We start from the raw sequence: 72089 nt of genomic DNA, 5'->3' as shown, positions 1-72089 counted from the left end.
ATTGCATTGAAACATCATTGCGGGTCACACATTCACGGCCAGCGAACGTGCATGACCGAATTGCTTCGCGCACTGCATCCTCTCACAATTTCCCCCGGGGAATTGTCCGGTCTAGTTAGGATGCAGTGCTGCAGCACAGCAACCTATGGGCTCCCCTAGGGGAGCCCATAGGTTGCAGTGCAAAGCACTGCAACTATTGTTCTTCTACGTATTTCTTCTTCTTCTTCTTCTTCTTATTATTCCTACGCAAATTTTGATTTCGAATAACTCAATAACCGTACGTCGCACACAGACAAACAATATATCAAAACGTGCGGCTCGATCGGACTCGCTATGCTATTACTTTTCTCTATAGATTGCGATTTTTTCGCGACGTAGTCGCGAAAAAATCGCCCCAAAAAACCCCATTCATTTCTATGGAATTAATTGAAAAAAAAGCACTTTTTCAATGTTTTTCAAACATCCACTGCTCTGGCATGCTTTCACCTAGAGACATGATTCAAACTCTAAAACGTAGGAAAACTTCTCCTCTGTGGATCTGGCATTCAACTTTTCTGCTAGGTTTTACACTTTCGGATCAGGCCCGGTTCAAACGCCATGTGGTTTCTGGGAGAAAATCCGGCTTTTGAATGGGTGTCTATTGCGTTACACACCAGTGAAGGTCATTATCTTAGAGTGTAGGCGGCTTCAAAAAAAAGGTCAAACTTTCTCGCTTAAACTCTGTTTTCAGCCACAAATTTCACTCTACAGACATGATTTTCTCAAAAGTAGTAGGAAAACTTGTCCTGATTCACACAATGTGTCTACCTAAACGATAGGATTTACGGTTTTTGAATGACAAGCCTCAAAGTGAGGAGAGCACAGGTGAGCGGCCTCATTGACTCCCAGTATAAACGTTGCTGAAAAGTCACTCGTTTTTAACTCCCTGTAGCGTCCTCATTTTTAACAATACAAACAAAAAAATACATCATTTTATTCAGGAGACCCTTCTAGCGCTCACTGTGAAAGAATTTTGTGAATAGCTGCTTCCGTTGTCGAGTTATTTGTCATTGTTCGAGGCCTGGTCCTTCATAAAAAAACAGTAGAAAACTCCAGCCCTTGTGTGGCAGCCTCACCTTAGCCGCCCACTTTATTAGGAACACTTCTGTTCGTACATACAAACTACAAACACTCTTCTTAGAGTTTAGAGTTTATTTTATTTTTAAAAGGGACAGTGCACAAATTAAACATTATCCTTGTGTTAAGATCAGATGTCTGTCCCAGGTTATAAAAAAAAAATCGTCACAAAAAAACCCCATTCATTTCTATGGAATTAATTGAAAAAAAGCACTTTTTCAACGTTTTTCAAACGTCTGCTGCTCTGGCATGCTTTCACCTAGAGACGTGATTCAAACTCTAAAACGTAGGAAAACTTCTCCTCTGTGGATCTGTCATTCAACTTTTCTGCTAGGTTCTACACTTACATGCTCAAAATTTCAAACTTAAACTGTTTTCAGCCACAAATTTCACACTACAGACATAATTTTCTCAGAAGTAGTAGTCACACTTGTCCCAAAAAACCCCCATTAATTTCTATGGAATTAATTGGAAAAAAAAGCACTTTTTCAAACATCCGCTGCTCTGAGAAACTGAGAAGAGGGCAGCCGACAGGCCTCACCTTAGCCGCCCACTTTATTAGGAACACTTCTGTTCGTACATACAAACTACAAACACTCTTCTTAGTGTTTAGAGTTTATTTTATTTTTAAAAGGGACAGTGCACAAATTAAACATTATCCTTGTGGTAAGGACAGATGTCTGTCCCAGGTTATAGCAGTACATGCTAATTTCCGCCTGTAGTCACTTTGTTCATGCTCTTGAATAGGTCTCCTTCATGACGGCTGCTGTCTCAAGCACACACACGATCATTGCATTGAAACATCATTGCTGGTCACACATTCACGGCCGGCAAACATGCATGACCGAATTGCTTCGCGCACTGCATCCTCTCACAATTTCCCCCGGGGAATTGTCCGGTCTAGTTAGGATGCAGTGCTGCAGCACAGCAACCTATGGGCTCCCCTAGGGGAGCCCATAGGTTGCAGTGCAAAGCACTGCAACTATTGTTCTTCTACGTATTTCTTCTTCTTCTTATTATTCCTACGCAAATTTTGATTTCGAATAACTCAATAACCGTACGTCGCACACAGACAAACAATATATCAAAACGTGCGGCTCGATCGGACTCGCTATGCTATTACTTTTCTCTGTAGAATACGATTTTTTCGCGACGTAGTCGCGAAAAAATCGCCCCAAAAAACCCCATTCATTTCTATGGAATTAATTGAAAAAAAAGCACTTTTTCAATGTTTTTCAAACATCCACTGCTCTGGCATGCTTTCACCTAGAGACATGATTCAAACTCTAAAACGTAGGAAAACTTCTCCTCTGTGGATCTGGCATTCAACTTTTCTGCTAGGTTTTACACTTTCGGATCAGGCCCGGTTCAAACGCCATGTGGTTTCTGGGAGAAAATCCGGCTTTTGAATGGGTGTCTATTGCGTTACACACCAGTGAGGGTCGTTAAACTTAGAGTGTAGGCGGCTTCAAAAAAAAGGTCAAACTTTCTCGCTTAAACTCCGTTTTCAGCCACAAATTTCACTCTACAGACATGATTTTCTCAAAAGTAGTAGGAAAACTTGTCCTGATTCACACAATGTGTCTACCTAAACGATAGGATTTACGGTTTTTGAATGACAAGCCTCAAAGTGAGGAGAGCACAGGTGAGCGGCCTCATTGACTCCCAGTATAAACGTTGCTGAAAAGTCACTCGTTTTTAACTCCCTGTAGCGTCCTCATTTTTAACAATACAAACAAAAAAATACATCATTTTATTCAGGAGACCCTTCTAGCGCTCACTGTGAAAGAATTTTGTGAATAGCTGCTTCCGTTGTCGAGTTATTTGTCATTGTTCGAGGCCTGGTCCTTCATAAAAAAACAGTAGAAAACTCCAGCCCTTGTGTGGCAGCCTCACCTTAGCCGCCCACTTTATTAGGAACACTTCTGTTCGTACATACAAACTACAAACACTCTTCTTAGAGTTTAGAGTTTATTTTATTTTTAAAAGGGACAGTGCACAAATTAAACATTATCCTTGTGTTAAGATCAGATGTCTGTCCCAGGTTATAAAAAAAAAAATCGTCACAAAAAAACCCCATTCATTTCTATGGAATTAATTGAAAAAAAGCACTTTTTCAACGTTTTTCAAACGTCTGCTGCTCTGGCATGCTTTCACCTAGAGACGTGATTCAAACTCTAAAACGTAGGAAAACTTCTCCTCTGTGGATCTGTCATTCAACTTTTCTGCTAGGTTCTACACTTACATGCTCAAAATTTCAAACTTAAACTGTTTTCAGCCACAAATTTCACACTACAGACATAATTTTCTCAGAAGTAGTAGTCACACTTGTCCCAAAAAAAACCCATTAATTTCTATGGAATTAATTGGAAAAAAAAGCACTTTTTCAAACATCCGCTGCTCTGAGAAACTGAGAAGAGGGCAGCCGACAGGCCTCACCTTAGCCGCCCACTTTATTAGGAACACTTCTGTTCGTACATACAAACTACAAACACTCTTCTTAGTGTTTAGAGTTTATTTTATTTTTAAAAGGGACAGTGCACAAATTAAACATTATCCTTGTGGTAAGGACAGATGTCTGTCCCAGGTTATAGCAGTACATGCTAATTTCCGCCTGTAGTCACTTTGTTCATGCTCTTGAATAGGTCTCCTTCATGACGGCTGCTGTCTCAAGCACACACACGATCATTGCATTGAAACATCATTGCTGGTCACACATTCACGGCCGGCAAACATGCATGACCGAATTGCTTCGCGCACTGCATCCTCTCACAATTTCCCCCGGGGAATTGTCCGGTCTAGTGTTATATTTGTTACTCTTCCTCCACAAATTTTGATTTCGAGTAACACAATAACCGTACGTCGCACACAGACAAACAATGTATCAAAACGTGCGGCTCGATCGGACTCGCTATGCTATTACTTTTCTCTATAGAATACGATTTTTTCGCGACGTAGTCGCGAAAAAATCGTCCAAAAAAACCCCATTCATTTCTATGGAATTAATTGAAAAAAAAGCACGTTTTCAATGTTTTTCAAACATCCACTGCTCTGGCATGCTTTCACCTAGAGACATGATTCAAACTCTAAAACGTAGGAAAACTTCTCCTCTGTGGATCTGGCATTCAACTTTTCTGCTAGGTTTTACACTTTCGGATCAGGCCCGGTTCAAACGCCATGTGGTTTCTGGGAGAAAATCCGGCTTTTGAATGGGTGTCTATTGCGTTACACACCAGTGAGGGTCGTTAAGCTTAGAGTGTAGGCGGCTTCAAAAAAAAGGTCAAACTTTCTCGCTTAAACTCTGTTTTCAGCCACAAATTTCACTCTACAGACATGTTTTTCTCAAAAGTAGTAGGAAAACTTGTCCTGATTCACACAATGTGTCTACCTAAACGATAGGATTTACGGTTTTTGAATGACAAGCCTCAAAGTGAGGAGAGCACAGGTGAGCGGCCTCATTGACTCCCAGTATAAACGTTGCTGAAAAGTCACTCGTTTTTAACTCCCTGTAGCGTCCTCATTTTTAACAATACAAACAAAAAAATACATCATTTTATTCAGGAGACCCTTCTAGCGCTCACTGTGAAAGAATTTTGTGAATAGCTGCTTCCGTTGTCGAGTTATTTGTCATTGTTCGAGGCCTGGTCCTTCATAAAAAAAACAGTAGAAAACTCCAGCCCTTGTGTGTCAGCCTCACCTTAGCCGCCCACTTTATTAGGAACACTTCTGTTCGTACATACAAACTACAAACACTCTTCTTAGAGTTTAGAGTTTATTTTATTTTTAAAAGGGACAGTGCACAAATTAAACATTATGCTTGTGTTAAGGACAGATGTCTGTCCCAGGTTATAGCAGTACATGCTAATTTCCGCCTGTAGTCACTTTGGTCATACTCTTGAATAGGTCTTCTTCATGATGGCTGCTGTCTCGAGCACACACACAATCATTGCATTGAAACATCATTGCGGGTCACACATTCACGGCCAGCGAACATGCGTGAGCGAATTGCTTCGCGCACTGCATCCTCTCACAATTTCCCCCGGGGAATTGTCCGGTCTAGTGTTATATTTGTTACTCTTCCTACGCAAATTTCGATTTCGATTAACTCAATAACCGTACGTTGCACACAGACAAACAATATATCAAAACGTGCGGCTCGATCGGACTCGCTATGCTATTACTTTTCTCTATAGAAAACGATTTTTTCGCGACGTAGTCGCGAAAAAATCGTCCAAAAAAACCCCATTCATTTCTATGGAATTAATTTGAAAAAAAGCACTTTTTCAACGTTTTTCAAACATCCGCTGCTCTGGCATGCTTTCACCTAGAGACGTGATTCAAACTCTAAAACGTAGGAAAACTTCTCCTCTGTGGATCTGGCATTCAACTTTTCTGCTAGGTTCTACACTTTCGGATCAGTCCCGGGTCAAACGCCATGTGGTTTCTGGGAGAAAATCCGGCTTTTGAATGGGTGTCTATTGCGTTACACACCAGTGCGCCTCGTTAACTCAGAGTGTAGGCGGCTTCAAAAAAAAGGTCAAACTTTCTCGCTTAAACTCTGTTTTCAGCCACAAATTTCACTCTACAGACATGATTTTCTCAAAAGTAGTAGGAAAACTTGTCCTGATTCACACAATGTGTCTACCTAAACGATAGGATTTACGGTTTTTGAATGACAAGCGTCAAACTGAGGACAGTGCAGCTGACAGGCTTCATTGACAACCATTATAAACGTGATAGAAAAGTCACTCGTTTTTAAATCGCTCTAGTGTCGTTATTTTAAAGAGTACAAACAAAAAAATACATCATTTTATTCAGGAGACCCTTCTAGCGCTCAGTGTGAAAGAATTTTGTGAATAGCTGCTTCCGTTGTCGAGTTATTTGTCATTGTTCGAGGCCTGGTCCTTCATAAAAAAAACAGTAGAAAACTCCAGCCCTTGTGTGTCTTAGCCTCACCTTAGCCGCCCACTTTATTAGGAACACTTCTGTTCGTACATACAAACTTCAAACACTCTTCTTAGAGTTTAGAGTTTATTTTATTTTTAAAAGGGACAGTGCACAAATTAAACATTATCCTTGTGGTAAGGACAGATGTCTGTCCCAGGTTATAGCAGTACATGCTAATTTCCGCCTGTAGTCACTTTGTTCATGCTCTTGAATAGGTCTCCTTCATGACGGCTGCTGTCTCAAGCACACACACAATCATTGCATTGAAACATCATTGCTGGTCACACATTCACGGCCGGCAAACATGCATGACCGAATTGCTTCGCGCACTGCATCCTCTCACAATTTCCCCCGGGGAATTGTCCGGTCTAGTGTTATATTTGTTACTCTTCCTACACAAATTTTGATTTCGATTAACTCAATATCCGTACGTCGCACACAGACAAACAATACATCAAAACGTGCGGCTCGATCGGACTCGCTATGCTATTACTTTTCTCTACAGTTTATGATTTTTTCGCGACGTAGTCGCGAAAAAATCGCCCCAAAAAACCCCATTCATTTCTATGGAATTAATTGAAAAAAAAGCACTTTTTCAACGTTTTTCAAACATCCGCTGCTCTGGCATGCTTTCACCTAGAGACATGATTCAAACTCTAAAACGTAGGAAAACTTCTCCTCTGTGGATCTGGCATTCAACTTTTCTGCTAGGTTTTACACTTTCGGATCAGGCCCGGTTCAAACGCCATGTGGTTTCTGGGAGAAAATCCGGCTTTTGAATGGGTGTCTATTGCGTTACACACCAGTGAGGGTCGTTAACCTTAGAGTGCAGACAGTTTGAAATAAAAGCTCAAACTTTCTCGCTTAAACCGTGTTTTCAGCCACAAATTTCACTCTACAGACATGATTTTCTCAAAAGTAGTAGGAAAACTTGTCCTGATTCACACAATGTGTCTACCTAAACGATAGGATTTACGGTTTTTGAATGACAAGCCTCAAAGTGAGGAGAGCACAGGTGAGCGGCCTCATTGACTCCCAGTATAAACGTTGCTGAAAAGTCACTCGTTTTTAACTCCCTGTAGCGTCCTCATTTTTAAGAATAAAAACAAAAAAATACATCATTTTATTCAGGAGACCCTTCTAGCGCTCACTGTGAAAGAATTTTGTGAATAGCTGCTTCCGTTGTCGAGTTATTTGTCATTGTTCGAGGCCTGGTCCTTCATAAAAAAAACAGTAGAAAACTCCAGCCCTTGTGTGTCAGCCTCACCTTAGCCGCCCACTTTATTAGGAACACTTCTGTTCGTACATACAAACTACAAACACTCTTCTTAGAGTTTAGAGTTTATTTTATTTTTAAAAGGGACAGCGCACAAATTAAACATTTTCCTTGTGTTAAGGACAGATGTCTGTCCCAGGTTATAGCAGTACATGCTAATTTCCGCCTGTAGTCACTTTGGTCATACTCTTGAATAGGTCTTCTTCATGACGGCTGCTGTCTCGAGCACACACACGATCATTGCATTGAAACATCATTGCGGGTCACACATTCACGGCCAGCGAACATGCGTGAGCGAATTGCTTCGCGCACTGCATCCTCTCACAATTTCCCCCAGGGAATTGTCCGGTCTAGTTAGGATGCAGTGCTGCAGCACAGCAACCTATGGGCTCCCCTAGGGGAGCCCATAGGTTGCAGTGCAAAGCACTGCAACTATTGTTCTTCTACGTGTTTCTTTTTATTATTATTATTTTTATTTTTATTTTTATTATTCCTACGCAAATTTTGATTTCGAATAACTCAATAACCGTACGTCGCACACAGACAAACAATATATCAAAACGTGCGGCTCGATCGGACTCGCTATGCTATTACTTTTCTCTATAGATTGCGATTTTTTCGCGACGTAGTCGCGAAAAAATCGCCCAAAAAAACCCCATTCATTTCTATGGAATTAATTGAAAAAAAAGCACTTTTTCAACGTTTTTCAAACATCCGCTGCTCTGGCATGCTTTCACCTAGAGACGTGATTCAAACTCTAAAACGTAGGAAAACTTCTCCTCTGTGGATCTGGCATTCAACTTTTCTGCTAGGTTCTACACTTTCGGATCAGTCCCGGCTCAACCGCCATGTGGTTTCTGGGAGAAAATCCGGCTTTTGAATGGGTGTCTATTGCGTTACACACCAGTGAAGGTCATTATCTTAGAGTGTAGACAGTTTGAAAAAAAAGGTCAAACTTTCTCGCTTAAACTCTGTTTTCAGCCACAAATTTCACTCTACAGACATGATTTTCTCAAAAGTAGTAGGAAAACTTGTCCTGATTCACACAATGTGTCTACCTAAACGATAGGATTTACGGTTTTTGAATGACAAGCCTCAAAGTGAGGAGAGCACAGGTGAGCGGCCTCATTGACTCCCAGTATAAACGTTGCTGAAAAGTCACTCGTTTTTAACTCCCTGTAGCGTCCTCATTTTTAACAATACAAACAAAAAAATACATCATTTTATTCAGGAAACCCTTCTAGCGCTCACTGTGAAAGAATTTTGTGAATAGCTGCTTCCGTTGTCGAGTTATTTGTCATTGTTCGAGGCCTGTCCCTTAGCAAAATTCAGCAGACACCTGACAAACTCTTGTGTGTGTTTTTTAACCTGCTCAGGCCCTTTACCATGCCGACTGGCTTCAGTAAGCGAGCACAGAGGGGAGGGGCCGGCTGTCTCAAGCACACACATGAATCATGGCATTGTAGCTTCATAGCAGGTCACACAACCGTACGTCGCACACAGACAAACAATATATCAAAACGTGCGGCTTGATTGGACTCGCTATGCTATTACTTTTCTCTACAGAATACGATTTTTTCGCGACGTAGTCGCGAAAAAATCGTCTCAAAAAACCCCATTCATTTCGATGGAATTAATTGAAAAAAAAGCACTTTTCCAACGTTTTTCAAACATCCGCTGCTCTGGCATGCTTTCACCTAGAGGCATGATTCAAACTCTAAAACGTAGGAAAACTTCTCCTCTGTGGATCTGGCATTCAACTTTTCTGCTAGGTTCTACACTTTCGGATCAGTCCCGGGTCAAACGCCATGTGGTTTCTGGGAAAAAATCCGGCTTTTGAATGGGTGTCTATTGCGTTACACACCAGTGGACCTCGTTAAGGTCAGAGTGGAGAGAGGTTCAAAAAAAAGGTCAAACTTTCTCGCTTAAACTGTGTTTTCATCCACAAATTTCACTCTACAGACATGATTTTCTCAAAAGTAGTAGGAAAACTTGTCCTGATTCACACAATGTGTCTACCTAAACGATAGGATTTACGGTTTTTGAATGACAAGCGTCAAACTGAGGACAGGGCAGCTGACAGGCTTCATTGAAACCCATTGTAAACTTGAGAGAAAAGTCACTCGTTTTTAAATCGCTCTAGTGTCGTTATTTTTAAGAGTACAAACAAAAAAATACATAATTTTATTCAGGAGACCCTTCTAGCGCTCACTGTGAAAGAATTTTGTGAATAGCTGCTTCCGTTGTCGAGTTATTTGTCATTGTTCGAGGTCTGGTCCGTAGTAAAACACAGCACAATATTCAAGACCTTGTGTGTCTTAGCTCATTGACACACATTATAAACGTGAGTGAAAAGTCACTCGTTTTTAAATCGGTCTAGTGTCGTTATTTTAAAGAGTACAAACAAAAAAATACATCATTTTATTCAGGAGACCCTTCTAGCGCTCAGTGTGAAAGAATTTTGTGAATAGCTGCTTCCGTTGTCGAGTTATTTGTCATTGTTCGAGGCCTGGTCCTTCATAAAAAAAACAGTAGAAAACTCCAGCCCTTGTGTGTCAGCCTCACCTTAGCCGCCCACTTTATTAGGAACACTTCTGTTCGTACATACAAACTACAAACACTCTTCTTAGAGTTTAGAGTTTATTTTATTTTTAAAAGGGACAGCGCACAAATTAAACATTTTCCTTGTGTTAAGGACAGATGTCTGTCCCAGGTTATAGCAGTACATGCTAATTTCCGCCTGTAGTCACTTTGGTCATACTCTTGAATAGGTCTTCTTCATGACGGCTGCTGTCTCGAGCACACACACGATCATTGCATTGAAACATCATTGCGGGTCACACATTCACGGCCAGCGAACATGCGTGAGCGAATTGCTTCGCGCACTGCATCCTCTCACAATTTCCCCCAGGGAATTGTCCGGTCTAGTTAGGATGCAGTGCTGCAGCACAGCAACCTATGGGCTCCCCTAGGGGAGCCCATAGGTTGCAGTGCAAAGCACTGCAACTATTGTTCTTCTACGTGTTTCTTTTTATTATTATTATTTTTATTTTTATTTTTATTATTCCTACGCAAATTTTGATTTCGAATAACTCAATAACCGTACGTCGCACACAGACAAACAATATATCAAAACGTGCGGCTCGATCGGACTCGCTATGCTATTACTTTTCTCTATAGATTGCGATTTTTTCGCGACGTAGTCGCGAAAAAATCGCCCAAAAAAACCCCATTCATTTCTATGGAATTAATTGAAAAAAAAGCACTTTTTCAACGTTTTTCAAACATCCGCTGCTCTGGCATGCTTTCACCTAGAGACGTGATTCAAACTCTAAAACGTAGGAAAACTTCTCCTCTGTGGATCTGGCATTCAACTTTTCTGCTAGGTTCTACACTTTCGGATCAGTCCCGGCTCAACCGCCATGTGGTTTCTGGGAGAAAATCCGGCTTTTGAATGGGTGTCTATTGCGTTACACACCAGTGAAGGTCATTATCTTAGAGTGTAGACAGTTTGAAAAAAAAGGTCAAACTTTCTCGCTTAAACTCTGTTTTCAGCCACAAATTTCACTCTACAGACATGATTTTCTCAAAAGTAGTAGGAAAACTTGTCCTGATTCACACAATGTGTCTACCTAAACGATAGGATTTACGGTTTTTGAATGACAAGCCTCAAAGTGAGGAGAGCACAGGTGAGCGGCCTCATTGACTCCCAGTATAAACGTTGCTGAAAAGTCACTCGTTTTTAACTCCCTGTAGCGTCCTCATTTTTAACAATACAAACAAAAAAATACATCATTTTATTCAGGAAACCCTTCTAGCGCTCACTGTGAAAGAATTTTGTGAATAGCTGCTTCCGTTGTCGAGTTATTTGTCATTGTTCGAGGCCTGTCCCTTAGCAAAATTCAGCAGACACCTGACAAACTCTTGTGTGTGTTTTTTAACCTGCTCAGGCCCTTTACCATGCCGACTGGCTTCAGTAAGCGAGCACAGAGGGGAGGGGCCGGCTGTCTCAAGCACACACATGAATCATGGCATTGTAGCTTCATAGCAGGTCACACAACCGTACGTCGCACACAGACAAACAATATATCAAAACGTGCGGCTTGATTGGACTCGCTATGCTATTACTTTTCTCTACAGAATACGATTTTTTCGCGACGTAGTCGCGAAAAAATCGTCTCAAAAAACCCCATTCATTTCGATGGAATTAATTGAAAAAAAAGCACTTTTCCAACGTTTTTCAAACATCCGCTGCTCTGGCATGCTTTCACCTAGAGGCATGATTCAAACTCTAAAACGTAGGAAAACTTCTCCTCTGTGGATCTGGCATTCAACTTTTCTGCTAGGTTCTACACTTTCGGATCAGTCCCGGGTCAAACGCCATGTGGTTTCTGGGAAAAAATCCGGCTTTTGAATGGGTGTCTATTGCGTTACACACCAGTGGACCTCGTTAAGGTCAGAGTGGAGAGAGGTTCAAAAAAAAGGTCAAACTTTCTCGCTTAAACTGTGTTTTCATCCACAAATTTCACTCTACAGACATGATTTTCTCAAAAGTAGTAGGAAAACTTGTCCTGATTCACACAATGTGTCTACCTAAACGATAGGATTTACGGTTTTTGAATGACAAGCGTCAAACTGAGGACAGGGCAGCTGACAGGCTTCATTGAAACCCATTGTAAACTTGAGAGAAAAGTCACTCGTTTTTAAATCGCTCTAGTGTCGTTATTTTTAAGAGTACAAACAAAAAAATACATAATTTTATTCAGGAGACCCTTCTAGCGCTCACTGTGAAAGAATTTTGTGAATAGCTGCTTCCGTTGTCGAGTTATTTGTCATTGTTCGAGGTCTGGTCCGTAGTAAAACACAGCACAATATTCAAGACCTTGTGTGTCTTAGCTCATTGACACACATTATAAACGTGAGTGAAAAGTCACTCGTTTTTAAATCGGTCTAGTGTCGTTATTTTAAAGAGTACAAACAAAAAAATACATCATTTTATTCAGGAGACCCTTCTAGCGCTCAGTGTGAAAGAATTTTGTGAATAGCTGCTTCCGTTGTCGAGTTATTTGTCATTGTTCGAGGCCTGGTCCTTCATAAAAAAAACAGTAGAAAACTCCAGCCCTTGTGTGTCAGCCTCACCTTAGCCGCCCACTTTATTAGGAACACTTCTGTTCGTACATACAAACTACAAACACTCTTCTTAGAGTTTAGAGTTTATTTTATTTTTAAAAGGGACAGTGCACAAATTAAACATTATCCTTGTGTTAAGGACAGATGTCTGTCCCAGGTTATAGCAGTACATGCTAATTTCCGCCTGTAGTCACTTTGGTCATACTCTTGAATAGGTCTTCTTCATGATGGCTGCTGTCTCGAGCACACACACGATCATTGCATTGAAACATCATTGCGGGTCACACATTCACGGCCAGCGAACATGCGTGAGCGAATTGCTTCGCGCACTGCATCCTCTCACAATTTCCCCCGGGGAATTGTCCGGTCTAGTGTTATATTTGTTACTCTTCCTACGCAAATTTCGATTTCGATTAACTCAATAACCGTACATTGCACACAGACAACAATATATCAAAACGTGCGGCTCGATCGGACTCGCTATGCTATTACTTTTCTCTATAGAAAACGATTTTTTCGCGACGTAGTCGCGAAAAAATCGTCGAAAAAACCCCATTCATTTCTATGGAATTAATTGAAAAAAAAGCACTTTTTCAACGTTTTTCAAACATCCGCTGCTCTGGCATGCTTTCACCTAGAGACATGATTCAAACTCTAAAACATAGGAAAACTTCTCCTCTGTGGATCTGGCATTCAACTTTTCTGCTAGGTTTTACACTTTCGGATCAGGCCCGGTTCAAACGCCATGTGGTTTCTGGGAGAAAATCCGGCTTTTGAATGGGTGTCTATTGCGTTACACACCAGTGAGGGTCGTTAAGCTTAGAGTGTAGGCGGCTTCAAAAAAAAGGTCAAACTTTCTCGCTTAAACTCTGTTTTCAGCCACAAATTTCACTCTACAGACATGATTTTCTCAAAAGTAGTAGGAAAACTTGTCCTGATTCACACAATGTGTCTACCTAAACGATAGGATTTACGGTTTTTGAATGACAAGCCTCAAAGTGAGGAGAGCACAGGTGAGCGGCCTCATTGACTCCCAGTATAAACGTTGCTGAAAAGTCACTCGTTTTTAACTCCCTGTAGCGTCCTCATTTTTAACAATACAAACAAAAAAATACATCATTTTATTCAGGAGACCCTTCTAGCGCTCACTGTGAAAGAATTTTGTGAATAGCTGCTTCCGTTGTCGAGTTATTTGTCATTGTTCGAGGCCTGGTCCTTCATAAAAAAAACAGTAGAAAACTCCAGCCCTTGTGTGTCAGCCTCACCTTAGCCGCCCACTTTATTAGGAACACTTCTGTTCGTACATACAAACTACAAACACTCTTCTTAGAGTTTAGAGTTTATTTTATTTTTAAAAGGGACAGTGCACAAATTAAACATTATCCTTGTGTTAAGGACAGATGTCTGTCCCAGGTTATAGCAGTACATGCTAATTTCCGCCTGTAGTCACTTTGGTCATACTCTTGAATAGGTCTTCTTCATGATGGCTGCTGTCTCGAGCACACACACGATCATTGCATTGAAACATCATTGCGGGTCACACATTCACGGCCAGCGAACATGCGTGAGCGAATTGCTTCGCGCACTGCATCCTCTCACAATTTCCCCCGGGGAATTGTCCGGTCTAGTGTTATATTTGTTACTCTTCCTACGCAAATTTCGATTTCGATTAACTCAATAACCGTACATTGCACACAGACAACAATATATCAAAACGTGCGGCTCGATCGGACTCGCTATGCTATTACTTTTCTCTATAGAAAACGATTTTTTCGCGACGTAGTCGCGAAAAAATCGTCGAAAAAACCCCATTCATTTCTATGGAATTAATTGAAAAAAAAGCACTTTTTCAACGTTTTTCAAACATCCGCTGCTCTGGCATGCTTTCACCTAGAGACATGATTCAAACTCTAAAACATAGGAAAACTTCTCCTCTGTGGATCTGGCATTCAACTTTTCTGCTAGGTTTTACACTTTCGGATCAGGCCCGGTTCAAACGCCATGTGGTTTCTGGGAGAAAATCCGGCTTTTGAATGGGTGTCTATTGCGTTACACACCAGTGAGGGTCGTTAAGCTTAGAGTGTAGGCGGCTTCAAAAAAAAGGTCAAACTTTCTCGCTTAAACTCTGTTTTCAGCCACAAATTTCACTCTACAGACATGATTTTCTCAAAAGTAGTAGGAAAACTTGTCCTGATTCACACAATGTGTCTACCTAAACGATAGGATTTACGGTTTTTGAATGACAAGCCTCAAAGTGAGGAGAGCACAGGTGAGCGGCCTCATTGACTCCCAGTATAAACGTTGCTGAAAAGTCACTCGTTTTTAACTCCCTGTAGCGTCCTCATTTTTAACAATACAAACAAAAAAATACATCATTTTATTCAGGAGACCCTTCTAGCGCTCACTGTGAAAGAATTTTGTGAATAGCTGCTTCCGTTGTCGAGTTATTTGTCATTGTTCGAGGCCTGGTCCTTCATAAAAAAAACAGTAGAAAACTCCAGCCCTTGTGTGTCAGCCTCACCTTAGCCGCCCACTTTATTAGGAACACTTCTGTTCGTACATACAAACTACAAACACTCTTCTTAGAGTTTAGAGTTTATTTTATTTTTAAAAGGGACAGTGCACAAATTAAACATTATCCTTGTGTTAAGGACAGATGTCTGTCCCAGGTTATAGCAGTACATGCTAATTTCCGCCTGTAGTCACTTTGGTCATACTCTTGAATAGGTCTTCTTCATGATGGCTGCTGTCTCGAGCACACACACGATCATTGCATTGAAACATCATTGCGGGTCACACATTCACGGCCAGCGAACATGCGTGAGCGAATTGCTTCGCGCACTGCATCCTCTCACAATTTCCCCCGGGGAATTGTCCGGTCTAGTGTTATATTTGTTACTCTTCCTACACAAATTTTGATTTCGATTAACTCAATATCCGTACGTCGCACACAGACAAACAATACATCAAAACGTGCGGCTCGATCGGACTCGCTATGCTATTACTTTTCTCTACAGTTTATGATTTTTTCGCGACGTAGTCGCGAAAAAATCGCCCCAAAAAACCCCATTCATTTCTATGGAATTAATTGAAAAAAAAGCACTTTTTCAACGTTTTTCAAACATCCGCTGCTCTGGCATGCTTTCACCTAGAGACATGATTCAAACTCTAAAACGTAGGAAAACTTCTCCTCTGTGGATCTGGCATTCAACTTTTCTGCTAGGTTTTACACTTTCGGATCAGGCCCGGTTCAAACGCCATGTGGTTTCTGGGAGAAAATCCGGCTTTTGAATGGGTGTCTATTGCGTTACACACCAGTGAGGGTCGTTAACCTTAGAGTGCAGACAGTTTGAAATAAAAGCTCAAACTTTCTCGCTTAAACCGTGTTTTCAGCCACAAATTTCACTCTACAGACATGATTTTCTCAAAAGTAGTAGGAAAACTTGTCCTGATTCACACAATGTGTCTACCTAAACGATAGGATTTACGGTTTTTGAATGACAAGCCTCAAAGTGAGGAGAGCACAGGTGAGCGGCCTCATTGACTCCCAGTATAAACGTTGCTGAAAAGTCACTCGTTTTTAACTCCCTGTAGCGTCCTCATTTTTAAGAATACAAACAAAAAAATACATCATTTTATTCAGGAGACCCTTCTAGCGCTCACTGTGAAAGAATTTTGTGAATAGCTGCTTCCGTTGTCGAGTTATTTGTCATTGTTCGAGGCCTGGTCCTTCATAAAAAAAACAGTAGAAAACTCCAGCCCTTGTGTGTCAGCCTCACCTTAGCCGCCCACTTTATTAGGAACACTTCTGTTCGTACATACAAACTACAAACACTCTTCTTAGAGTTTAGAGTTTATTTTATTTTTAAACCGTGTTTTCAGCCACAAATTTCACTCTACAGACATGATTTTCTCAAAAGTAGTAGGAAAACTTGTCCTGATTCACACAATGTGTCTACCTAAACGATAGGATTTACGGTTTTTGAATGACAAGCCTCAAAGTGAGGAGAGCACAGGTGAGCGGCCTCATTGACTCCCAGTATAAACGTTGCTGAAAAGTCACTCGTTTTTAACTCCCTGTAGCGTCCTCATTTTTAACAATACAAACAAAAAAATACATCATTTTATTCAGGAGACCCTTCTAGCGCTCACTGTGAAAGAATTTTGTGAATAGCTGCTTCCGTTGTCGAGTTATTTGTGATTGTTCGAGGCCTGGTCCTTCATAAAAAAAACAGTAGAAAACTCCAGCCCTTGTGTGTCAGCCTCACCTTAGCCACCCACTTTATTAGGAACACTTCTGTTCGTACATACAAACTACAAACACTCTTCTTAGAGTTTAGAGTTTATTTTATTTTTAAAAGGGACAGTGCACAAATTAAACATTATCCTTGTGTTAAGGACAGATGTCTGTCCCAGGTTATAGCAGTACATGCTAATTTCCGCCTGTAGTCACTTTGGTCATACTCTTGAATAGGTCTTCTTCATGATGGCTGCTGTCTCGAGCACACACACGATCATTGCATTGAAACATCATTGCGGGTCACGCGTTCACGGCCAGCGAACATGCGTGAGCGAATTGCTTCGCGCACTGCATCCTCTCACAATTTCCCCCGGGGAATTGTCCGGTCTAGTTAGGATGCAGTGCTGCAGCACAGCAACCTATGGGCTCCCCTAGGGGAGCCCATAGGTTGCAGTGCAAAGCACTGCAACTATTGTTCTTCTACGTATTTCTTCTTCTTCTTCTTCTTATTATTATTCCTACGCAAATTTTGATTTCGAATAACTCAATAACCGTACGTCGCACACAGACAAACAATATATCAAAACGTGCGGCTCGATCGGACTCGCTATGCTATTACTTTTCTCTGTAGAATACGATTTTTTCGCGACGTAGTCGCGAAAAAATCGCCCCAAAAAACCCCATTCATTTCTATGGAATTAATTGAAAAAAAAGCACTTTTTCAATGTTTTTCAAACATCCACTGCTCTGGCATGCTTTCACCTAGAGACATGATTCAAACTCTAAAACGTAGGAAAACTTCTCCTCTGTGGATCTGGCATTCAACTTTTCTGCTAGGTTTTACACTTTCGGATCAGGCCCGGTTCAAACGCCATGTGGTTTCTGGGAGAAAATCCGGCTTTTGAATGGGTGTCTATTGCGTTACACACCAGTGAGGGTCGTTAAACTTAGAGTGTAGGCGGCTTCAAAAAAAAGGTCAAACTTTCTCGCTTAAACTCCGTTTTCAGCCACAAATTTCACTCTACAGACATGATTTTCTCAAAAGTAGTAGGAAAACTTGTCCTGATTCACACAATGTGTCTACCTAAACGATAGGATTTACGGTTTTTGAATGACAAGCCTCAAAGTGAGGAGAGCACAGGTGAGCGGCCTCATTGACTCCCAGTATAAACGTTGCTGAAAAGTCACTCGTTTTTAACTCCCTGTAGCGTCCTCATTTTTAACAATACAAACAAAAAAATACATCATTTTATTCAGGAGACCCTTCTAGCGCTCACTGTGAAAGAATTTTGTGAATAGCTGCTTCCGTTGTCGAGTTATTTGTCATTGTTCGAGGCCTGGTCCTTCATAAAAAAAACAGTAGAAAACTCCAGCCCTTGTGTGGCAGCCTCACCTTAGCCGCCCACTTTATTAGGAACACTTCTGTTCGTACATACAAACTACAAACACTCTTCTTAGAGTTTAGAGTTTATTTTATTTTTAAAAGGGACAGTGCACAAATTAAACATTATCCTTGTGTTAAGGACAGATGTCTGTCCCAGGTTATAGCAGTACATGCTAATTTCCGCCTGTAGTCACTTTGGTCATACTCTTGAATAGGTCTTCTTCATGATGGCTGCTGTCTCGAGCACACACACGATCATTGCATTGAAACATCATTGCGGGTCACACATTCACGGCCAGCGAACATGCGTGAGCGAATTGCTTCGCGCACTGCATCCTCTCACAATTTCCCCCGGGGAATTGTCCGGTCTAGTGTTATATTTGTTACTCTTCCTACACAAATTTTGATTTCGAGTAACACAATAACCGTACGTCGCACACAGACAAACAATGTATCAAAACGTGCGGCTCGATCGGACTCGCTATGCTATTACTTTTCTCTATAGAATACGATTTTTTCGCGACGTAGTCGCGAAAAAATCGTCCAAAAAAACCCCATTCATTTCTATGGAATTAATTGAAAAAAAAGCACTTTTTCATCGTTTTTCAAACATCCGCTGCTCTGGCATGCTTTCACCTAGAGACGTGATTCAAACTCTAAAACGTAGGAAAACTTCTCCTCTGTGGATCTGGCCTTCAACTTTTCTGCTAGGTTCTACACTTTCGGATCAGTCCCGGCTCAAACGCCATGTTGGTTCCGGGAGAAAATCCGGCTTTTGAATGGGTGTCTATGGCGTTACACACCAGTGGACCTCGTTAAGGTCAGAGTGGAGAGAGGTTCAAAAAAAAGGTCAAACTTTCTCGCTTAAACTCTGTTTTCAGCCACAAATTTCACTCTACAGACATGATTTTCTCAAAAGTAGTAGGAAAACTTGTCCTGATTCACACAATGTGTCTACCTAAACGGTAGGATTTACGGTTTTTGAATGACAAGCCTCAAAGCGAGGAGAGCACAGGTGAGCGGCCTCATTGACTCCCAGTATAAACGTTGCTGAAAAGTCACTCGTTTTTAACTCCCTGTAGCGTCCTCATTTTTAACAATACAAACAAAAAAATACATCATTTTATTCAGGAGACCCTTCTAGCGCTCACTGTGAAAGAATTTTGTGAATAGCTGCATCCGTTGTCGAGTTATTTGTCATTGTTCGAGGCCTGGTCCTTCATAAAAAAAACAGTAGAAAACTCCAGCCCTTGTGTGTCAGCCTCACCTTAGCCGCCCACTTTATTAGGAACACTTCTGTTCGTACATACAAACTACAAACACTCTTCTTAGAGTTTAGAGTTTATTTTATTTTTAAAAGGGACAGTGCACAAATTGAACATTATCCTTGTGTTAAGGACAGATGTCTGTCCCAGGTTATAGCAGTACATGCTAATTTCCGCCTGTAGTCACTTTGGTCATACTCTTGAATAGGTCTTCTTCATGATGGCTGCTGTCTCGAGCACACACACGATCACTGCATTGAAACATCATTGCGGGTCACACGTTCACGGCCAGCGAACATGCGTGAGCGAATTGCTTCGCGCACTGCATCCTCTCACAATTTCCCCCGGGGAATTGTCCGGTCTAGTGTTATATTTGTTACTCTTCCTACGCAAATTTCGATTTCGATTAACTCAATAACCGTACGTTGCACACAGACAAACAATATATCAAAACGTGCGGCTCGATCGGACTCGCTATGCTATTACTTTTCTCTATAGAAAACGATTTTTTCGCGACGTAGTCGCGAAAAAATCGTCCAAAAAAACCCCATTCATTTCTATGGAATTAATTTGAAAAAAAGCACTTTTTCAACGTTTTTCAAACATCCGCTGCTCTGGCATGCTTTCACCTAGAGACGTGATTCAAACTCTAAAACGTAGGAAAACTTCTCCTCTGTGGATCTGGCATTCAACTTTTCTGCTAGGTTCTACACTTTCGGATCAGTCCCGGGTCAAACGCCATGTGGTTTCTGGGAGAAAATCCGGCTTTTGAATGGGTGTCTATTGCGTTACACACCAGTGCGCCTCGTTAACTCAGAGTGTAGGCGGCTTCAAAAAAAAGGTCAAACTTTCTCGCTTAAACTCTGTTTTCAGCCACAAATTTCACTCTACAGACATGATTTTCTCAAAAGTAGTAGGAAAACTTGTCCTGATTCACACAATGTGTCTACCTAAACGATAGGATTTACGGTTTTTGAATGACAAGCGTCAAACTGAGGACAGTGCAGCTGACAGGCTTCATTGACATCCATTATAAACGTGATAGAAAAGTCACTCGTTTTTAAATCGCTCTAGTGTCGTTATTTTAAAGAGTACAAACAAAAAAATACATCATTTTATTCAGGAGACCCTTCTAGCGCTCAGTGTGAAAGAATTTTGTGAATAGCTGCTTCCGTTGTCGAGTTATTTGTCATTGTTCGAGGCCTGGTCCTTCATAAAAAAAACAGTAGAAAACTCCAGCCCTTGTGTGTCTTAGCCTCACCTTAGCCGCCCACTTTATTAGGAACACTTCTGTTCGTACATACAAACTACAAACACTCTTCTTAGAGTTTAGAGTTTATTTTATTTTTAAAAGGGACAGTGCACAAATTAAACATTATCCTTGTGGTAAGGACAGATGTCTGTCCCAGGTTAAAGCAGTACATGCTAATTTCCGCCTGTAGTCACTTTGTTTATTCTCTTGAATAGGTCTTCATGACGGCTGCTGTCTCAAGCACACACACGATCATTGCATTGAAACATCATTGCGGGTCACACATTCACGGCCGGCAAACATGCGTGACCGAATTGCTTCGCGCACTGCATCCTCTCACAATTTCCCCCGGGGAATTGTCCGGTCTAGTGTTATATTTGTTACTCTTCCTACACAAATTTTGATTTCGAGTAACACAATAATCGTACGTCGCACACAGACAAACAATATATCAAAACGTGCGGCTCGATCGGACTCGCTATGCTATTACTTTTCTCTATAGAATACGATTTTTTCGCGAAGTAGTCGCAAAAAAATCGTCCAAAAAAACCCCATTCATTTCTATGGAATTAATTGAAAAAAAAGCACTTTTTCAACGTTTTTCAAACGTCCACTGCTCTGGCATGCTTTCACCTAGAGACGTGATTCAAACTCTAAAACGTAGGAAAACTTCTCCTCTGTGGATCTGGCCTTCAACTTTTCTGCAAGGTTCTACACTTTCGGATCAGTCCCGGGTCAAACGCCATGTGGTTTCTGGGAGAAAATCCGGCTTTTGAATGGGTGTCTATTGCGTTACACACCAGTGGACCTCGTTAAGGTCAGAGTGGAGAGAGGTTCAAAAAAAAGGTCAAACTTTCTCGCTTAAACTCTGTTTTCAGCCACAAATTTCACTCTACAGACATGATTTTCTCAAAAGTAGTAGGAAAACTTGTCCTGATTCACACAATGTGTCTACCTAAACGATATTATTTACGGTTTTTGAATGACAAGCCTCAAAGTGAGGAGAGCACAGGTGAGCGGCCTCATTGACTCCCATTATAAACGTTGCTGAAAAGTCACTCGTTTTTAACTCCCTGTAGCGTCCTCATTTTTAACAAGACAGACAAAAAAATTACATCAGTCTATTCAGGAGACCCTTCTAGCGCTCAGTGTGAAAGAATTTTGTGAATAGCTGCTTCCGTTGTCGAGTTATTTGTCATTGTTCGAGGCCTGGTCCTTCATAAAAAAACAGTAGAAAACTCCAGCCCTTGTGTGTCTTAGCCTCACCTTAGCCGCCCACTTTATTAGGAACACTTCTGTTCGTACATACAAACTACAAACACTCTTCTTAGAGTTTAGAGTTTATTTTATTTTTAAAAGGGACAGTGCACAAATTAAACATTATCCTTGTGTTAAGGACAGATGTCTGTCCCAGGTTATAGCAGTACATGCTAATTTCCGCCTGTAGTCACTTTGGTCATACTCTTGAATAGGTCTTCTTCATGATGGCTGCTGTCTCGAGCACACACACGATCATTGCATTGAAACATCATTGCGGGTCACACGTTCACGGCCAGCGAACATGCGTGAGCGAATTGCTTCGCGCACTGCATCCTCTCACAATTTCCCCCGGGGAATTGTCCGGTCTAGTTAGGATGCAGTGCTGCAGCACAGCAACCTATGGGCTCCCCTAGGGGAGCCCATAGGTTGCAGTGCAAAGCACTGCAACTATTGTTCTTCTACGTGTTTCTTTTTATTATTATTATTTTTATTTTTATTTTTATTATTCCTACGCAAATTTTGATTTCGAATAACTCAATAACCGTACGTCGCACACAGACAAACAATATATCAAAACGTGCGGCTCGATCGGACTCGCTATGCTATTACTTTTCTCTATAGATTGCGATTTTTTCGCGACGTAGTCGCGAAAAAATCGCCCAAAAAAACCCCATTCATTTCTATGGAATTAATTGAAAAAAAAGCACTTTTTCAACGTTTTTCAAACATCCGCTGCTCTGGCATGCTTTCACCTAGAGACGTGATTCAAACTCTAAAACGTAGGAAAACTTCTCCTCTGTGGATCTGGCATTAAACTTTTCTGCTAGGTTCTACACTTTCGGATCAGTCCCGGCTCAACCGCCATGTGGTTTCTGGGAGAAAATCCGGCTTTTGAATGGGTGTCTATTGCGTTACACACCAGTGAAGGTCATTATCTTAGAGTGTAGACAGTTTGAAAAAAAAGGTCAAACTTTCTCGCTTAAACTCTGTTTTCAGCCACAAATTTCACTCTACAGACATGATTTTCTCAAAAGTAGTAGGAAAACTTGTCCTGATTCACACAATGTGTCTACCTAAACGATAGGATTTACGGTTTTTGAATGACAAGCCTCAAAGTGAGGAGAGCACAGGTGAGCGGCCTCATTGACTCCCAGTATAAACGTTGCTGAAAAGTCACTCGTTTTTAACTCCCTGTAGCGTCCTCATTTTTAACAATACAAACAAAAAAATACATCATTTTATTCAGGAAACCCTTCTAGCGCTCACTGTGAAAGAATTTTGTGAATAGCTGCTTCCGTTGTCGAGTTATTTGTCATTGTTCGAGGCCTGTCCCTTAGCAAAATTCAGCAGACACCTGACAAACTCTTGTGTGTGTTTTTTAACCTGCTCAGGCCCTTTACCATGCCGACTGGCTTCAGTAAGCGAGCACAGAGGGGAGGGGCCGGCTGTCTCAAGCACACACATGAATCATGGCATTGTAGCTTCATAGCAGGTCACACAACCGTACGTCGCACACAGACAAACAATATATCAAAACGTGCGGCTTGATTGGACTCGCTATGCTATTACTTTTCTCTACAGAATACGATTTTTTCGCGACGTAGTCGCGAAAAAATCGTCTCAAAAAACCCCATTCATTTCGATGGAATTAATTGAAAAAAAAGCACTTTTCCAACGTTTTTCAAACATCCGCTGCTCTGGCATGCTTTCACCTAGAGGCATGATTCAAACTCTAAAACGTAGGAAAACTTCTCCTCTGTGGATCTGGCATTCAACTTTTCTGCTAGGTTCTACACTTTCGGATCAGTCCCGGGTCAAACGCCATGTGGTTTCTGGGAAAAAATCCGGCTTTTGAATGGGTGTCTATTGCGTTACACACCAGTGGACCTCGTTAAGGTCAGAGTGGAGAGAGGTTCAAAAAAAAGGTCAAACTTTCTCGCTTAAACTGTGTTTTCATCCACAAATTTCACTCTACAGACATGATTTTCTCAAAAGTAGTAGGAAAACTTGTCCTGATTCACACAATGTGTCTACCTAAACGATAGGATTTACGGTTTTTGAATGACAAGCGTCAAACTGAGGACAGGGCAGCTGACAGGCTTCATTGAAACCCATTGTAAACTTGAGAGAAAAGTCACTCGTTTTTAAATCGCTCTAGTGTCGTTATTTTTAAGAGTACAAACAAAAAAATACATAATTTTATTCAGGAGACCCTTCTAGCGCTCACTGTGAAAGAATTTTGTGAATAGCTGCTTCCGTTGTCGAGTTATTTGTCATTGTTCGAGGTCTGGTCCGTAGTAAAACACAGCACAATATTCAAGACCTTGTGTGTCTTAGCTCATTGACACACATTATAAACGTGAGTGAAAAGTCACTCGTTTTTAAATCGGTCTAGTGTCGTTATTTTAAAGAGTACAAACAAAAAAATACATCATTTTATTCAGGAGACCCTTCTAGCGCTCAGTGTGAAAGAATTTTGTGAATAGCTGCTTCCGTTGTCGAGTTATTTGTCATTGTTCGAGGCCTGGTCCTTCATAAAAAAAACAGTAGAAAACTCCAGCCCTTGTGTGTCAGCCTCACCTTAGCCGCCCACTTTATTAGGAACACTTCTGTTCGTACATACAAACTACAAACACTCTTCTTAGAGTTTAGAGTTTATTTTATTTTTAAAAGGGACAGTGCACAAATTAAACATTATCCTTGTGTTAAGGACAGATGTCTGTCCCAGGTTATAGCAGTACATGCTAATTTCCGCCTGTAGTCACTTTGGTCATACTCTTGAATAGGTCTTCTTCATGATGGCTGCTGTCTCGAGCACACACACGATCATTGCATTGAAACATCATTGCGGGTCACACATTCACGGCCAGCGAACATGCGTGAGCGAATTGCTTCGCGCACTGCATCCTCTCACAATTTCCCCCGGGGAATTGTCCGGTCTAGTTAGGATGCAGTGCTGCAGCACAGCAACCTATGGGCTCCCCTAGGGGAGCCCATAGGTTGCAGTGCAAAGCACTGCAACTATTGTTCTTCTACGTGTTTCTTTTTATTATTATTATTTTTATTTTTATTTTTATTATTCCTACGCAAATTTTGATTTCGAATAACTCAATAACCGTACGTCGCACACAGACAAACAATATATCAAAACGTGCGGCTCGATCGGACTCGCTATGCTATTACTTTTCTCTATAGATTGCGATTTTTTCGCGACGTAGTCGCGAAAAAATCGCCCAAAAAAACCCCATTCATTTCTATGGAATTAATTGAAAAAAAAGCACTTTTTCAACGTTTTTCAAACATCCGCTGCTCTGGCATGCTTTCACCTAGAGACGTGATTCAAACTCTAAAACGTAGGAAAACTTCTCCTCTGTGGATCTGGCATTCAACTTTTCTGCTAGGTTCTACACTTTCGGATCAGTCCCGGCTCAACCGCCATGTGGTTTCTGGGAGAAAATCCGGCTTTTGAATGGGTGTCTATTGCGTTACACACCAGTGAAGGTCATTATCTTAGAGTGTAGACAGTTTGAAAAAAAAGGTCAAACTTTCTCGCTTAAACTCTGTTTTCAGCCACAAATTTCACTCTACAGACATGATTTTCTCAAAAGTAGTAGGAAAACTTGTCCTGATTCACACAATGTGTCTACCTAAACGATAGGATTTACGGTTTTTGAATGACAAGCCTCAAAGTGAGGAGAGCACAGGTGAGCGGCCTCATTGACTCCCAGTATAAACGTTGCTGAAAAGTCACTCGTTTTTAACTCCCTGTAGCGTCCTCATTTTTAACAATACAAACAAAAAAATACATCATTTTATTCAGGAAACCCTTCTAGCGCTCACTGTGAAAGAATTTTGTGAATAGCTGCTTCCGTTGTCGAGTTATTTGTCATTGTTCGAGGCCTGTCCCTTAGCAAAATTCAGCAGACACCTGACAAACTCTTGTGTGTGTTTTTTAACCTGCTCAGGCCCTTTACCATGCCGACTGGCTTCAGTAAGCGAGCACAGAGGGGAGGGGCCGGCTGTCTCAAGCACACACATGAATCATGGCATTGTAGCTTCATAGCAGGTCACACAACCGTACGTCGCACACAGACAAACAATATATCAAAACGTGCGGCTTGATTGGACTCGCTATGCTATTACTTTTCTCTACAGAATACGATTTTTTCGCGACGTAGTCGCGAAAAAATCGTCTCAAAAAACCCCATTCATTTCGATGGAATTAATTGAAAAAAAAGCACTTTTCCAACGTTTTTCAAACATCCGCTGCTCTGGCATGCTTTCACCTAGAGGCATGATTCAAACTCTAAAACGTAGGAAAACTTCTCCTCTGTGGATCTGGCATTCAACTTTTCTGCTAGGTTCTACACTTTCGGATCAGTCCCGGGTCAAACGCCATGTGGTTTCTGGGAAAAAATCCGGCTTTTGAATGGGTGTCTATTGCGTTACACACCAGTGGACCTCGTTAAGGTCAGAGTGGAGAGAGGTTCAAAAAAAAGGTCAAACTTTCTCGCTTAAACTGTGTTTTCATCCACAAATTTCACTCTACAGACATGATTTTCTCAAAAGTAGTAGGAAAACTTGTCCTGATTCACACAATGTGTCTACCTAAACGATAGGATTTACGGTTTTTGAATGACAAGCGTCAAACTGAGGACAGGGCAGCTGACAGGCTTCATTGAAACCCATTGTAAACTTGAGAGAAAAGTCACTCGTTTTTAAATCGCTCTAGTGTCGTTATTTTTAAGAGTACAAACAAAAAAATACATAATTTTATTCAGGAGACCCTTCTAGCGCTCACTGTGAAAGAATTTTGTGAATAGCTGCTTCCGTTGTCGAGTTATTTGTCATTGTTCGAGGTCTGGTCCGTAGTAAAACACAGCACAATATTCAAGACCTTGTGTGTCTTAGCTCATTGACACACATTATAAACGTGAGTGAAAAGTCACTCGTTTTTAAATCGGTCTAGTGTCGTTATTTTAAAGAGTACAAACAAAAAAATACATCATTTTATTCAGGAGACCCTTCTAGCGCTCAGTGTGAAAGAATTTTGTGAATAGCTGCTTCCGTTGTCGAGTTATTTGTCATTGTTCGAGGCCTGGTCCTTCATAAAAAAAACAGTAGAAAACTCCAGCCCTTGTGTGTCAGCCTCACCTTAGCCGCCCACTTTATTAGGAACACTTCTGTTCGTACATACAAACTACAAACACTCTTCTTAGAGTTTAGAGTTTATTTTATTTTTAAAAGGGACAGTGCACAAATTAAACATTATCCTTGTGTTAAGGACAGATGTCTGTCCCAGGTTATAGCAGTACATGCTAATTTCCGCCTGTAGTCACTTTGGTCATACTCTTGAATAGGTCTTCTTCATGATGGCTGCTGTCTCGAGCACACACACGATCATTGCATTGAAACATCATTGCGGGTCACACATTCACGGCCAGCGAACATGCGTGAGCGAATTGCTTCGCGCACTGCATCCTCTCACAATTTCCCCCGGGGAATTGTCCGGTCTAGTGTTATATTTGTTACTCTTCCTACGCAAATTTCGATTTCGATTAACTCAATAACCGTACATTGCACACAGACAACAATATATCAAAACGTGCGGCTCGATCGGACTCGCTATGCTATTACTTTTCTCTATAGAAAACGATTTTTTCGCGACGTAGTCGCGAAAAAATCGTCGAAAAAACCCCATTCATTTCTATGGAATTAATTGAAAAAAAAGCACTTTTTCAACGTTTTTCAAACATCCGCTGCTCTGGCATGCTTTCACCTAGAGACATGATTCAAACTCTAAAACATAGGAAAACTTCTCCTCTGTGGATCTGGCATTCAACTTTTCTGCTAGGTTTTACACTTTCGGATCAGGCCCGGTTCAAACGCCATGTGGTTTCTGGGAGAAAATCCGGCTTTTGAATGGGTGTCTATTGCGTTACACACCAGTGAGGGTCGTTAAGCTTAGAGTGTAGGCGGCTTCAAAAAAAAGGTCAAACTTTCTCGCTTAAACTCTGTTTTCAGCCACAAATTTCACTCTACAGACATGATTTTCTCAAAAGTAGTAGGAAAACTTGTCCTGATTCACACAATGTGTCTACCTAAACGATAGGATTTACGGTTTTTGAATGACAAGCCTCAAAGTGAGGAGAGCACAGGTGAGCGGCCTCATTGACTCCCAGTATAAACGTTGCTGAAAAGTCACTCGTTTTTAACTCCCTGTAGCGTCCTCATTTTTAACAATACAAACAAAAAAATACATCATTTTATTCAGGAGACCCTTCTAGCGCTCACTGTGAAAGAATTTTGTGAATAGCTGCTTCCGTTGTCGAGTTATTTGTCATTGTTCGAGGCCTGGTCCTTCATAAAAAAAACAGTAGAAAACTCCAGCCCTTGTGTGTCAGCCTCACCTTAGCCGCCCACTTTATTAGGAACACTTCTGTTCGTACATACAAACTACAAACACTCTTCTTAGAGTTTAGAGTTTATTTTATTTTTAAAAGGGACAGTGCACAAATTAAACATTATCCTTGTGTTAAGGACAGATGTCTGTCCCAGGTTATAGCAGTACATGCTAATTTCCGCCTGTAGTCACTTTGGTCATACTCTTGAATAGGTCTTCTTCATGATGGCTGCTGTCTCGAGCACACACACGATCATTGCATTGAAACATCATTGCGGGTCACACATTCACGGCCAGCGAACATGCGTGAGCGAATTGCTTCGCGCACTGCATCCTCTCACAATTTCCCCCGGGGAATTGTCCGGTCTAGTGTTATATTTGTTACTCTTCCTACGCAAATTTCGATTTCGATTAACTCAATAACCGTACATTGCACACAGACAACAATATATCAAAACGTGCGGCTCGATCGGACTCGCTATGCTATTACTTTTCTCTATAGAAAACGATTTTTTCGCGACGTAGTCGCGAAAAAATCGTCGAAAAAACCCCATTCATTTCTATGGAATTAATTGAAAAAAAAGCACTTTTTCAACGTTTTTCAAACATCCGCTGCTCTGGCATGCTTTCACCTAGAGACATGATTCAAACTCTAAAACATAGGAAAACTTCTCCTCTGTGGATCTGGCATTCAACTTTTCTGCTAGGTTTTACACTTTCGGATCAGGCCCGGTTCAAACGCCATGTGGTTTCTGGGAGAAAATCCGGCTTTTGAATGGGTGTCTATTGCGTTACACACCAGTGAGGGTCGTTAAGCTTAGAGTGTAGGCGGCTTCAAAAAAAAGGTCAAACTTTCTCGCTTAAACTCTGTTTTCAGCCACAAATTTCACTCTACAGACATGATTTTCTCAAAAGTAGTAGGAAAACTTGTCCTGATTCACACAATGTGTCTACCTAAACGATAGGATTTACGGTTTTTGAATGACAAGCCTCAAAGTGAGGAGAGCACAGGTGAGCGGCCTCATTGACTCCCAGTATAAACGTTGCTGAAAAGTCACTCGTTTTTAACTCCCTGTAGCGTCCTCATTTTTAACAATACAAACAAAAAAATACATCATTTTATTCAGGAGACCCTTCTAGCGCTCACTGTGAAAGAATTTTGTGAATAGCTGCTTCCGTTGTCGAGTTATTTGTCATTGTTCGAGGCCTGGTCCTTCATAAAAAAAACAGTAGAAAACTCCAGCCCTTGTGTGTCAGCCTCACCTTAGCCGCCCACTTTATTAGGAACACTTCTGTTCGTACATACAAACTACAAACACTCTTCTTAGAGTTTAGAGTTTATTTTATTTTTAAAAGGGACAGTGCACAAATTAAACATTATCCTTGTGTTAAGGACAGATGTCTGTCCCAGGTTATAGCAGTACATGCTAATTTCCGCCTGTAGTCACTTTGGTCATACTCTTGAATAGGTCTTCTTCATGATGGCTGCTGTCTCGAGCACACACACGATCATTGCATTGAAACATCATTGCGGGTCACACATTCACGGCCAGCGAACATGCGTGAGCGAATTGCTTCGCGCACTGCATCCTCTCACAATTTCCCCCGGGGAATTGTCCGGTCTAGTGTTATATTTGTTACTCTTCCTACACAAATTTTGATTTCGAGTAACACAATAACCGTACGTCGCACACAGACAAACAATGTATCAAAACGTGCGGCTCGATCGGACTCGCTATGCTATTACTTTTCTCTATAGAATACGATTTTTTCGCGACGTAGTCGCGAAAAAATCGTCCAAAAAAACCCCATTCATTTCTATGGAATTAATTGAAAAAAAAGCACTTTATCAACGTTTTTCAAACGTGCGCTGCTCTGGCATGCTTTCACCTAGAGACGTGATTCAAACTCTAAAACGTAGGAAAACTTCTCCTCTGTGGATCTGGCATTCAACTTTTCTGCTAGGTTTTACACTTTCGGATCAGGCCCGGTTCAAACGCCATGTGGTTTCTGGGAGAAAATCCGGCTTTTGAATGGGTGTCTATTGCGTTACACACCAGTGCGCCTCGTTAACTCAGAGTGTAGGCGGCTTCAAAAAAAAGCTCAAAATTTCTCACTTAAACTGTGTTTTCATCCACAAATTTCACTCTACAGACATGGTTTTCTCAAAAGTAGTAGGAAAACTTCTCCTGATTCACACAATGTGTCTACCTAAACGGTAGGATTTACGGTTTTTGAATGACAAGCCTCAAAGTGAGGAGAGCACAGGTGAGCGGCCTCATTGACTCCCAGTATAAACGTTGCTGAAAAGTCACTCGTTTTTAACTCCCTGTAGCGTCCTCATTTTTAACAATACAGACAAAAAAATTACATCAGTCTATTCAGGAGACCCTTCTAGCGCTCAGTGTGAAAGAATTTTGTGAATAGCTGCTTCCGTTGTCGAGTTATTTGTCATTGTTCGAGGCCTGGTCCTTCATAAAAAAAACAGTAGAAAACTCCAGCCCTTGTGTGTCAGCCTCACCTTAGCCGCCCACTTTATTAGGAACACTTCTGTTCGTACATACAAACTACAAACACACTTCTTAGAGTTCAGAGTTTATTTTATTTTTAAAAGGGACAGTGCACAAATTAAACATTATCCTTGTGGTAAGGACAGATGTCTGTCCCAGGTTATAGCAGTACATGCTAATTTCCGCCTGTAGTCACTTTGTTCATACTCTTGAAAAGCTCTTCTTCATGACGGCTGCTGTCTCAAGCACACACATGATCATTGCATTGAAACATCATTGCGGGTCACACATTCACGGCCAGCGAACATGCGTGACCGAATTGCTTCGCGCACTGCATCCTCTCACAATTTCCCCCGGGGAATTGTCCGGTCTAGTTAGGATGCAGTGCTGCAGCACAGCAACCTATGGGCTCCCCTAGGGGAGCCCATAGGTTGCAGTGCAAAGCACTGCAACTATTGTTCTTCTACGTATTTCTTCTTCTTCTTCTTCTTCTTATTATTCCTACGCAAATTTTGATTTCGAATAACTCAATAACCGTACGTCGCACACAGACAAACAATATATCAAAACGTGCGGCTCGATCGGACTCGCTATGCTATTACTTTTCTCTATAGATTGCGATTTTTTCGCGACGTAGTCGCGAAAAAATCGCCCCAAAAAACCCCATTCATTTCTATGGAATTAATTGAAAAAAAAGCACTTTTTCAATGTTTTTCAAACATCCACTGCTCTGGCATGCTTTCACCTAGAGACATGATTCAAACTCTAAAACGTAGGAAAACTTCTCCTCTGTGGATCTGGCATTCAACTTTTCTGCTAGGTTTTACACTTTCGGATCAGGCCCGGTTCAAACGCCATGTGGTTTCTGGGAGAAAATCCGGCTTTTGAATGGGTGTCTATTGCGTTACACACCAGTGAAGGTCATTATCTTAGAGTGTAGGCGGCTTCAAAAAAAAGGTCAAACTTTCTCGCTTAAACTCTGTTTTCAGCCACAAATTTCACTCTACAGACATGATTTTCTCAAAAGTAGTAGGAAAACTTGTCCTGATTCACACAATGTGTCTACCTAAACGATAGGATTTACGGTTTTTGAATGACAAGCCTCAAAGTGAGGAGAGCACAGGTGAGCGGCCTCATTGACTCCCAGTATAAACGTTGCTGAAAAGTCACTCGTTTTTAACTCCCTGTAGCGTCCTCATTTTTAACAATACAAACAAAAAAATACATCATTTTATTCAGGAGACCCTTCTAGCGCTCACTGTGAAAGAATTTTGTGAATAGCTGCTTCCGTTGTCGAGTTATTTGTCATTGTTCGAGGCCTGGTCCTTCATAAAAAAACAGTAGAAAACTCCAGCCCTTGTGTGGCAGCCTCACCTTAGCCGCCCACTTTATTAGGAACACTTCTGTTCGTACATACAAACTACAAACACTCTTCTTAGAGTTTAGAGTTTATTTTATTTTTAAAAGGGACAGTGCACAAATTAAACATTATCCTTGTGTTAAGATCAGATGTCTGTCCCAGGTTATAAAAAAAAAATCGTCACAAAAAAACCCCATTCATTTCTATGGAATTAATTGAAAAAAAGCACTTTTTCAACGTTTTTCAAACGTCTGCTGCTCTGGCATGCTTTCACCTAGAGACGTGATTCAAACTCTAAAACGTAGGAAAACTTCTCCTCTGTGGATCTGTCATTCAACTTTTCTGCTAGGTTCTACACTTACATGCTCAAAATTTCAAACTTAAACTGTTTTCAGCCACAAATTTCACACTACAGACATAATTTTCTCAGAAGTAGTAGTCACACTTGTCCCAAAAAACCCCCATTAATTTCTATGGAATTAATTGGAAAAAAAAGCACTTTTTCAAACATCCGCTGCTCTGAGAAACTGAGAAGAGGGCAGCCGACAGGCCTCACCTTAGCCGCCCACTTTATTAGGAACACTTCTGTTCGTACATACAAACTACAAACACTCTTCTTAGTGTTTAGAGTTTATTTTATTTTTAAAAGGGACAGTGCACAAATTAAACATTATCCTTGTGGTAAGGACAGATGTCTGTCCCAGGTTATAGCAGTACATGCTAATTTCCGCCTGTAGTCACTTTGTTCATGCTCTTGAATAGGTCTCCTTCATGACGGCTGCTGTCTCAAGCACACACACGATCATTGCATTGAAACATCATTGCTGGTCACACATTCACGGCCGGCAAACATGCATGACCGAATTGCTTCGCGCACTGCATCCTCTCACAATTTCCCCCGGGGAATTGTCCGGTCTAGTGTTATATTTGTTACTCTTCCTACACAAATTTTGATTTCGAGTAACACAATAACCGTACGTCGCACACAGACAAACAATGTATCAAAACGTGCGGCTCGATCGGACTCGCTATGCTATTACTTTTCTCTATAGAAAACGAATTTTTTGCGACGTAGTCGCGAAAAAATCGTCCAAAAAAAACCCATTCATTTCTATGGAATTAATTGAAAAAAAAGCACTTTTTCAACGTTTTTCAAACATCCGCTGCTCTGGCATGCTTTCACCTAGAGACGTGATTCAAACTCTAAAACGTAGGAAAACTTCTCCTCTGTGGATCTGGCCTCCAACTTTTCTGCTAGGTTCTACACTTTCGGATCAGTCCCGGCTCAAACGCCATGTTGGTTCCGGGAGAAAATCCGGCTTTTTATGGGTGTCTATTGCGTTACACACCAGTGGAACTCGTTAAGGTCAGAGTGGAGAGAGGTTCAAAAAAAAGGTCAAACTTTCTCGCTTAAACTCTGTTTTCAGCCACAAATTTCACTCTACAGACATGATTTTCTCAAAAGTAGTAGGAAAACTTGTCCTGATTCACACAATGTGTCTACCTAAACGACCGGATTTACGGTTTTTGAATGACAAGCCTCAAAGTGAGGAGAGCACAGGTGAGCCGCCTCATTGACTCCCAGTATAAACGTTGCTGAAAAGTCACTCGTTTTTAACTCCCTGTAGCGTCCTCATTTTTAACAATACAAACAAAAAAATACATCATTTTATTCAGGAGACCCTTCTAGCGCTCACTGTGAAAGAATTTTGTGAATAGCTGCTTTCGTTGTCGAGTTATTTGTGATTGTTCGAGGCCTACTCTTTGCAAAACACAGTAGACACCTGACATAATCTTGTGTGTGTTTCTTAACTCTCCTGTTCAGGCCCGTCACCATGCCAATTGGGGCCAGTGACGGGGCAGAGGGAAAAGCTGTCTCAAGCACACACACATCATGCTCAAATTTTCAAACTTAAACTGTTTTCAGCCACAAATTTCACACTACAGACATAATTTTCTCAAAAGTAGTAGTCACACTTGTCCCAAAAAAAACCCATTCATTTCTATGGAATTAATTGGAAAAAAAAAGCACTTTTTCAAACATCCGCTGCTCTGAGAAACTGAGAGGAGGGCAGCCGACAGGCCTCACCTTAGCCGCCCACTTTATTAGGAACACTTCTGTTCGTACATACAAACTACAAACACTCTTCTTAGAGTTTAGAGTTTATTTTATTTTTAAAAGGGACAGTGCACAAATTAAACATTATCCTTGTGGTAAGGACAGATGTCTGTCCCAGGTTATAGCAGTACATGCTAATTTCCGCCTGTAGTCACTTTGGTCATACTGTTGAATAGCTCTTCTTCATGACGGCTGCTGTCTCAAGCACACACATAATCATTGCATTGAAACGTCATTGCGGGTCACACATTCACGGCCAGCGAACATGCGTGACCGAATTGCTTCGCGCACTGCATCCTCTCACAATTTCCCCCGGGGAATTGTCCGGTCTAGTTAGGATGCAGTGCTGCAGCACAGCAACCTATGGGCTCCCCTAGGGGAGCCCATAGGTTGCAGTGCAAAGCACTGCAACTATTGTTCTTCTACGTATTTCTTCTTCTTCTTCTTATTCCTACGCAAATTTTGATTTCGAATAACTCAATAACCGTACGTCGCACACAGACAAACAATATATCAAAACGTGCGGCTCGATCGGACTCGCTATGCTATTACTTTTCTCTATAGAATACGATTTTTTCGCGACGTAGTCGCGAAAAAATCGCCCCAAAAAACCCCATTCATTTCTATGGAATTAATTGAAAAAAAAGCACTTTTTCAATGTTTTTCAAACATCCACTGCTCTGGCATGCTTTCACCTAGAGACATGATTCAAACTCTAAAACGTAGGAAAACTTCTCCTCTGTGGATCTGGCATTCAACTTTTCTGCTAGGTTTTACACTTTCGGATCAGGCCCGGTTCAAACGCCATGTGGTTTCTGGGAGAAAATCCGGCTTTTGAATGGGTGTCTATTGCGTTACACACCAGTGAGGGTCGTTTAGCTTAGAGTGTAGGCGGCTTCAAAAAAAAGGTCAAACTTTCTCGCTTAAACTCCGTTTTCAGCCACAAATTTCACTCTACAGACATTATTTTCTCAAAAGTAGTAGGAAAACTTGTCCTGATTCACACAATGTGTCTACCTAAACGATAGGATTTACGGTTTTTGAATGACAAGCCTCAAAGTGAGGAGAGCACAGGTGAGCGGCCTCATTGACTCCCAGTATAAACGTTGCTGAAAAGTCACTCGTTTTTAACTCCCTGTAGCGTCCTCATTTTTAACAATACAAACAAAAAAATACATCATTTTATTCAGGAAACCCTTCTAGCGCTCACTGTGAAAGAATTTTGTGAATAGCTGCTTCCGTTGTCGAGTTATTTGTCATTGTTCGAGGCCTGGTCCTTCATAAAAAAAACAGTAGAAAACTCCAGCCCTTGTGTGTCAGCCTCACCTTAGCCGCCCACTTTATTAGGAACACTTCTGTTCGTACATACAAACTACAAACACTCTTCTTAGAGTTTAGAGTTTATTTTATTTTTAAACCGTGTTTTCAGCCACAAATTTCACTCTACAGACATGATTTTCTCAAAAGTAGTAGGAAAACTTGTCCTGATTCACACAATGTGTCTACCTAAACGATAGGATTTACGGTTTTTGAATGACAAGCCTCAAAGCGAGGAGAGCACAGGTGAGCGGCCTCATTGACTCCCAGTATAAACGTTGCTGAAAAGTCACTCGTTTTTAACTCCCTGTAGCGTCCTCATTTTTAACAATACAAACAAAAAAATACATCATTTTATTCAGGAGACCCTTCTAGCGCTCACTGTGAAAGAATTTTGTGAATAGCTGCTTCCGTTGTCGAGTTATTTGTCATTGTTCGAGGCCTGGTCCTTCATAAAAAAAACAGTAGAAAACTCCAGCCCTTGTGTGTCAGCCTCACCTTAGCCGCCCACTTTATTAGGAACACTTCTGTTCGTACATACAAACTACAAACACTCTTCTTAGAGTTTAGAGTTTATTTTATTTTTAAAAGGGACAGTGCACAAATTAAACATTATCCTTGTGGTAAGGACAGATGTCTGTCCCAGGTTATAGCAGTACATGCTAATTTCCGCCTGTAGTCACTTTGGTCATACTCTTGAATAGGTCTTCTTCATGACGGCTGCTGTCTCGAGCACACACACGATCATTGCATTGAAACATCATTGCGGGTCACACATTCACGGCCAGCGAACATGCGTGAGCGAATTGCTTCGCGCACTGCATCCTCTCACAATTTCCCCCGGGGAATTGTCCGGTCTAGTTAGGATGCAGTGCTGCAGCACAGCAACCTATGGGCTCCCCTAGGGGAGCCCATAGGTTGCAGTGCAAAGCACTGCAACTATTGTTCTTCTACGTATTTCTTCTTCTTCTTATTATTCCTACGCAAATTTTGATTTCGAATAACTCAATAACCGTACGTCGCACACAGACAAACAATATATCAAAACGTGCGGCTCGATCGGACTCGCTATGCTATTACTTTTCTCTATAGAATACGATTTTTTCGCGACGTAGTCGCGAAAAAATCGCCCCAAAAAACCCCATTCATTTCTATGGAATTAATTGAAAAAAAAGCACTTTTTCAATGTTTTTCAAACATCCACTGCTCTGGCATGCTTTCACCTAGAGACATGATTCAAACTCTAAAACGTAGGAAAACTTCTCCTCTGTGGATCTGGCATTCAACTTTTCTGCTAGGTTTTACACTTTCGGATCAGGCCCGGTTCAAACGCCATGTGGTTTCTGGGAGAAAATCCGGCTTTTGAATGGGTGTCTATTGCGTTACACACCAGTGAGGGTCGTTTAGCTTAGAGTGTAGGCGGCTTCAAAAAAAAGGTCAAACTTTCTCGCTTAAACTCCGTTTTCAGCCACAAATTTCACTCTACAGACATTATTTTCTCAAAAGTAGTAGGAAAACTTGTCCTGATTCACACAATGTGTCTACCTAAACGATAGGATTTACGGTTTTTGAATGACAAGCCTCAAAGTGAGGAGAGCACAGGTGAGCGGCCTCATTGACTCCCAGTATAAACGTTGCTGAAAAGTCACTCGTTTTTAACTCCCTGTAGCGTCCTCATTTTTAACAATACAAACAAAAAAATACATCATTTTATTCAGGAAACCCTTCTAGCGCTCACTGTGAAAGAATTTTGTGAATAGCTGCTTCCGTTGTCGAGTTATTTGTCATTGTTCGAGGCCTGGTCCTTCATAAAAAAAACAGTAGAAAACTCCAGCCCTTGTGTGTCAGCCTCACCTTAGCCGCCCACTTTATTAGGAACACTTCTGTTCGTACATACAAACTACAAACACTCTTCTTAGAGTTTAGAGTTTATTTTATTTTTAAACCGTGTTTTCAGCCACAAATTTCACTCTACAGACATGATTTTCTCAAAAGTAGTAGGAAAACTTGTCCTGATTCACACAATGTGTCTACCTAAACGATAGGATTTACGGTTTTTGAATGACAAGCCTCAAAGCGAGGAGAGCACAGGTGAGCGGCCTCATTGACTCCCAGTATAAACGTTGCTGAAAAGTCACTCGTTTTTAACTCCCTGTAGCGTCCTCATTTTTAACAATACAAACAAAAAAATACATCATTTTATTCAGGAGACCCTTCTAGCGCTCACTGTGAAAGAATTTTGTGAATAGCTGCTTCCGTTGTCGAGTTATTTGTCATTGTTCGAGGCCTGGTCCTTCATAAAAAAAACAGTAGAAAACTCCAGCCCTTGTGTGTCAGCCTCACCTTAGCCGCCCACTTTATTAGGAACACTTCTGTTCGTACATACAAACTACAAACACTCTTCTTAGAGTTTAGAGTTTATTTTATTTTTAAAAGGGACAGTGCACAAATTAAACATTATCCTTGTGGTAAGGACAGATGTCTGTCCCAGGTTATAGCAGTACATGCTAATTTCCGCCTGTAGTCACTTTGGTCATACTCTTGAATAGGTCTTCTTCATGACGGCTGCTGTCTCGAGCACACACACGATCATTGCATTGAAACATCATTGCGGGTCACACATTCACGGCCAGCGAACATGCGTGAGCGAATTGCTTCGCGCACTGCATCCTCTCACAATTTCCCCCGGGGAATTGTCCGGTCTAGTTAGGATGCAGTGCTGCAGCACAGCAACCTATGGGCTCCCCTAGGGGAGCCCATAGGTTGCAGTGCAAAGCACTGCAACTATTGTTCTTCTACGTATTTCTTCTTCTTCTTATTATTCCTACGCAAATTTTGATTTCGAATAACTCAATAACCGTACGTCGCACACAGACAAACAATATATCAAAACGTGCGGCTCGATCGGACTCGCTATGCTATTACTTTTCTCTGTAGAATACGATTTTTTCGCGACGTAGTCGCGAAAAAATCGCCCCAAAAAACCCCATTCATTTCTATGGAATTAATTGAAAAAAAAGCACTTTTTCAATGTTTTTCAAACATCCACTGCTCTGGCATGCTTTCACCTAGAGACATGATTCAAACTCTAAAACGTAGGAAAACTTCTCCTCTGTGGATCTGGCATTCAACTTTTCTGCTAGGTTTTACACTTTCGGATCAGGCCCGGTTCAAACGCCATGTGGTTTCTGGGAGAAAATCCGGCTTTTGAATGGGTGTCTATTGCGTTACACACCAGTGAGGGTCGTTAAACTTAGAGTGTAGGCGGCTTCAAAAAAAAGGTCAAACTTTCTCGCTTAAACTCCGTTTTCAGCCACAAATTTCACTCTACAGACATGATTTTCTCAAAAGTAGTAGGAAAACTTGTCCTGATTCACACAATGTGTCTACCTAAACGATAGGATTTACGGTTTTTGAATGACAAGCCTCAAAGTGAGGAGAGCACAGGTGAGCGGCCTCATTGACTCCCAGTATAAACGTTGCTGAAAAGTCACTCGTTTTTAACTCCCTGTAGCGTCCTCATTTTTAACAATACAAACAAAAAAATACATCATTTTATTCAGGAGACCCTTCTAGCGCTCACTGTGAAAGAATTTTGTGAATAGCTGCTTCCGTTGTCGAGTTATTTGTCATTGTTCGAGGCCTGGTCCTTCATAAAAAAACAGTAGAAAACTCCAGCCCTTGTGTGGCAGCCTCACCTTAGCCGCCCACTTTATTAGGAACACTTCTGTTCGTACATACAAACTACAAACACTCTTCTTAGAGTTTAGAGTTTATTTTATTTTTAAAAGGGACAGTGCACAAATTAAACATTATCCTTGTGTTAAGATCAGATGTCTGTCCCAGGTTATAAAAAAAAAAATCGTCACAAAAAAACCCCATTCATTTCTATGGAATTAATTGAAAAAAAGCACTTTTTCAACGTTTTTCAAACGTCTGCTGCTCTGGCATGCTTTCACCTAGAGACGTGATTCAAACTCTAAAACGTAGGAAAACTTCTCCTCTGTGGATCTGTCATTCAACTTTTCTGCTAGGTTCTACACTTACATGCTCAAAATTTCAAACTTAAACTGTTTTCAGCCACAAATTTCACACTACAGACATAATTTTCTCAGAAGTAGTAGTCACACTTGTCCCAAAAAAAACCCATTAATTTCTATGGAATTAATTGGAAAAAAAAGCACTTTTTCAAACATCCGCTGCTCTGAGAAACTGAGAAGAGGGCAGCCGACAGGCCTCACCTTAGCCGCCCACTTTATTAGGAACACTTCTGTTCGTACATACAAACTACAAACACTCTTCTTAGTGTTTAGAGTTTATTTTATTTTTAAAAGGGACAGTGCACAAATTAAACATTATCCTTGTGGTAAGGACAGATGTCTGTCCCAGGTTATAGCAGTACATGCTAATTTCCGCCTGTAGTCACTTTGTTCATGCTCTTGAATAGGTCTCCTTCATGACGGCTGCTGTCTCAAGCACACACACGATCATTGCATTGAAACATCATTGCTGGTCACACATTCACGGCCGGCAAACATGCATGACCGAATTGCTTCGCGCACTGCATCCTCTCACAATTTCCCCCGGGGAATTGTCCGGTCTAGTTAGGATGCAGTGCTGCAGCACAGCAACCTATGGGCTCCCCTAGGGGAGCCCATAGGTTGCAGTGCAAAGCACTGCAACTATTGTTCTTCTACGTATTTCTTCTTCTTCTTATTATTCCTACGCAAATTTTGATTTCGAATAACTCAATAACCGTACGTCGCACACAGACAAACAATATATCAAAACGTGCGGCTCGATCGGACTCGCTATGCTATTACTTTTCTCTATAGAATACGATTTTTTCGCGACGTAGTCGCGAAAAAATTGCCCCAAAAAACCCCATTCATTTCTATGGAATTAATTGAAAAAAAAGCACTTTTTCAATGTTTTTCAAACATCCACTGCTCTGGCATGCTTTCACCTAGAGACATGATTCAAACTCTAAAACGTAGGAAAACTTCTCCTCTGTGGATCTGGCGTTCAACTTTTCTGCTAGGTTTTACACTTTCGGATCAGGCCCGGTTCAAACGCCATGTGGTTTCTGGGAGAAAATCCGGCTTTTGAATGGGTGTCTATTGCGTTACACACCAGTGAGGGTCGTTAAACTTAGAGTGTAGGCGGCTTCAAAAAAAAGGTCAAACTTTCTCGCTTAAACTCCGTTTTCAGCCACAAATTTCACTCTACAGACATTATTTTCTCAAAAGTAGTAGGAAAACTTGTCCTGATTCACACAATGTGTCTACCTAAACGATAGGATTTACGGTTTTTGAATGACAAGCCTCAAAGTGAGGAGAGCACAGGTGAGCAGCCTCATTGACTCCCAGTATAAACGTTGCTGAAAAGTCACTCGTTTTTAACTCCCTGTAGCGTCCTCATTTTTAACAATACAAACAAAAAAATACATCATTTTATTCAGGAGACCCTTCTAGCGCTCACTGTGAAAGAATTTTGTGAATAGCTGCTTCCGTTGTCGAGTAATTTGTCATTGTTCGAGGCCTGGTCCTTCATAAAAAAACAGTAGAAAACTCCAGCCCTTGTGTGTCAGCCTCACCTTAGCCGCCCACTTTATTAGGAACACTTCTGTTCGTACATACAAACTACAAACACTCTTCTTAGAGTTTAGAGTTTATTTTATTTTTAAAAGGGACAGTGCACAAATTAAACATTATCCTTGTGTTAAGGACAGATGTCTGTCCCAGGTTATAGCAGTACATGCAAACAAACAGTACATTACTTTTCTCTATAGAATACGATTTTTTCGCGACGTAGTCGTGAAAAAATCGCCCCAAAAAACCCCATTCATTTCTATGGAATTAATTGAAAAAAAGCACTTTTTCAACGTTTTTCAAACATCCGTTGCTCTGGCATGCTTTCACCTAGAGACATGATTCAAACTCTAAAACGTAGGAAAACTTCTCCTCTGTGGATCTGGCATTCAACTTTTCTGCTAGGTTTTACACTTTCGGATCAGTCCCGGTTCAAACGCCATGTGGTTTCTGGGAGAAAATCCAGCTTTTGAATGGGTGTCTATTGCGTTACACACCAGTGAGGGTCTTTAAGCTTAGAGTGTAGGCGGCTTCAAAAAAAAGCTCAAACTTTCTCGCTTAAACCGTGTTTTCAGCCACAAATTTCACTCTACAGACATGATTTTCTCAAAAGTAGTAGGAAAACTTGTCCTGATTCACACAATGTGTCTACCTACACGATAGGATTTACGGTTTTTGAATGACAAGCCTCAATGTGAGGAGAGCACAGGTGAGCGGCCTCATTGACTCCCAGTATAAACGTTGCTGAAAAGTCACTCGTTTTTAACTCCCTGTAGCGTCGTCATTTTTAAAAATACAAACAAAAAAATACATCATTTTATTCAGGAGACCCTTCTAGCGCTCACTGTGAAAGAATTTTGTGAATAGCTGCTTCCGTTGTCGAGTTATTTGTCATTGTTCGAGGCCTGGTCCTTCATAAAAAAACAGTAGAAAACTCCAGCCCTTGTGTGTCAGCCTCACCTTAGCCGCCCACTTTATTAGGAACACTTCTGTTCGTACATACAAACTACAAACACTCTTCTTAGAGTTTAGAGTTTATTTTATTTTTAAAAGGGACAGTGCACAAATTAAACATTATCCTTGTAGGAAAACTTGTCCTGATTCACACAATGTGTCTACCTAAACAATAGGATTTACGGTTTTTGAATGACAAGCGTCAAACTGAGGACAGGGCAGCTGACAGGCTTCATTGAAACCCATTGTAAACATGAGAGAAAAGTCACTCGTTTTTAAATCGCTCTATTGTCGTTATTTTTAAGAGTACAAACAAAAAAATACAACATTTTATTCAGGAGACCCTTCTAGCGCTCACTGTGAAAGAATTTTGTGAATAGCTGCTTCCGTTGTCGAGTTATTTGTTATTGTTCGAGGCCTGGTCCTTCATAAAAAAACAGTAGAAAACTCCAGCCCTTGTGTGTCTTAGCCTCACCTTAGCCGCCCACTTTATTAGGAACACTTCTGTTCGTACATACATACTACAAACACTCTTCTTAGTGTTTAGAGTTTATTTTATTTTTAAAAGGGACAGTGCACAAATTAAACATTATCCTTGTGGTAAGGACAGATGTCTGTCCCAGGTTATAGCAGTACATGCTAATTTCCGCCTGTAGTCACTTTGTTCATGCTCTTGAATAGCTCTTCTTCATGATGGCTGCTGTCTCGAGCACACACACAATCATTGCATTGAAACGTCATTGCGGGTCACACGTTCACGGCCAGCGAACATGCGTGACCGAATTGCTTCGCGCACTGCATCCTCTCACAATTTCCCCCGGGGAATTGTCCGGTCTAGTTAGGATGCAGTGCTGCAGCACAGCAACCTATGGGCTCCCCTAGGGGAGCCCATAGGTTGCAGTGCAAAGCACTGCAACTATTGTTCTTCTACGTATTTCTTCTTCTTCTTCTTATTATTATTCCTACGCAAATTTTGATTTCGAATAACTCAATAACCGTACGTCGCACACAGACAAACAATACATCAAAATGTGCGGCTCGATCGGACTCGCTATGCTATTACTTTTCTCTATAGAATAAGATTTTTTCGCGACGTAGTCGCGAAAAAATCGTCCAAAAAAACCCCATTCATTTCTATGGAATTAATTGAAAAAAAAGCACTTTTTCAACGTTTTTCAAACGTCCACTGCTCTGGCATGCTTTCACCTAGAGACGTGATTCAAACTCTAAAACGTAGGAAAACTTCTCCTCTGTGGATCTGGCATTCAACTTTTCTGCTAGGTTCTACACTTTCGGATCAGTCCCGGGTCAAACGCCATGTGGGTTCTGATAGAAAATCCGGCTTTTGAATGGGTGTCTATTGCGTTACACACCAGTGCGCCTCGTTAACTCAGAGTGTAGGCGGCTTCAAAAAAAAGCTCAAAATTTCTCACTTAAACTGTGTTTTCATCCACAAATTTCACTCTACAGACATGATTTTCTCAAAAGTAGTAGGAAAACTTGTCCTGATTCACACAATGTGTCTACCTAAACGGTAGGATTTACGGTTTTTGAATGACAAGCCTCAAAGCGAGGAGAGCACAGGTGAGCGGCCTCATTGACTCCCAGTATAAACGTTGCTGAAAAGTCACTCGTTTTTAACTCCCTGTAGCGTCCTCATTTTTAACAATACAAACAAAAAAATACATCATTTTATTCAGGAGACCCTTCTAGCGCTCACTGTGAAAGAATTTTGTGAATAGCTGCTTTCGTTGTCGAGTTATTTGTCATTGTTTGAGGTCTGGTCCATAGTAAAAAACAGCACAAAATTCAAGACCTTGTGTGTGTTAGCTCATTGACATGCATTATAAACGGGATAGAAAAGTCACTCGTTTTTAACTCCCTGTAGCGTCCTCATTTTTAACAATACAAACAAAAAAATACATCATTTTATTCAGGAGACCCTTCTAGCGCTCACTGTGAAAGAATTTTGTGAATAGCTGCTTCCGTTGTCGAGTTATTTGTCATTGTTCGAGGCCTGGTCCTTCATAAAAAAAACAGTAGAAAACTCCAGCCCTTGTGTGTCAGCCTCACCTTAGCCGCCCACTTTATTAGGAACACTTCTGTTCGTACATACAAACTACAAACACTCTTCTTAGAGTTTAGAGTTTATTTTATTTTTAAAAGGGACAGTGCACAAATTAAACATTATCCTTGTGTTAAGGACAGATGTCTGTCCCAGGTTATAGCAGTACATGCTAATTTCCGCCTGTAGTCACTTTGGTCATACTCTTGAATAGGTCTTCTTCATGACGGCTGCTGTCTCGAGCACACACACGATCATTGCATTGAAACATCATTGCGGGTCACACATTGACGGCCAGCGAACATGCGTGAGCGAATTGCTTCGCGCACTGCATCCTCTCACAATTTCCCCCGGGGAATTGTCCGGTCTAGTGTTATATTTGTTACTCTTCCTACACAAATTTTGATTTCGAGTAACACAATAACCGTACGTCGCACACAGACAAACAATGTATCAAAACGTGCGGCTCGATCGGACTCGCTATGCTATTACTTTTCTCTATAGAATACGATTTTTTCGCGACGTAGTCGCGAAAAAATCGTCCAAAAAAATCCCCATTCATTTCTATGGAATTAATTGAAAAAAAAGCACTTTTTCAACGTTTTTCAAACATCCGCTGCTCTGGCATGCTTTCACCTAGAGACGTGATTCAAACTCTAAAACGTAGTAAAACTTCTCCTCTGTGGATCTGGCATTCAACTTTTCTGCTAGGTTCTACACTTTCGGATCAGTCCCGGGTCAAACGCCATGTGGGTTCTGATAGAAAATCCGGCTTTTGAATGGGTGTCTATTGCGTTACACACCAGTGCGCCTCGTTAACTCAGAGTGTAGGCGGCTTCAAAAAAAAGCTCAAACTTTCTCGCTTAAACTGTTTTCAGCCACAAATTTCACTCTACATACATGATTTTCTCAAAAGTAGTAGGAAAACTTGTCCTGATTCACACAATGTGTCTACCTAAACGATAGGATTTACGGTTTTTGAATGAGAAGCCTCAAACTGAGAAGAGGGCAGACGAGAGGCTTCATTGACACCTATTATAAACGGGACAGAAAAGTCACTCATATTTAACTTGCTCTAGTGTCGTCATTTTTAATACTACAGAGAAACAAATACATCATTTTATTCAGGAGACCCTTCTAGCGCTCACTGTGAAAGAATTTTGTGAATAGCTGCTTCCGTTGTCGAGTTATTTGTCATTGTTCGAGGCCTGGTCCTTCATAAAAAAAACAGTAGAAAACTCCAGCCCTTGTGTGTCAGCCTCACCTTAGCTGCCCACTTTATTAGGAACACTTCTGTTCGTACATACAAACTACAAACACTCTTCTTAGAGTTTAGAGTTTATTTTATTTTTAAACCGTGTTTTCAGCCACAAATTTCACTCTACAGACATGATTTTCTCAAAAGTAGTAGGAAAACTTGTCCTGATTCACACAATGTGTCTACCTAAACGATAGGATTTACGGTTTTTGAATGACAAGCCTCAAAGTGAGGAGAGCACAGGTGAGCGGCCTCATTGACTCCCAGTATAAACGTTGCTGAAAAGTCACTCGTTTTTAACTCCCTGTAGCGTCCTCATTTTTAACAATACAAACAAAAAAATACATCATTTTATTCAGGAGACCCTTCTAGCGCTCACTGTGAAAGAATTTTGTGAATAGCTGCTTCCGTTGTCGAGTTATTTGTCATTGTTCGAGGCCTGGTCCTTCATAAAAAAAACAGTAGAAAACTCCAGCCCTTGTGTGTCTTAGCCTCACCTTAGCCGCCCACTTTATTAGGAACACTTCTGTTCGTACATGCAAACTACAAACACACTTCTTAGAGTTCAGAGTTTATTTTATTTTTAAAAGGGACAGTGCACAAATTAAACATTATCCTTGTGGTAAGGACAGATGTCTGTCCCAGGTTATAGCAGTACATGCTAATTTCCGCCTGTAGTCACTTTGTTCATACTCTTGAAAAGCTCTTCTTCATGACGGCTGCTGTCTCGAGCACACACATGATCATTGCATTGAAACATCATTGCGGGTCACACATTCACGGCCAGCGAACGTGCGTGACCGAATTGCTTCGCGCACTGCATCCTCTCACAATTTCCCCCGGGGAATTGTCCGGTCTAGTATTTATTATTATTCCTACGCAAATTTTGATTTCGAATAACTCAATAACTGTACGTCGCACACAGACAAACAATATATCAAAACGTGCGGCTCGATCGGACTCGCTATGCTATTACTTTTCTCTATAGATTGCGATTTTTTCGCGACGTAGTCGCGAAAAAATCGCCCAAAAAAACCCCATTCATTTCTATGGAATTAATTGAAAAAAAAGCACTTTTTCAACGTTTTTCAAACATCCGCTGCTCTGGCATGCTTTCACCTAGAGACGTGATTCAACCTCTAAAACGTAGGAAAACTTCTCCTCTGTGGATCTGGCATTAAACTTTTCTGCTAGGTTCTACACTTTCGGATCAGTCCCGGCTCAACCGCCATGTGGTTTCTGGGAGAAAATCCGGCTTTTGAATGGGTGTCTATTGCGTTACACACCAGTGAAGGTCATTATCTTAGAGTGTAGACAGTTTGAAAAAAAAGGTCAAACTTTCTCGCTTAAACTCTGTTTTCAGCCACAAATTTCACTCTACAGACATGATTTTCTCAAAAGTAGTAGGAAAACTTGTCCTGATTCACACAATGTGTCTACCTAAACGATAGGATTTACGGTTTTTGAATGACAAGCCTCAAAGTGAGGAGAGCACAGGTGAGCGGCCTCATTGACTCCCAGTATAAACGTTGCTGAAAAGTCACTCGTTTTTAACTCCCTGTAGCGTCCTCATTTTTAACAATACAAACAAAAAAATACATCATTTTATTCAGGAGACCCTTCTAGCGCTCACTGTGAAAGAATTTTGTGAATAGCTGCTTCCGTTGTCGAGTTATTTGTCATTGTTCGAGGCCTGGTCCATAGCAATTTACAGCAGACACCTGACATAATCTTGTGTGTGTTTCTTAACTCTCCTGTTCAGGCCCATCACCATGCCAATTGGGGCCAGTGACGGGGCAGAGGGAAAAGCTGTCTCAAGAACACACACATCATGCTCAAAATTTCAAACTTAAACTGTTTTCAGCCACAAATTTCACACTACAGACATAATTTTCTCAAAAGTAGTAGTCACACTTGTCCCCAAAAAAACCCATTCATTTCTATGGAATTAATTGGAAAAAAAGCACTTTTTCAACGTTTTTCAAACGTCCGCTGCTCTGGCATGCTTTAACCTAGAGACGTGATTCAAACTCTAAAACGTAGGAAAACTTCTCCTCTGTGGATCTGGCATTCAACTTTTCTGCAAGGTTCTACACTTTCGGATCAGGCCCGGTTCAAACGCCATGTGGGTTCTGGGAGAAAATCCGGCTTTTGAATGGGTGTCTATTGCGTTACACACCAGTGATGGTCGTTAATCTTAGAGTGTAGGCGGCTTCAAAAAAAAGCTCAAACTTTCTCGCTTAAACCGTGTTTTCAGCCACAAATTTCACTCTACAGACATGATTTTCTCAAAAGTAGTAGGAAAACTTGTCCTGATTCACACAATGTGTCTACCTAAACGATAGGATTTACGGTTTTCGAATGACAAGCCTCAAAGTGAGGAGAGCACAGGTGAGCGGCCTCATTGACTCCCAGTATAAACGTTGCTGAAAAGTCACTCGTTTTTAACTCCCTGTAGCGTCCTCATTTTTAACAATACAAACAAAAAAATACATCATTTTATTCAGGAGACCCTTCTAGCGCTCACTGTGAAAGAATTTTGTGAATAGCTGCTTCCGTTGTCGAGTTATTTGTCATTGTTCGAGGCCTGGTCCTTCATAAAAAAAACAGTAGAAAACTCCAGCCCTTGTGTGTCAGCCTCACCTTAGCCGCCCACATTATTAGGAACACTTCTGTTCGTACATACAAACTACAAACACTCTTCTTAGAGTTTAGAGTTTATTTTATTTTTAAACCGTGTTTTCAGCCACAAATTTCACTCTACAGACATGATTTTCTCAAAAGTAGTAGGAAAACTTGTCCTGATTCACACAATGTGTCTACCTAAACGATAGGATTTACGGTTTTTGAATGACAAGCCTCAAAGTGAGGAGAGCACAGGTGAGCGGCCTCATTGACTCCCAGTATAAACGTTGCTGAAAAGTCACTCGTTTTTAACTCCCTGTAGCGTCCTCATTTTTAACAATACAAACAAAAAAATACATCATTTTATTCAGGAGACCCTTCTAGCGCTCACTGTGAAAGAATTTTGTGAATAGCTGCTTCCGTTGTCGAGTTATTTGTCATTGTTCGAGGCCTGGTCCATAGCAATTTACAGCAGACACCTGACATAATCTTGTGTGTGTTTCTTAACTCTCCTGTTCAGGCCCATCACCATGCCAATTGGGGCCAGTGACGGGGCAGAGGGAAAAGCTGTCTCAAGAACACACACATCATGCTCAAAATTTCAAACTTAAACTGTTTTCAGCCACAAATTTCACACTACAGACATAATTTTCTCAAAAGTAGTAGTCACACTTGTCCCAAAAAAAACCCATTCATTTCTATGGAATTAATTGAAAAAAAAGCACTTTTTCAACGTTTTTCAAACGTCCGCTGCTCTGGCATGCTTTCACCTAGAGACGTGATTCAAACTCTAAAACGTAGGAAAACTTCTCCTCTGTGGATCTGGCATTCAACTTTTCTGCTAGGTTTTACACTTTCGGATCAGGCCCGGTTCAAACGCCATGTGGTTTCTGGGAGAAAATCCGGCTTTTGAATGGGTGTCTATTGCGTTACACACCAGTGAGGGTCGTTAATCTTAGAGTGTAGGCGGCTTCAAAAAAAAGCTCAAACTTTCTCGCTTAAACCGTGTTTTCAGCCACAAATTTCACTCTACAGACATGATTTTCTCAAAAGTAGTAGGAAAACTTGTCCTGATTCACACAATGTGTCTACCTAAACGATAGGATTTACGGTTTTCGAATGACAAGCCTCAAAGTGAGGAGAGCACAGGTGAGCGGCCTCATTGACTCCCAGTATAAACGTTGCTGAAAAGTCACTCGTTTTTAACTCCCTGTAGCGTCCTCATTTTTAACAATACAAACAAAAAAATACATCATTTTATTCAGGAGACCCTTCTAGCGCTCAGTGTGAAAGAATTTTGTGAATAGCTGCTTCCGTTGTCGAGTTATTTGTCATTGTTCGAGGCCTGGTCCTTCATAAAAAAAACAGTAGAAAACTCCAGCCCTTGTGTGTCAGCCTCACCTTAGCCGCCCACTTTATTAGGAACACTTCTGTTCGTACATACAAACTACAAACACTCTTCTTAGAGTTTAGAGTTTATTTTATTTTTAAACCGTGTTTTCAGCCACAAATTTCACTCTACAGACATGATTTTCTCAAAAGTAGTAGGAAAACTTGTCCTGATTCACACAATGTGTCTACCTAAACGATAGGATTTACGGTTTTTGAATGACAAGCCTCAAAGTGAGGAGAGCACAGGTGAGCGGCCTCATTGACTCCCAGTATAAACGTTGCTGAAAAGTCACTCGTTTTTAACTCCCTGTAGCGTCCTCATTTTTAACAATACAAACAAAAAAATACATCATTTTATTCAGGAGACCCTTCTAGCGCTCACTGTGAAAGAATTTTGTGAATAGCTGCTTCCGTTGTCGAGTTATTTGTCATTGTTCGAGGCCTGGTCCTTCATAAAAAAAACAGTAGAAAACTCCAGCCCTTGTGTGTCAGCCTCACCTTAGCCGCCCACTTTATTAGGAACACTTCTGTTCGTACATACAAACTACAAACACTCTTCTTAGAGTTTAGAGTTTATTTTATTTTTAAAAGGGACAGTGCACAAATTAAACATTATCCTTGTGGTAAGGACAGATGTCTGTCCCAGGTTATAGCAGTACATGCTAATTTCCGCCTGTAGTCACTTTGGTCATACTCTTGAATAGGTCTTCTTCATGATGGCTGCTGTCTCGAGCACACACACGATCATTGCATTGAAACATCATTGCGGGTCACACGTTCACGGCCAGCGAACGGGCGTGAGCGAATTGCTTCGCGCACTGCATCCTCTCACAATTTCCCCCGGGGAATTGTCCGGTCTAGTTAGGATGCAGTGCTGCAGCACAGCAACCTATGGGCTCCCCTAGGGGAGCCCATAGGTTGCAGTGCAAAGCACTGCAACTATTGTTCTTCTACGTATTTCTTCTTCTTCTTCTTCTTATTATTATTCCTACGCAAATTTTGATTTCGAATAACTCAATAACCGTACGTCGCACACAGACAAACAATATATCAAAACGTGCGGCTCGATCGGACTCGCTATGCTATTACTTTTCTCTGTAGAATACGATTTTTTCGCGACGTAGTCGCGAAAAAATCGCCCCAAAAAACCCCATTCATTTCTATGGAATTAATTGAAAAAAAAGCACTTTTTCAATGTTTTTCAAACATCCACTGCTCTGGCATGCTTTCACCTAGAGACATGATTCAAACTCTAAAACGTAGGAAAACTTCTCCTCTGTGGATCTGGCATTCAACTTTTCTGCTAGGTTTTACACTTTCGGATCAGGCCCGGTTCAAACGCCATGTGGTTTCTGGGAGAAAATCCGGCTTTTGAATGGGTGTCTATTGCGTTACACACCAGTGAGGGTCGTTAAACTTAGAGTGTAGGCGGCTTCAAAAAAAAGGTCAAACTTTCTCGCTTAAACTCCGTTTTCAGCCACAAATTTCACTCTACAGACATGATTTTCTCAAAAGTAGTAGGAAAACTTGTCCTGATTCACACAATGTGTCTACCTAAACGATAGGATTTACGGTTTTTGAATGACAAGCCTCAAAGTGAGGAGAGCACAGGTGAGCGGCCTCATTGACTCCCAGTATAAACGTTGCTGAAAAGTCACTCGTTTTTAACTCCCTGTAGCGTCCTCATTTTTAACAATACAAACAAAAAAATACATCATTTTATTCAGGAGACCCTTCTAGCGCTCACTGTGAAAGAATTTTGTGAATAGCTGCTTCCGTTGTCGAGTTATTTGTCATTGTTCGAGGCCTGGTCCTTCATAAAAAAACAGTAGAAAACTCCAGCCCTTGTGTGGCAGCCTCACCTTAGCCGCCCACTTTATTAGGAACACTTCTGTTCGTACATACAAACTACAAACACTCTTCTTAGAGTTTAGAGTTTATTTTATTTTTAAAAGGGACAGTGCACAAATTAAACATTATCCTTGTGTTAAGATCAGATGTCTGTCCCAGGTTATAAAAAAAAAAATCGTCACAAAAAAACCCCATTCATTTCTATGGAATTAATTGAAAAAAAGCACTTTTTCAACGTTTTTCAAACGTCTGCTGCTCTGGCATGCTTTCACCTAGAGACGTGATTCAAACTCTAAAACGTAGGAAAACTTCTCCTCTGTGGATCTGTCATTCAACTTTTCTGCTAGGTTCTACACTTACATGCTCAAAATTTCAAACTTAAACTGTTTTCAGCCACAAATTTCACACTACAGACATAATTTTCTCAGAAGTAGTAGTCACACTTGTCCCAAAAAAAACCCATTAATTTCTATGGAATTAATTGGAAAAAAAAGCACTTTTTCAAACATCCGCTGCTCTGAGAAACTGAGAAGAGGGCAGCCGACAGGCCTCACCTTAGCCGCCCACTTTATTAGGAACACTTCTGTTCGTACATACAAACTACAAACACTCTTCTTAGTGTTTAGAGTTTATTTTATTTTTAAAAGGGACAGTGCACAAATTAAACATTATCCTTGTGGTAAGGACAGATGTCTGTCCCAGGTTATAGCAGTACATGCTAATTTCCGCCTGTAGTCACTTTGTTCATGCTCTTGAATAGGTCTCCTTCATGACGGCTGCTGTCTCAAGCACACACACGATCATTGCATTGAAACATCATTGCTGGTCACACATTCACGGCCGGCAAACATGCATGACCGAATTGCTTCGCGCACTGCATCCTCTCACAATTTCCCCCGGGGAATTGTCCGGTCTAGTGTTATATTTGTTACTCTTCCTACACAAATTTTGATTTCGAGTAACACAATAACCGTACGTCGCACACAGACAAACAATGTATCAAAACGTGCGGCTTGATCAGACTCGCTATGCTATTACTTTTCTCTATAGAATACGATTTTTTCGCGACGTAGTCGCGAAAAAATCGTCCAAAAAACCCCATTCATTTCTATGGAATTAATTGAAAAAAAAGCACTTTTTCAACGTTTTTCAAACGTCCGCTGCTCTGGCATGCTTTCACCTAGAGACGTGATTCAAACTCTAAAACGTAGGAAAACTTCTCCTCTGTGGATCTGGCATTCAACTTTTCTGCTAGGTTCTACACTTTCGGATCAGTCCCGGGTCAAACGCCATGTGGTTTCTGGGAGAAAATCCGGCTTTTGAATGGGTGTCTATTGCGTTACACACCAGTGGACCTCGTTAAGGTCAGAGTGGAGAGAGGTTCAAAAAAAAGGTCAAACTTTCTCGCTTAAACTCTGTTTTCAGCCACAAATTTAACTCTACAGACATGATTTTCTCAAAAGTAGTAGGAAAACTTGTCCTGATTCACACAATGTGTCTACCTAAACGATAGGATTTACGGTTTTTGAATGACAAGCCTCAAAGTGAGGAGAGCACAGGTGAGCGGCCTCATTGACTCCCAGTATAAACGTTGCTGAAAAGTCACTCGTTTTTAACTCCCTGTAGCGTCCTCATTTTTAACAATACAAACAAAAAAATACATCATTTTATTCAGGAGACCCTTCTAGCGCTCACTGTGAAAGAATTTTGTGAATAGCTGCTTCCGTTGTCGAGTTATTTGTCATTGTTCGAGGCCTGGTCCTTCATAAAAAAAACAGTAGAAAACTCCAGCCCTTGTGTGTCTTAGCCTCACCTTAGCCGCCCACTTTATTAGGAACACTTCTGTTCGTACATGCAAACTACAAACACACTTCTTAGAGTTCAGAGTTTATTTTATTTTTAAAAGGGACAGTGCACAAATTAAACATTATCCTTGTGGTAAGGACAGATGTCTGTCCCAGGTTATAGCAGTACATGCTAATTTCCGCCTGTAGTCACTTTGTTCATACTCTTGAAAAGCTCTTCTTCATGACGGCTGCTGTCTCGAGCACACACATGATCATTGCATTGAAACATCATTGCGGGTCACACATTCACGGCCAGCGAACGTGCGTGACCGAATTGCTTCGCGCACTGCATCCTCTCACAATTTCCCCCGGGGAATTGTCCGGTCTAGTATTTATTATTATTCCTACGCAAATTTTGATTTCGAATAACTCAATAACTGTACGTCGCACACAGACAAACAATATATCAAAACGTGCGGCTCGATCGGACTCGCTATGCTATTACTTTTCTCTATAGATTGCGATTTTTTCGCGACGTAGTCGCGAAAAAATCGCCCAAAAAAACCCCATTCATTTCTATGGAATTAATTGAAAAAAAAGCACTTTTTCAACGTTTTTCAAACATCCGCTGCTCTGGCATGCTTTCACCTAGAGACGTGATTCAACCTCTAAAACGTAGGAAAACTTCTCCTCTGTGGATCTGGCATTAAACTTTTCTGCTAGGTTCTACACTTTCGGATCAGTCCCGGCTCAACCGCCATGTGGTTTCTGGGAGAAAATCCGGCTTTTGAATGGGTGTCTATTGCGTTACACACCAGTGAAGGTCATTATCTTAGAGTGTAGACAGTTTGAAAAAAAAGGTCAAACTTTCTCGCTTAAACTCTGTTTTCAGCCACAAATTTCACTCTACAGACATGATTTTCTCAAAAGTAGTAGGAAAACTTGTCCTGATTCACACAATGTGTCTACCTAAACGATAGGATTTACGGTTTTTGAATGACAAGCCTCAAAGTGAGGAGAGCACAGGTGAGCGGCCTCATTGACTCCCAGTATAAACGTTGCTGAAAAGTCACTCGTTTTTAACTCCCTGTAGCGTCCTCATTTTTAACAATACAAACAAAAAAATACATCATTTTATTCAGGAGACCCTTCTAGCGCTCACTGTGAAAGAATTTTGTGAATAGCTGCTTCCGTTGTCGAGTTATTTGTCATTGTTCGAGGCCTGGTCCATAGCAATTTACAGCAGACACCTGACATAATCTTGTGTGTGTTTCTTAACTCTCCTGTTCAGGCCCATCACCATGCCAATTGGGGCCAGTGACGGGGCAGAGGGAAAAGCTGTCTCAAGAACACACACATCATGCTCAAAATTTCAAACTTAAACTGTTTTCAGCCACAAATTTCACACTACAGACATAATTTTCTCAAAAGTAGTAGTCACACTTGTCCCCAAAAAAACCCATTCATTTCTATGGAATTAATTGGAAAAAAAGCACTTTTTCAACGTTTTTCAAACGTCCGCTGCTCTGGCATGCTTTAACCTAGAGACGTGATTCAAACTCTAAAACGTAGGAAAACTTCTCCTCTGTGGATCTGGCATTCAACTTTTCTGCAAGGTTCTACACTTTCGGATCAGGCCCGGTTCAAACGCCATGTGGGTTCTGGGAGAAAATCCGGCTTTTGAATGGGTGTCTATTGCGTTACACACCAGTGATGGTCGTTAATCTTAGAGTGTAGGCGGCTTCAAAAAAAAGCTCAAACTTTCTCGCTTAAACCGTGTTTTCAGCCACAAATTTCACTCTACAGACATGATTTTCTCAAAAGTAGTAGGAAAACTTGTCCTGATTCACACAATGTGTCTACCTAAACGATAGGATTTACGGTTTTCGAATGACAAGCCTCAAAGTGAGGAGAGCACAGGTGAGCGGCCTCATTGACTCCCAGTATAAACGTTGCTGAAAAGTCACTCGTTTTTAACTCCCTGTAGCGTCCTCATTTTTAACAATACAAACAAAAAAATACATCATTTTATTCAGGAGACCCTTCTAGCGCTCACTGTGAAAGAATTTTGTGAATAGCTGCTTCCGTTGTCGAGTTATTTGTCATTGTTCGAGGCCTGGTCCTTCATAAAAAAAACAGTAGAAAACTCCAGCCCTTGTGTGTCAGCCTCACCTTAGCCGCCCACATTATTAGGAACACTTCTGTTCGTACATACAAACTACAAACACTCTTCTTAGAGTTTAGAGTTTATTTTATTTTTAAACCGTGTTTTCAGCCACAAATTTCACTCTACAGACATGATTTTCTCAAAAGTAGTAGGAAAACTTGTCCTGATTCACACAATGTGTCTACCTAAACGATAGGATTTACGGTTTTTGAATGACAAGCCTCAAAGTGAGGAGAGCACAGGTGAGCGGCCTCATTGACTCCCAGTATAAACGTTGCTGAAAAGTCACTCGTTTTTAACTCCCTGTAGCGTCCTCATTTTTAACAATACAAACAAAAAAATACATCATTTTATTCAGGAGACCCTTCTAGCGCTCACTGTGAAAGAATTTTGTGAATAGCTGCTTCCGTTGTCGAGTTATTTGTCATTGTTCGAGGCCTGGTCCATAGCAATTTACAGCAGACACCTGACATAATCTTGTGTGTGTTTCTTAACTCTCCTGTTCAGGCCCATCACCATGCCAATTGGGGCCAGTGACGGGGCAGAGGGAAAAGCTGTCTCAAGAACACACACATCATGCTCAAAATTTCAAACTTAAACTGTTTTCAGCCACAAATTTCACACTACAGACATAATTTTCTCAAAAGTAGTAGTCACACTTGTCCCAAAAAAAACCCATTCATTTCTATGGAATTAATTGAAAAAAAAGCACTTTTTCAACGTTTTTCAAACGTCCGCTGCTCTGGCATGCTTTCACCTAGAGACGTGATTCAAACTCTAAAACGTAGGAAAACTTCTCCTCTGTGGATCTGGCATTCAACTTTTCTGCTAGGTTTTACACTTTCGGATCAGGCCCGGTTCAAACGCCATGTGGTTTCTGGGAGAAAATCCGGCTTTTGAATGGGTGTCTATTGCGTTACACACCAGTGAGGGTCGTTAATCTTAGAGTGTAGGCGGCTTCAAAAAAAAGCTCAAACTTTCTCGCTTAAACCGTGTTTTCAGCCACAAATTTCACTCTACAGACATGATTTTCTCAAAAGTAGTAGGAAAACTTGTCCTGATTCACACAATGTGTCTACCTAAACGATAGGATTTACGGTTTTCGAATGACAAGCCTCAAAGTGAGGAGAGCACAGGTGAGCGGCCTCATTGACTCCCAGTATAAACGTTGCTGAAAAGTCACTCGTTTTTAACTCCCTGTAGCGTCCTCATTTTTAACAATACAAACAAAAAAATACATCATTTTATTCAGGAGACCCTTCTAGCGCTCAGTGTGAAAGAATTTTGTGAATAGCTGCTTCCGTTGTCGAGTTATTTGTCATTGTTCGAGGCCTGGTCCTTCATAAAAAAAACAGTAGAAAACTCCAGCCCTTGTGTGTCAGCCTCACCTTAGCCGCCCACTTTATTAGGAACACTTCTGTTCGTACATACAAACTACAAACACTCTTCTTAGAGTTTAGAGTTTATTTTATTTTTAAACCGTGTTTTCAGCCACAAATTTCACTCTACAGACATGATTTTCTCAAAAGTAGTAGGAAAACTTGTCCTGATTCACACAATGTGTCTACCTAAACGATAGGATTTACGGTTTTTGAATGACAAGCCTCAAAGTGAGGAGAGCACAGGTGAGCGGCCTCATTGACTCCCAGTATAAACGTTGCTGAAAAGTCACTCGTTTTTAACTCCCTGTAGCGTCCTCATTTTTAACAATACAAACAAAAAAATACATCATTTTATTCAGGAGACCCTTCTAGCGCTCACTGTGAAAGAATTTTGTGAATAGCTGCTTCCGTTGTCGAGTTATTTGTCATTGTTCGAGGCCTGGTCCTTCATAAAAAAAACAGTAGAAAACTCCAGCCCTTGTGTGTCAGCCTCACCTTAGCCGCCCACTTTATTAGGAACACTTCTGTTCGTACATACAAACTACAAACACTCTTCTTAGAGTTTAGAGTTTATTTTATTTTTAAAAGGGACAGTGCACAAATTAAACATTATCCTTGTGGTAAGGACAGATGTCTGTCCCAGGTTATAGCAGTACATGCTAATTTCCGCCTGTAGTCACTTTGGTCATACTCTTGAATAGGTCTTCTTCATGATGGCTGCTGTCTCGAGCACACACACGATCATTGCATTGAAACATCATTGCGGGTCACACGTTCACGGCCAGCGAACGGGCGTGAGCGAATTGCTTCGCGCACTGCATCCTCTCACAATTTCCCCCGGGGAATTGTCCGGTCTAGTTAGGATGCAGTGCTGCAGCACAGCAACCTATGGGCTCCCCTAGGGGAGCCCATAGGTTGCAGTGCAAAGCACTGCAACTATTGTTCTTCTACGTATTTCTTCTTCTTATTAGGATGCAGTGCTGCAGCACAGCAACCTATGGGCTCCCCTAGGGGAGCCCATAGGTTGCAGTGCAAAGCACTGCAACTATTGTTCTTCTACGTATTTCTTCTTCTTCTTATTATTATTATTATTCCTACGCAAATTTTGATTTCGAATAACTCAATAACCGTACGTCGCACACAGACAAACAATATATCAAAACGTGCGGCTCGATCGGACTCGCTATGCTATTACTTTTCTCTATAGAATACGATTTTTTCGCGACGTAGTCGCGAAAAAATCGCCCCAAAAAACCCCATTCATTTCTATGGAATTAATTGAAAAAAAAGCACTTTTTCAATGTTTTTCAAACATCCACTGCTCTGGCATGCTTTCACCTAGAGACATGATTCAAACTCTAAAACGTAGGAAAACTTCTCCTCTGTGGATCTGGCATTCAACTTTTCTGCTAGGTTTTACACTTTCGGATCAGGCCCGGTTCAAACGCCATGTGGTTTCTGGGAGAAAATCCGGCTTTTGAATGGGTGTCTATTGCGTTACACACCAGTGAGGGTCGTTAAACTTAGAGTGTAGGCGGCTTCAAAAAAAGGTCAAACTTTCTCGCTTAAACTCCGTTTTCAGCCACAAATTTCACTCTACAGACATGATTTTCTCAAAAGTAGTAGGAAAACTTGTCCTGATTCACACAATGTGTCTACCTAAACGGTAGGATTTACGGTTTTTGAATGACAAGCCTCAAAGTGAGGAGAGCACAGGTGAGCGGCCTCATTGACTCCCAGTATAAATGTTGCTGAAAAGTCACTCGTTTTTAACTCCCTGTAGCGTCCTCATTTTTAACAATACAAACAAAAAAATACATCATTTTATTCAGGAGACCCTTCTAGCGCTCACTGTGAAAGAATTTTGTGAATAGCTGCTTCCGTTGTCGAGTTATTTGTCATTGTTCGAGGCCTGGTCCTTCATAAAAAAACAGTAGAAAACTCCAGCCCTTGATGTGTCAGCCTCACCTTAGCCGCCCACTTTATTAGGAACACTTCTGTTCGTACATACAAACTACAAACACTCTTCTTAGAGTTTAGAGTTTATTTTATTTTTAAAAGGGACAGTGCACAAATTAAACATTATCCTTGTGTTAAGGACAGATGTCTGTCCCAGGTTATAGCAGTACATGCAAACAAACAGTACATTACTTTTCTCTATAGAATACGATTTTTTCGCGACGTAGTCGCGAAAAAATCGCCCCAAAAAACCCCATTCATTTCTATGGAATTAATTGAAAAAAAAGCACTTTTTCAACGTTTTTCAAACATCCGCTGCTCTGGCATGCTTTCACCTAGAGACATGATTCAAACTCTAAAACGTAGGAAAACTTCTCCTCTGTGGATCTGGCATTCAACTTTTCTGCTAGGTTTTACACTTTCGGATCAGGCCCGGTTCAAACGCCATGTGGTTTCTGGGAGAAAATCCGGCTTTTGAATGGGTGTCTATTGCGTTACACACCAGTGCGCCTCGTTAACTCAGAGTGTAGGCGGCTTCAAAAAAAAGCTCAAAATTTCTCACTTAAACTGTGTTTTCATCCACAAATTTCACTCTACAGACATGATTTTCTCAAAAGTAGTAGGAAAACTTGTCCTGATTCACACAATGTGTCTACCTAAACGGTAGGATTTACGGTTTTTGAATGACAAGCCTCAAAGTGAGGAGAGCACAGGTGAGCGGCCTCATTGACTCCCAGTATAAACGTTGCTGAAAAGTCACTCGTTTTTAACTCCCTGTAGCGTCCTCATTTTTAACAATACAAACAAAAAAATACATCATTTTATTCAGGAGACCCTTCTAGCGCTCACTGTGAAAGAATTTTGTGAATAGCTGCTTCCGTTGTCGAGTTATTTGTCATTGTTCGAGGTCTGGTCTGTAGTAAAACACAGCCCAAAATTCAAGACCTTGTGTGTTTTAGCTCATTGACATGCATTATAAACGGGATAGAAAAGTCACTCGTTTTTAAATCGCTCTAGTGTCGTTATTTTTAAGAGTACAAACAAAAAAATACATAATTTTATTCAGGAGACCGTTCTAGCGCTCACTGTGAAAGAATTTTGTGAATAGCTGCTTCCGTTGTCGAGTTATTTGTCATTGTTCGAGGTCTGGTCCGTAGTAAAACACAGCACAATATTCAAGACCTTGTGTTTCTTAGCTCATTGACTCACATTATAAACGTGAGTGAAAAGTCACTCGTTTTTAAATCGCTCTAGTGTCGTTATTTTTAAGAGTACAAACAAAAAAATACATCATTTTATTCAGGAGACCCTTCTAGCGCTCAGTGTGAAAGAATTTTGTGAATAGCTGCTTCCGTTGTCGAGTTATTTGTCATTGTTCGAGGTCTGGTCCGTAGTAAAACACAGCACAATATTCAAGACCTTGTGTGTCTTAGGTCATTGACACACATTATAAACATGAGTGAAAAGTCACTCGTTTTTAATTCGCTCTAGTGTCGTTATTTTAAAGAGTACAAACAAAAAAATACATCATTTTATTCAGGAGACCCTTCTAGCGCTCAGTGTGAAAGAATTTTGTGAATAGCTGCTTCCGTTGTCGAGTTATTTGTCATTGTTCGAGGTCTGGTCCGTAGTAAAACACAGCACAATATTCAAGACCTTGTGTTTCTTAGCTCATTGACTCACATTATAAACGTGAGTGAAAAGTCACTCGTATTTAAATCGCTCTAGTGTCGTTATTTTTAAGAGTACAAACAAAAAAATACATCATTTTATTCAGGAGACCCTTCTAGCGCTCACTGTGAAAGAATTTTGTGAATAGCTGCTTCCGTTGTCGAGTTATTTGTCATTGTTCGAGGCCTGGTCCTTCATAAAAAAAACAGTAGAAAACTCCAGCCCTTGTGTGTCAGCCTCACCTTAGCCGCCCACTTTATTAGGAACACTTCTGTTCGTACATACAAACTACAAACACTCTTCTTAGAGTTTAGAGTTTATTTTATTTTTAAAAGTGACAGTGCACAAATTAAACATTATCCTTGTGTTAAGGACAGATGTCTGTCCCAGGTTATAGCAGTACATGCTAATTTCCGCCTGTAGTCACTTTGGTCATACTCTTGAATAGCTCTTCTTCATGATGGCTGCTGTCTAGAGCACACACACAATCATTGCATTGAAACATCATTGCGGGTCACACATTCACGGCCAGCGAACATGCGTGACCGAATTGCTTCGCGCACTGCATCCTCTCACAATTTCCCCCGGGGAATTGTCCGGTCTAGTGTTATATTTGTTACTCTTCCTACACAAATTTTGATTTCGAGTAACACAATAACCGTACGTCGCACACAGACAAACAATGTATCAAAACGTGCGGCTCGATCGGACTCGCTATGCTATTACTTTTCTCTATAGAATACGATTTTTTCGCGACGTAGTCGCGAAAAAATCGTCCAAAAAAACCCCATTCATTTCTATGGAATTAATTGAAAAAAAAGCACTTTTTCAACGTTTTTCAAACGTCCGCTGCTCTGGCATGCTTTCACCTAGAGACGTGATTCAAACTCTAAAACGTAGGAAAACTTCTCCTCTGTGGATCTGTCATTCAACTTTTCTGCTAGGTTCTACACTTACATGCTCAAAATTTCAAACTTAAACTGTTTTCAGCCACAAATTTCACACTACAGACATAAGTTTCTCAAAAGTAGTAGTCACACTTGTCCCAAAAAAACCCCATTAATTTCTATGGAATTAATTGGAAAAAAAAGCACTTTTTCAAACATCCGCTGCTCTGAGAAACTGAGAAGAGGGCAGCCGACAGGCCTCACCTTAGCCGCCCACTTTATTAGGAACACTTCTGTTCGTACATACAAACTACAAACACTCTTCTTAGAGTTTAGAGTTTATTTTATTTTTAAAAGGGACAGTGCACAAATTAAACATTATCCTTGTGGTAAGGACAGATGTCTGTCCCAGGTTATAGCAGTACATGCTAATTTCGGCCTGTAGTCACTTTGGTTGTACTGTTGAATAGCTCTTCTTCATTACGGCTGCTGTCTCAAGCACACACACGATCATTGCATTGAAACATCATTGCGGGTCACACGTTCACGGCCAGCGAACGTGCGTGACCGAATTGCTTCGCGCACTGCATCCTCTCACAATTTCCCCCGGGGAATTGTCCGGTCTAGTGTTATATTTGTTACTCTTCCTACACAAATTTCGATTTCGATTAACTCAATAACCGTACGTTGCACACAGACAAACAATATATCAAAACGTGCGGCTCGATCGGACTCGCTATGCTATTACTTTTCTCTATAGAAAACGATTTTTTCGCGACGTAGTCGCGAAAAAATCGTCGAAAAAACCCCCATTCATTTCTATGGAATTAATTGAAAAAAAGCACTTTTTCAACGTTTTTCAAACGTCCGCTGCTCTGGCATGCTTTCACCTAGAGACGTGATTCAAACTCTAAAACGTAGGAAAACTTCTCCTCTGTGGATCTGGCATTCAACTTTTCTGCTAGGTTCTACACTTTCGGATCAGTCCCGGGTCAAACGCCATGTGGGTTCTGATAGAAAATCCGGCTTTTGAATGGGTGTCTATTGCGTTACACACCAGTGCGCCTCGTTAACTCAGAGTGTAGGCGGCTTCAAAAAAAAGCTCAAAATTTCTCACTTAAACTGTGTTTTCATCCACAAATTTCACTCTACAGACATGATTTTCTCAAAAGTAGTAGGAAAACTTGTCCTGATTCACACAATGTGTCTACCTAAACGATAGGATTTACGGTTTTTGAATGACAAGCGTCAAACTGAGGACAGGGAAGCTGACAGGCTTCATTGACATCCATTATAAACCTGAGAGAAAAGTCACTCGTATTTAAATCGCTCTGGTGTCGTTATTTTTAAGAGTACAAACGAAAAAATACATCATTTTATTCAGGAGACCCTTCTAGCGCTCACTGTGAAAGAATTTTGTGAATAGCTGCTTCCGTTGTCGAGTTATTTGTCATTGTTCGAGGCCTGGTCCTTCATAAAAAAACAGTAGAAAACTCCAGCCCTTGTGTGTCAGCCTCACCTTAGCCGCCCACTTTATTAGGAACACTTCTGTTCGTACATACAAACTACAAACACTCTTCTTAGAGTTTATTTTATTTTTAAAAGGGACAGTGCACAAATTAAACATTATCCTTGTGTTAAGGACAGATGTCTGTCCCAGGTTATAGCAGTACATGCTAATTTCCGCCTGTAGTCACTTTGGTCATACTGTTGAATAGCTCTTCTTCATGACGGCTGCTGTCTCAAGCACACACATAATCATTGCATTGAAACGTCATTGCGGGTCACACATTCACGGCCAGCAAACATGCGTGACCAAATTGCTTCGCGCACTGCATCCTCTCACAATTTCCCCCCGGGGAATTGTCCGGTCTAGTGTTATATTTGTTACTCTTCCTACACAAATTTTGATTTCGAGTAACACAATAACCGTACGTCGCACACAGACAAACAATGTATCAAAACGTGCGGCTCGATCGGACTCGCTATGCTATTACTTTTCTCTATAGAATACGATTTTTTCGCGACGTAGTCGCGAAAAAATCGTCCAAAAAAACCCCATTCATTTCTATGGAATTAATTGAAAAAAAAGCACTTTATCAACGTTTTTCAAACGTGCGCTGCTCTGGCATGCTTTCACCTAGAGACGTGATTCAAACTCTAAAACGTAGGAAAACTTCTCCTCTGTGGATCTGGCATTCAACTTTTCTGCTAGGTTTTACACTTTCGGATCAGGCCCGGTTCAAACGCCATGTGGTTTCTGGGAGAAAATCCGGCTTTTGAATGGGTGTCTATTGCGTTACACACCAGTGCGCCTCGTTAACTCAGAGTGTAGGCGGCTTCAAAAAAAAGCTCAAAATTTCTCACTTAAACTGTGTTTTCATCCACAAATTTCACTCTACAGACATGGTTTTCTCAAAAGTAGTAGGAAAACTTCTCCTGATTCACACAATGTGTCTACCTAAACGGTAGGATTTACGGTTTTTGAATGACAAGCCTCAAAGTGAGGAGAGCACAGGTGAGCGGCCTCATTGACTCCCAGTATAAACGTTGCTGAAAAGTCACTCGTTTTTAACTCCCTGTAGCGTCCTCATTTTTAACAATACAGACAAAAAAATTACATCAGTCTATTCAGGAGACCCTTCTAGCGCTCAGTGTGAAAGAATTTTGTGAATAGCTGCTTCCGTTGTCGAGTTATTTGTCATTGTTCGAGGCCTGGTCCTTCATAAAAAAAACAGTAGAAAACTCCAGCCCTTGTGTGTCAGCCTCACCTTAGCCGCCCACTTTATTAGGAACACTTCTGTTCGTACATACAAACTACAAACACACTTCTTAGAGTTCAGAGTTTATTTTATTTTTAAAAGGGACAGTGCACAAATTAAACATTATCCTTGTGGTAAGGACAGATGTCTGTCCCAGGTTATAGCAGTACATGCTAATTTCCGCCTGTAGTCACTTTGTTCATACTCTTGAAAAGCTCTTCTTCATGACGGCTGCTGTCTCAAGCACACACATGATCATTGCATTGAAACATCATTGCGGGTCACACATTCACGGCCAGCGAACATGCGTGACCGAATTGCTTCGCGCACTGCATCCTCTCACAATTTCCCCCGGGGAATTGTCCGGTCTAGTTAGGATGCAGTGCTGCAGCACAGCAACCTATGGGCTCCCCTAGGGGAGCCCATAGGTTGCAGTGCAAAGCACTGCAACTATTGTTCTTCTACGTATTTCTTCTTCTTCTTATTATTCCTACGCAAATTTTGATTTCGAATAACTCAATAACCGTACGTCGCACACAGACAAACAATATATCAAAACGTGCGGCTCGATCGGACTCGCTATGCTATTACTTTTCTCTATAGAATACGATTTTTTCGCGACGTAGTCGCGAAAAAATCGCCCCAAAAAACCCCATTCATTTCTATGGAATTAATTGAAAAAAAAGCACTTTTTCAATGTTTTTCAAACATCCACTGCTCTGGCATGCTTTCACCTAGAGACATGATTCAAACTCTAAAACGTAGGAAAACTTCTCCTCTGTGGATCTGGCATTCAACTTTTCTGCTAGGTTTTACACTTTCGGATCAGGCCCGGTTCAAACGCCATGTGGTTTCTGGGAGAAAATCCGGCTTTTGAATGGGTGTCTATTGCGTTACACACCAGTGAGGGTCATTAAGATTAGAGTGTAGGCGGCTTCAAAAAAAAGGTCAAACTTTCTCGCTTAAACTCCGTTTTCAGCCACAAATTTCACTCTACAGACATGATTTTCTCAAAAGTAGTAGGAAAACTTGTCCTGATTCACACAATGTGTCTACCTAAACGATAGGATTTACGGTTTTTGAATGACAAGCCTCAAAGTGAGGAGAGCACAGGTGAGCGGCCTCATTGACTCCCAGTATAAACGTTGCTGAAAAGTCACTCGTTTTTAACTCCCTGTAGCGTCCTCATTTTTAACAATACAAACAAAAAAATACATCATTTTATTCAGGAGACCCTTCTAGCGCTCACTGTGAAAGAATTTTGTGAATAGCTGCTTCCGTTGTCGAGTTATTTGTCATTGTTCGAGGTCTGGTCTGTAGTAAAACACAGCCCAAAATTCAAGACCTTGTGTGTTTTAGCTCATTGACATGCATTATAAACGGGATAGAAAAGTCACTCGTTTTTAAATCGCTCTAGTGTCGTTATTTTTAAGAGTACAAACAAAAAAATACATAATTTTATTCAGGAGACCCTTCTAGCGCTCACTGTGAAAGAATTTTGTGAATAGCTGCTTCCGTTGTCGAGTTATTTGTCATTGTTCGAGGTCTGGTCTGTAGTAAAACACAGCACAATATTCAAGACCTTGTGTTTCTTAGCTCATTGACTCACATTATAAACGTGAGTGAAAAGTCACTCGTTTTTAAATCGCTCTAGTGTCGTTATTTTTAAGAGTACAAACAAAAAAATACATCATTTTATTCAGGAGACCCTTCTAGCGCTCAGTGTGAAAGAATTTTGTGAATAGCTGCTTCCGTTGTCGAGTTATTTGTCATTGTTCGAGGTCTGGTCCGTAGTAAAACACAGCACAATATTCAAGACCTTGTGTGTCTTAGGTCATTGACACACATTATAAACATGAGTGAAAAGTCACTCGTTTTTAAATCGCTCTAGTGTCGTTATTTTAAAGAGTACAAACAAAAAAATACATCATTTTATTCAGGAGACCCTTCTAGCGCTCAGTGTGAAAGAATTTTGTGAATAGCTGCTTCCGTTGTCGAGTTATTTGTCATTGTTCGAGGTCTGGTCCGTAGTAAAACACAGCACAATATTCAAGACCTTGTGTTTCTTAGCTCATTGACTCACATTATAAACGTGAGTGAAAAGTCACTCGTATTTAAATCGCTCTAGTGTCGTTATTTTTAAGAGTACAAACAAAAAATTACATCATTTTATTCAGGAGACCTTTCTAGCGCTCACTGTGAAAGAATTTTGTGAATAGCTGCTTCCGTTGTCGAGTTATTTGTCATTGTTCGAGGCCTGGTCCTTCATAAAAAAAACAGTAGAAAACTCCAGCCCTTGTGTGTCAGCCTCACCTTAGCCGCCCACTTTATTAGGAACACTTCTGTTCGTACATACAAACTACAAACACTCTTCTTAGAGTTTAGAGTTTATTTTATTTTTAAAAGTGACAGTGCACAAATTAAACATTATCCTTGTGTTAAGGACAGATGTCTGTCCCAGGTTATAGCAGTACATGCTAATTTCCGCCTGTAGTCACTTTGGTCATACTCTTGAATAGGTCTTCTTCATGATGGCTGCTGTCTCGAGCACACACACGATCATTGCATTGAAACATCATTGCGGGTCACACGTTCACGGCCAGCAAACATGCGTGAGCGAATTGCTTCGCGCACTGCATCCTCTCACAATTTCCCCCGGGGAATTGTCCGGTCTAGTTAGGATGCAGTGCTGCAGCACAGCAACCTATGGGCTCCCCTAGGGGAGCCCATAGGTTGCAGTGCAAAGCACTGCAACTATTGTTCTTCTACGTATTTCTTCTTCTTCTTCTTCTTCTTCTTCCTCCTACGCAAATTTTGATTTCGAATAACTCAAGAACCGTACGTCGCACACAGACAAACAATATATCAAAACGTGCGGCTCGATCGGACTCGCTATGCTATTACTTTTCTCTATAGAATACGATTTTTTCGCGACGTAGTCGCGAAAAAATCGCCCCAAAAAACCCCATTCATTTCTATGGAATTAATTGAAAAAAAAGCACTTTTTCAATGTTTTTCAAACATCCACTGCTCTGGCATGCTTTCACCTAGAGACATGATTCAAACTCTAAAACGTAGGAAAACTTCTCCTCTGTGGATCTGGCATTCAACTTTTCTGCTAGGTTTTACACTTTCGGATCAGGCCCGGTTCAAACGCCATGTGGTTTCTGGGAGAAAATCCGGCTTTTGAATGGGTGTCTATTGCGTTACACACCAGTGAGGGTCATTAAGCTTAGAGTGTAGGCGGCTTCAAAAAAAAGCTCAAACTTTCTCGCTTAAACCGTGTTTTCAGCCACAAATTTCACTCTACAGACATGATTTTCTCAAAAGTAGTAGGAAAACTTGTCCTGATTCACACAATGTGTCTACCTAAACGATAGGATTTACGGTTTTTGAATGACAAGCCTCAAAGTGAGGAGAGCACAGGTGAGCGGCCTCATTGACTCCCAGTATAAACGTTGCTGAAAAGTCACTCGTTTTTAACTCCCTGTAGCGTCCTCATTTTTAACAATACAAACAAAAAAATACATCATTTTATTCAGGAGACCCTTCTAGCGCTCACTGTGAAAGAATTTTGTGAATAGCTGCTTTCGTTGTCGAGTTATTTGTCATTGTTTGAGGTCTGGTCCGTAGTAAAAAACAGCACAAAATTCAAGACCTTGTGTGTGTTAGCTCATTGACATGCATTATAAACGGGATAGAAAAGTCACTCGTTTTTAACTCCCTGTAGCGTCCTCATTTTTAACAATACAAACAAAAAAATACATCATTTTATTCAGTAGACCCTTCTAGCGCTCACTGTGAAAGAATTTTGTGAATAGCTGCTTCCGTTGTCGAGTTATTTGTCATTGTTCGAGGCCTGGTCCTTCATAAAAAAAACAGTAGAAAACTCCAGCCCTTGTGTGTCAGCCTCACCTTAGCCGCCCACTTTATTAGGAACACTTCTGTTCGTACATACAAACTACAAACACTCTTCTTAGAGTTTAGAGTTTATTTTATTTTTAAAAGGGACAGTGCACAAATTAAACATTATCCTTGTGTTAAGGACAGATGTCTGTCCCAGGTTATAGCAGTACATGCAAACAAACAGTACATTACTTTTCTCTATAGAATACGATTTTTTCGCGACGTAGTCGTGAAAAAATCGCCCCAAAAAACCCCATTCATTTCTATGGAATTAATTGAAAAAAAAGCACTTTTTCAACGTTTTTCAAACATCCGTTGCTCTGGCATGCTTTCACCTAGAGACATGATTCAAACTCTAAAACGTAGGAAAACTTCTCCTCTGTGGATCTGGCATTCAACTTTTCTGCTAGGTTTTACACTTTCGGATCAGTCCCGGTTCAAACGCCATGTGGTTTCTGGGAGAAAATCCGGCTTTTGAATGGGTGTCTATTGCGTTACACACCAGTGAGGGTCTTTAAGCTTAGAGTGTAGGCGGCTTCAAAAAAAAGCTCAAACTTTCTCGCTTAAACCGTGTTTTCAGCCACAAATTTCACTCTACAGACATGATTTTCTCAAAAGTAGTAGGAAAACTTGTCCTGATTCACACAATGTGTCTACCTAAATGATAGGATTTACGGTTTTTGAATGACAAGCCTCAAAGTGAGGAGAGCACAGGTGAGCGGCCTCATTGACTCCCAGTATAAACGTTGCTGAAAAGTCACTCGTTTTTAACTCCCTGTAGCGTCCTCATTTTTAACAATACAAACAAAAAAATACATCATTTTATTCAGGAGACCCTTCTAGCGCTCACTGTGAAAGAATTTTGTGAATAGCTGCTTCCGTTGTCGAGTTATTTGTCATTGTTCGAGGCCTGGTCCTTCATAAAAAAAACAGTAGAAAACTCCAGCCCTTGTGTGTCTTAGCCTCACCTTAGCCGCCCACTTTATTAGGAACACTTCTGTTCGTACATACAAACTACAAACACTCTTCTTAGAGTTTATTTTATTTTTAAAAGGGACAGTGCACAAATTAAACATTATCCTTGTGGTAAGGACAGATGTCTGTCCCAGGTTATAGCAGTACATGCTAATTTCCACCTGTAGTCACTTTGTTCATGCTCTTGAATAGCTCTTCTTCATGACGGCTGCTGTCTCGAGCACACACACGATCATTGCATTGAAACATCATTGCGGGTCACACGTTCACGGCCAGCGAAAGTGCGTGACCGAATTGCTTCGCGCACTGCATCCTCTCACAATTTCCCCCGGGGAATTGTCCGGTCTAGTGTTAAATTTGTTACTCTTCCTACACAAATTTCGATTTCGATTAACTCAATAACCGTACGTCGCACACAGACAAACAATATATCAAAACGTGCGGCTCGATCGGACTCGCTATGCTATTACTTTTCTCTATAGAAAACGTTTTTTTCGCGACGTAGTCGCGACAAAATTGCCCCAAAAAACCCCATTCATTTCTATGGAATTAATTGAAAAAAAAGCACTTTTTCAACGTTTTTCAAACATCCGTTGCTCTGGCATGCTTTCACCTAGAGACATGATTCAAACTCTAAAACGTAGGAAAACTTCTCCTCTGTGGATCTGGCATTCAACTTTTCTGCTAGGTTTTACACTTTCGGATCAGTCCCGGTTCAAACGCCATGTGGTTTCTGGGAGAAAATCCGGCTTTTGAATGGGTGTCTATTGCGTTACACACCAGTGAGGGTCTTTAAGCTTAGAGTGTAGGCGGCTTCAAAAAAAAGCTCAAACTTTCTCGCTTAAACTGTGTTTTCATCCACAAATTTCACTCTACAGACATGATTTTCTCAAAAGTAGTAGGAAAACTTGTCCTGATTCACACAATGTGTCTACCTACACGATAGGATTTACGGTTTTTGAATGACAAGCCTCAAAGTGAGGAGAGCACAGGTGAGCGGCCTCATTGACTCCCAGTATAAACGTTGCTGAAAAGTCACTCGTTTTTAACTCCCTGTAGCGTCGTCATTTTTAAAAATACAAACAAAAAAATACATCATTTTATTCAGGAGACCCTTCTAGCGCTCACTGTGAAAGAATTTTGTGAATAGCTGCTTCCGTTGTCGAGTTATTTGTCATTGTTCGAGGCCTGGTCCTTCATAAAAAAAACAGTAGAAAACTCCAGCCCTTGTGTGTCAGCCTCACCTTAGCCGCCCACTTTATTAGGAACACTTCTGTTCGTACATACAAACTACAAACACTCTTCTTAGAGTTTAGAGTTTATTTTATTTTTAAAAGGGACAGTGCACAAATTAAACATTATCCTTGTAGGAAAACTTGTCCTGATTCACACAATGTGTCTACCTAAACGATAGGATTTACGGTTTTTGAATGACAAGCGTCAAACTGAGGACAGGGCAGCTGACAGGCTTCATTGAAACCCATTGTAAACATGAGAGAAAAGTCACTCGTTTTTAAATCGCTCTATTGTCGTTATTTTTAAGAGTACAAACAAAAAAATACATCATTTTATTCAGGAGACCCTTCTAGCGCTCACTGTGAAAGAATTTTGTGAATAGCTGCTTCCGTTGTCGAGTTATTTGTTATTGTTCGAGGCCTGGTCCTTCATAAAAAAACAGTAGAAAACTCCAGCCCTTGTGTGTCAGCCTCACCTTAGCCGCCCACTTTATGAGGAACACTTCTGTTCGTACATACATACTACAAACACTCTTCTTAGTGTTTAGAGTTTATTTTATTTTTAAAAGGGACAGTGCACAAATTAAACATTATCCTTGTGGTAAGGACAGATGTCTGTCCCAGGTTATAGCAGTACATGCTAATTTCCGCCTGTAGTCACTTTGGTCATACTCTTGAATAGCTTTTATTCATGACGGCTGCTGTCTCAAGCACACACATAATCATTGCATTGAAACATCATTGCGGGTCACACATTCACGGCCAGCAAACGTGCGTGACCGAATTGCTTCGCGCACTGCATCCTCTCACAATTTCCCCCGGGGAATTGTCCGGTCTAGTGTTATATTTGTTACTCTTCCTACACAAATTTTGATTTCGAGTAACACAATAACCGTACGTCGCACACAGACAAACAATGTATCAAAACGTGCGGCTTGATCAGACTCGCTATGCTATTACTTTTCTCTATAGAATACGATTTTTTCGCGACGTAGTCGCGAAAAAATCGTCCAAAAAACCCCATTCATTTCTATGGAATTAATTGAAAAAAAAGCACTTTTTCAACGTTTTTCAAACGTCCGCTGCTCTGGCATGCTTTCACCTAGAGACGTGATTCAAACTCTAAAACGTAGGAAAACTTCTCCTCTGTGGATCTGGCATTCAACTTTTCTGCTAGGTTCTACACTTTCGGATCAGTCCCGGGTCAAACGCCATGTGGTTTCTGGGAGAAAATCCGGCTTTTGAATGGGTGTCTATTGCGTTACACACCAGTGGACCTCGTTAAGGTCAGAGTGGAGAGAGGTTCAAAAAAAAGGTCAAACTTTCTCGCTTAAACTCTGTTTTCAGCCACAAATTTAACTCTACAGACATGATTTTCTCAAAAGTAGTAGGAAAACTTGTCCTGATTCACACAATGTGTCTACCTAAACGATAGGATTTACGGTTTTTGAATGACAAGCCTCAAAGTGAGGAGAGCACAGGTGAGCGGCCTCATTGACTCCCAGTATAAACGTTGCTGAAAAGTCACTCGTTTTTAACTCCCTGTAGCGTCCTCATTTTTAACAATACAAACAAAAAAATACATCATTTTATTCAGGAGACCCTTCTAGCGCTCACTGTGAAAGAATTTTGTGAATAGCTGCTTCCGTTGTCGAGTTATTTGTCATTGTTCGAGGCCTGGTCCTTCATAAAAAAAACAGTAGAAAACTCCAGCCCTTGTGTGTCTTAGCCTCACCTTAGCCGCCCACTTTATTAGGAACACTTCTGTTCGTACATGCAAACTACAAACACACTTCTTAGAGTTCAGAGTTTATTTTATTTTTAAAAGGGACAGTGCACAAATTAAACATTATCCTTGTGGTAAGGACAGATGTCTGTCCCAGGTTATAGCAGTACATGCTAATTTCCGCCTGTAGTCACTTTGTTCATACTCTTGAAAAGCTCTTCTTCATGACGGCTGCTGTCTCGAGCACACACATGATCATTGCATTGAAACATCATTGCGGGTCACACATTCACGGCCAGCGAACATGCGTGACCGAA

Source organism: Neoarius graeffei, chromosome 1 (assembly GCF_027579695.1).
Source record: "Neoarius graeffei isolate fNeoGra1 chromosome 1, fNeoGra1.pri, whole genome shotgun sequence".
NCBI lineage: Eukaryota > Metazoa > Chordata > Actinopteri > Siluriformes > Ariidae > Neoarius > Neoarius graeffei.
The sequence above is the reverse complement of the archived record's forward strand: the minus strand, read 5'-3'. Positions refer to the sequence as shown.